At 42.4% G+C, this 72,089-nt stretch overlaps 1 protein-coding gene across 4 annotated transcripts; it reads left to right on the top strand.

The window, feature by feature from the left end:
* The first annotated feature begins 22,276 nt into the window (after positions 1–22,276).
* LOC118402730 (AN1-type zinc finger protein 3-like) lies at positions 22,277–70,165 on the top strand. Of its 4 annotated transcripts, XM_052478574.1 has the most exons (7): positions 30,813–32,009; positions 46,493–47,915; positions 49,372–49,412; positions 51,514–51,711; positions 58,588–58,656; positions 62,703–62,873; positions 67,983–70,165. In XM_052478574.1, the coding sequence occupies exons 2-7, from the start codon at positions 47,842–47,844 to the stop codon at positions 68,135–68,137; spliced, it is 708 nt and encodes a 235-aa protein (XP_052334534.1). In that variant the 5' UTR covers positions 30,813–32,009; positions 46,493–47,841; the 3' UTR covers positions 68,138–70,165. The 4 variants fall into 4 exon arrangements, with proteins under 4 accessions (XP_035656829.1, XP_052334534.1, XP_052334540.1 ...); XM_035800936.2 differs by lacking the exons at positions 30,813–32,009; positions 46,493–47,915 and adding an exon at positions 22,277–22,712; XM_052478580.1 differs by lacking the exons at positions 30,813–32,009; positions 67,983–70,165 and adding an exon at positions 64,841–65,432 and having other exon boundaries at positions 45,273–47,915.
* The last annotated feature ends 1,924 nt before the right edge of the window (positions 70,166–72,089 follow it).

Here is a 72,089-nt window from a genome sequence, read left to right as displayed (position 1 = left end):
TTACCATTCATTCCTATTGGGCACAAAATAATGAAACACAACCAAAACAAAGATAAATTGCATCCAGCAATGCTTGATGAAGTCATTGCATGCTCTGAATATGGGACCATATTCTTAACTTTTTACTACTTTAATACACATAAGTGAATCTGTCTCAATAGTTTTGGTCCCATAAAATGGTTAGGCTATGTAAAAAAACTGCTTTAGTCTCTAAACGGTTCACCCAATATGGATGAACCCTCAAATTAAAGCTGACTGACTGAACTTTAACATCAACGTCATTGTATCATTTAAAATCCAAAGTGTTGGAGTACAGAGCCAAAACAACAAAAAATGTGACACATTCCTCATTACTTTTGGACAGGGTTGCAACCTTGGTTTTTATAAGTGGTGGGGGCATAATAAAACACATTTACAGTAACAGTCAAAAGTTTGGACACACCTACTCATTCCAGGGTTTTTGTTCATTTTTACATTGTAGAATAATAGTGAAGACATCAAAACTATTAAAAAATACATATGGAATCATGTAGTAACCAAAAATGTGTTAAACAAATCCAAATATATTTTATATTTGAGATTATTCAAAGTAGCCACACTTTGCCTTGAAGACAGCTTTGCACACTGTTGGCATTCTCTCGACCAGCTTCATAAGGAATGCTTTTCCAACAGACTTGAAGGAGTTCCCACATATGCTGAGCACTTGTTGGCTGCTTTACCCTTACTATGCAGTCCAACTCATCCCAAACCATCTCAATTGGGTGATTGTGGAGGCCAGGTCATCTGATGCAGCACTCCATAATTTTCCTTCTTGGTAAAATAGGCCTTACACAGTGTGTTTTGGCTCATTGTCCTGTAGAAAAACAAATGATAGTCCCACTAAGCACAAACCAGATGGGATGGCGTATCGCTGCAGAATGCTGTGGTAGCCATGCTGGTTAAGTGTGCCTTGAATTCTAAATATATCGCTGACAGTGTCACCAATAAAGCACCCCCACACCATCACACCTCCTCATCCATGCTTCACGGTGTGAACCACACATGCAGAGATCAACCGTTCACCTACTCTGCGTCTCACAAAGACACGGCGGTTGGAAGCAAAAATCTCAAATTTGGACCAAAGGACAGATTTCTTGGCCAAAGCAATTATATTATTATTGGTGTCCTTTAGTAGTGGTTTCTTTGCAGCAATTCACCCATGAAGGCATTATTCACGCAGTCTCCTATGAACAGTTGATGTTGAGATGTGTCTGTTACTTGAACTCTGTGGAGCATTTATTTGAGCTGCAATTTCTGAGGCTGGTAACTCTAATGAATCCTCAGCAGCAGAGGTAACTCGATCTTCCTTTCCTGTGGCGGTCCTCATGAGAGCCAGTTTCATCATAGCGCTTGATTGTTTTTGCGACTGCATTTGAAGAAACTTTCAAAGTTTTAGAAATTTTCCGGATTGACTGACCATCATGTCTGAAGGTAATGATGGATTGTCATTTCTCTTTGCTTATTTGAGCTGTTCTTGCCATAATATGGACTTGGTATTTTACCAAATAGGGCTATCTTCAGTATACCACCCCTACAATTCCAGGTGACTACCTCATGTAACTGGTTAAGAGAATGCCAAGAGTGTGCAAAGCTGTCATCAAGGCGAAGGGTGGCTACTTTGAAGAATCTCAAATATAAAATATATTTTGATTTGTTTAACTATTTTTTGGTTACGACATGATTCCATGTGTCATTTCATAGTTTTGATGTCTTCACTATTATTCCACAATGTATAACATAGTACAAATATAGAAAAACCCTTGAATGAGTAGGTGTGTCCAAACTTTTGACTGGTACTGTATATACACGATCACCGGACAGTTTCCCTTCAGAACAGCCTGAAGGGAAACTGTTGGATGTTGGTCCATGGTCTGTTGGTCCATGCTGACGGGATGGTATCACGCAGTTGTTGCAAATACGAAGGCGGTACACCACAGTTGATACCAGACAGGATGGGTCCATGGAGTCATGCTGCTTACGCCAAATTCCTGATGCAACAGGAATTGGGATTCCTCGGAGCAGGTAATGTTTTTCCGCTCCTCAGTGTTGGTGATGACGTTCCCACTGGAGCCGCTCCTTCTTGTTTTTAGCTGATAGGAGTGGAACCCGGTGTGGTTGTCTGCTGAAATAAGGATTGACGAGTTGTTCCCTTCCGAGATGCCCTTCTGCACACCACTGCATCGTTATTTGTTTGTGGCTCGCCTGTTAGCTTGCACGATTCTTGCCATTCTCCTTCGACCTCTCTCATCAACGAGCTGTTCAACGTCCTACAGGACTGCCACTGACTGGATGATTCTTGTTTGTTCATTTTAAATATTGTCAGTTAATCATTCCACTTAAACTGTCTGGCTAGTTAGCTGACAAACAAACATACTGTGCAGATATATCTATTTTCTTTTTTTTTTATAAATCATGAGGCCGGAAAGTCTAGAAGGTCCTGACGGTTCCCCACTGGTAAACATTAAAGTGTTCAATGACTCTATAGGGCAGAAGTCTCTAAGGTGCAGAGTAGAGTACTGGGTGGTATTCGGCTTGTAACAGTGTCTACGGCTAGTGGTGACTGTTTAACAGTGATGGCCTGGAGATAGAAGCTGTTTATCAGTCTCTCGGTCACAGCTTTGATGCACTTGTACTGTCTCCGCCTTCTAGATAATAGTGGGTTGAACACGCCCAGCTTGGTGAGATATGATTGACTTTACCCTTCCACGCAGAGGACAGTCAAATGAATCATTATTGCCTTGCTCTCTTCATTATAGTGGGTTGAACTCTATCCAAGCTTTATTTTAATGTGGTTTGACTTGCATCATCTAAATTCACTGACCTTCTGAAACATGACATAGGGACTCTCCTCAACTGTGACCCCTGATGAACTTCCATTACAACATCAAACTCATTCCACATTCTCTCTGTTTTCTCTTTCTCCTTCACACCTCTTCTCATCCTATCCTCATCTCTCTCCCGTTTGCCAGGAGGTTTGTCTCTCTCCATATTCTCTTTGATCTCCCCTGTGTAACGGTCTTCCTCCTCTTCATCTGAAGAGGAGAGGCGAGAAGGACCAGAGGCGGACCAAAACGCAAGGTGGTTATTATTCATGGTTCTTTAATAAAGAAACTACACATGAATAGACTAACAAAACCAAGAAATGTGAAAAACCAAAACAGCCCTATCTGGTGCAAACACAGAGACAGGAACAATCACCCACAAACCCCAACACCAAACAGGCTACCTAAATATGGTTCCCAATCAGAGACAATGACTAACACCTGCCTCTAATTGAGAACCATATCAGGCCAAACACAGAAACAGACAAACTAGACACACAACATAGAATGCCCACTCAGATCACACCCTGACCAAACAAAACATAGAAATATACAAAGCAAACTATGGTCAGGGTGTGACACCCTGCCCTCCCTCCCTCCTGCCTTCCCTCCCTCCTTGCTCAGTTTCGGCGAATCAGGCCCCCCCACAAACTTTGTCCTCAACTACGGTCAAACCCAAGTAGCTGTAGCTAGCGCAAACTATAGGCAGGGACGTGTCCCTATGCATTACACATTTCTGTATCTCATCTATCTGTTCTGCAGCTTTTCCCCACAACCATACTGAGGGGGGTAGAGGCATACAACAAATAAACTCCCCCGCTCATTAATTGCAGGGTGCACTGCTGCAATCTCCTGTGTTTCCCCCTCCGTAGTTTCTGGCTGTTTAGAGCTACTTTGATCAGCAGATAGAGTGATGGGAGAGAGGCCCGCCCTGCAAGCTTGCCTGTTGACCCCCCGCTTCCTTGCACAAGAGAGAAAGTGAGAGATGAGTTTGGGGGCATTTTGCTTCACATGTGTGTGGCTCTGCAATTCCAAGTCAAACAGCTGTAGTTTCCTCCCTCATGCCATGCATCCTTTCAGATATTTACCCTCAAAGCAACCTTCCTATATGCCCCCGCAGGAGGCCTTTTGGAAGTCATTGTAAATAATAATTTGTTCTTAACTGACTTGCCTTGTTAAATAAAGGTAAAATAAATATGTGAGAGTGTGCTACTAAACATTACCAAGAACCTGATCACTTAAGCCTTGGCAGTATATCCCAGCTGCCTCTCAACAAACCATACTCTGGCCTTGTAATAACAGTCAATAGGCACTTCTGAAGAACAACGAGATTGTTCCATACCAGCATGGGAGAAAAACTCTAATTTCGATCAGTGCTCATGTAATACATCACACACCATTGCACAACCAATTGCATTCCAGAATTGAGCATGTGTATGTATAGAACCAGTGAAACGAATGGCCTGGCTGCTGTAAGGTTGGGGTATCCCTCTCAGGAGGGATACAGCCCGCAAGAACCCCCCTATCTCACTGGAGGATTTATAACCACTAAAACGCCACTTGCTTACGCTGTCGATAACTGTCGGTCCTGATTGTCTGGGGAGGGTATTAAAAGATAATAAAGGGTCTCATTTATGGACAAACATGTACCCTTAAGGATTTACTATGCAATCCATGGTGACGGTGTTTTGGCAGATATTAGCCGCCATGAATCAACTGTTGTTATTGACATGGGTTTTCAAAGCATAAACAAGCTTAATCAGCTGGCATTGTACATGAACAATGATTTGCGTGGGCTGGTATAATCATATTCACTTAGCCAATCCAGTACAATGTTGTTTTAGGCCAGACATGCTACTGGCAAGATTGTGTCGATGCTATCCGCCATCTCAGATGTGATGTAGTTATCTGATCTGTTCTCAAATCAAATCTTATTTGTCACATACACATGGTTAACAGATGTTAATGCGAGTGTAATGAAATGCTTGTGCTTCTAGTCCCGACAGTGCAGTAATGTCTAACAAGTAATCTAACAAATTCACAACGACTACCTTATACACACAAATCTAAAGGGGTGAATGAGAATATGTACATATAAGTATATGGATGAGCAAAGGCCTTTCAGCATAGGTGTTAATATAATTTAATTATGCCAATGTGCTTTCATCAATTGAAAGCCCTTCATCTATTTTATGAGAAATTGTAAGATTTCTTGTTGCATAAAATAGACGCAGACCAGTCTTTAAATAATAGGTAATAGAATTTATTATCGGAGCGCGCTCCCACTCAAAACAAAAGTATCAGTTTAAATACAGATCATGACGTCATTTCACTGTCTTAAACGAAACCCCCCTCTCGACAGGACAAAGTAAGGTGAAAAGTTCATTCTATCTTACTAACACACTCCCAGATAACTTTTGACCCCTCAACATTATCGATCATCACTGAACTGACAGGTTTAATTAACAGAAACCCTAGGAATGCACCCTCTGCCTAATCTAAAAACCCCAGAGCTAAGTTTCAGGTTGGGTCAACCATAGGCTAACGACCTTATGTGTTTACACAGTCCACAACCCATTTGTTCCTGCCCAGTAGAAATGGTGTTCATTAACATTCTATTCCTCCTTGTCCTGTCACACAATTTCTTCTTATGAACTCATATTGTTAATCAGATATAATATAACAGAGTATAAGTTTACTTACAGTTCCATTTAAAATGATTTGTTCAGTCATATTAATCATAATTTCCTAACAATAGGCAAGCTGCAATAGATGGTATAAAATACAGTATAAACATGTGATATGAGTAATGTAAGATATGTAAACATTATCAATCTGGAATTATTTAGAGTGCATTATATAAAGTGACTAGTTGTCCATTTATTAAAGTGTCCACTGATTGGGGCTCAATGTAGGCAGCAGCCTCTCTGAGTTAGTGATTGCCGTTTAGCAGTCTGATGGCCTTGAGATAGAAGTGGTTTTTCAGACTCGGTCCCAGCTTTGATGCTGGTGTGACCAGCGGTGTGAACAGGCAGTGGCTCGGGTGGTTGATGTCCTTGATCTTTTTGGCCTTCCTGTGACATTGTGTGCTGTAGGTGTCATGGAGAGCAGGTAGTTTGACCCCGGTGATGCGTTACAGGATGCTCTTGATTGTGCATCTGCAAAGGGTTGTCAGTGTTTTTGGTGACAAGCCACATTTCTTCAAGCTCCTGAGGTTGAAGCGGCGCTGTTACGCCTTCTTGACCACACTGGTTGTGTTGGTGGACCATTTCAATTTGTCTGTGGTGTGTACGCTGAGGAACTTAAAACTTTCCACCTTCTCCACGGCTGTCCCTTCAATGTGGATAGGGGGGTGCTCCCTCTGCTGTTTCCTGAAGTCCACGATCATCTCCTTTGTTTTGTTGATGCTGAGTAAGAGGTTGTTTTCCTGACATCACACTCCGAGTGCCCTCACCACCTCCCTCTAGGCTGTCTTGTCGTTGTTGGTAATCAAGCTACTGTTGTGTCGTCTGCAAACTTGATGATTGAGTTGGAGGCGTGCAAGGCCATGCAGTTGTGGGTGAACAGGGAGTACAGGAGGGGGCTGAGCGTGCACCCTTGTCGGGCCCCAGTGTTGAGGGTCAGTGACGTGGAGATGTTGTTTCCTACCTTCACCACCTGGGGGCGGCCCATCAGAAAGTCCAGGACCCAATTGCACAGGGCGGGGTTGAGACCCAGGGCCTCCAACTTGATGATGAGCTTGGAGGGTACTATGTGTTGAATGCTGAGCTGTAGTCAATGAACAGCATTCTTACATAGGTATTCCTTTTGTTCAGATGGGATAGGGCAGTGGGCAGTGTGATGGCCATTGCATTGTCTGTGGACCTGAATGGGGGCGATATGCAAACTGAAGTGGGTCTAGGGTGGCAGGTAAGGTGAGGGTGATGTGATTCTTGACTAGTCTCTCAAAGCACTTCATAATGACAGAAGTGAGTGCTACGGGTCGGTAGTCATTTAGTTCAGTTCTTTTGCCTTCTTGGGTACAGAAACAATGGTAGCCATCTTGAAGAATGTGGGGAAAACAGACTGGGACAGGGAGAGATTGAATATAAACACACCAGCACATGCTCTGAGGACGTGGCTAGGGATGCCGTCTGGGCTAGCAGCCTTGCGAGGGTTAACATGTTTAAATGTTTTACTCACGTCAGCCACTGAGAAGGAGAGGGGGGCGCAGTCTTTGTTAGCAATCCGCGACGTTGGCACTGTGTTATCCTCAAAGCGGGCAAAGAAGGTGTTTAATTTGTCTGGAAGCGTGACGTCGGTGTCCGTGACGTTGCTGGATTTCTTTTTGTAGACCGTGATTACCTGTAGACCCTGCAGGGGTCTCGTGTCTGAGCCGTTGATTTGCAACTCCACCTTGTCCCTGTGCTGGCATTTCGCTTGTTTGATTGCCTTGCGGAGGGAATAGCTACACTGTTTATATTCAGACATATTCCCCGACCTCTTTTTCCATGGTTAAATGCAGTGAATCGCGGTGAATCCATGGTTTCTGGCTAGGGTAGGTTTTAATAGTCACAGTGGGTACCACATCTTCAATGCTCTCCTTTATAAACTCACTCACCAAGTCAGCATATAGGTCGATGTTGTTCTCTGAGGCTGACCGGAACATATTCCATTCTGCATGAATCAAACAAAGCTTCTGATTCGTCGGATCAGCGTTGAATGGTTCTCGTCACTTGTACATCCTGTTTGAGTTTCTGCCTATAAGATGGAAGGAGCAAAATGGCGTTGTGGTCGGATTTGCCAAAGGGAAATGCATTCTTTCTATGCATTGGGGTCTATGGGGTCCTTCTGTAGCTCAGTTGGTAGAGCATGGCGCTTGTAACGCCAGGGTAGTGGGTTCGATTCCCGGGACCACCCATACGTAGAATGTATGCACACATGACTGTAAGTCGCTTTGGATAAAAGCGTCTGCTAAATGGCATATATTATTATTATATATTATGCTTCCTGTTCTTAAGTTTAGTTTTAGCGTATTTTACTTTCGGTTTTGTACACCAGCTTGGAAAACGGAAAATATATTTCACAGTGGTTTAGATGCTACAATGTTTCTCTACCGTATACTTGCTTGTTTTGTCACAAACTATCAGAATTTTAGCAAACAGGAAATGGCTGAACGATTTCTATGTCTTTAAAGATGCACTCTCAATCATTTGGATAACTTCAGCCAGAAGTTTGGAAAGTGGTGCTCACGAGCCAAAAGTGGTTCCTGTTTTTTTAGGTGTACTACGTCATCCATTTTCTGTGATATGCTGTGAATTTTGCAATTTGTGTGATATGTTACGAATACAATTCGTGCAATATGTTACAAATATGTTGTGCTTATGATCCCGGAGTGCGTCTTTAACCATGCAAACCATTTTTATCATCAGCTGCCACTCTTAACTATTTGTTTTCCAAATCATGATTAAATTGCGCCTAGTGGATAGATGCCAATGCAAGGTTTCATCTGTCAGGTCTACATTTTAAAGGGGTTGTGCATTCTTAATATTGATACACGCCTTCCAAGAAGAGGACTTTGGAGTTAAATAAGACATTGGTCCTCATCTGGTGGTTACAGTCCCCTGTCATGTCTCATGTATGGCATCAGTGCAGTTTATTTTGAATTTTATTCCATATGGAATGTTACAATATACACTACATGACCAAAAGTATGTGGACACCTGCTGGTCGAACATCTCATTCCAAAATCATGGGCATTCATATGGAGTTCCCCGTTCGCTGCAATAACAGCCTCCACTCTTCTGAGAAGGGTTTCCACTAGATGTTGGAAACTTGCTGTGGGGACTTGCTTCCATTCAGCCACAAGAGCATTAGTGAGGTCGGACACTGATGTTGGGCGATTAGGCCTGGCTTGCGTGTTCGATGGGGTTGAGGTCAGGGCTCTGTGCAGGCCAGTCAAGTTCTTCCACACCGATCTCGACAAACCATTTCTGTATGGAATTCGCTTTGTACACAGGGGCATGTTCATCCTGGAACAGGAAAGGGCCTTCCTTTGTTATTGTATGCTGTAGCGTTAAGAGTTCCCTCCACTGGAACTAAGGGGCCTAGCCCCAACCATTACAAATAGCCCCAGACCATTATTCCTCATCCACCAAACTTTACAGTTGGCACTATGCATTGGGGCAGGTAGCGTTCTCCTGGCATCCGCCAAACCCAGATTTGTCCGTCGGACTGCCAGATGGTGAAGAGTGATTCATCACCCCAGAGAACACGTTTCCACTCCTCCAGATTTCAATGGTGGCGAGCTTTACCATCACTTCAGCCGACGCTTGGCATTGTTCATGGTGATCTTACGCTTGTATGAGGCTGCTCATCCATGGAAACCCATTTCATGAGCAGTTCTTGTGAACACGGTAGTGAGACTTGCAACCGAGGATGCGCTTCAGCACTCGGCAGTTCCGTTCTATGTGCTTGTGTGTCTTGTTGCTCCTAGACATATTTATTTCACAATAGCAGCACTTACAGTTGACGGGGGCAGCTCTAGCAGGGCAGAAATTTGACAAGCTGACTTCTTGGAAAGGTGGCATCCTATGACAGTGCCACGTTGAAAGTCACTGACTTCTTCCAAGGAGTGGTCAATTTGATACAGTTGAAATGGCCAAATCCACTAATTTGAACAAGTGTCCACATACTTTTGTGTATATGGTAGGCATAGGGTCTACAGGCAAAGCAATCTGAATGGAAATAACAGACTGCCTCTCAAGCTCTTCAGTGTGATGATGGATACATGAAAAGAAGAATGTAGCCTTGCCCTTGCATGACAGCCTTGCCCTTGCATGAAGCATTTCCCCTATAGTCATAAACTTTGTGTCACATGAGTGAGCATTCATTAACCTGTGTAGAATTATTTCATTGGGCCATCACAGCGACATCATGTTCTCACTGACTCCTTTGCACATCAAAGTGTTGCTTACAGTGTGTGACAGCCTGGGTTAGAAGTGTGTCACTTGCATCACAATACTGTGTTAACCTGCTGAGCTAAAGCCTAAGCATTACTTCGGGGATCTTAACGCTAGTCTTCAGGTCTCAGGAAGGGTTATATTCATCACGCTAGCATGGTTCATGGAACCACCTGCATTACACATACTAGTAGTTCCCTGAACTAACCTCACCACCTAATATCTTCCTATTAAATTCATCAAAACTCCTCTGAGAGTGTGTTGCCTGTTTCCCATAGTCCTCCTCAGGGCAGAAAACAACAAGAAGTCACACAGCAGTTGTGACTCTTTTGGCTCTTTCCAAAGTATGACTCTTAGTATGATGTATGTACAGGCAACTAACAAAATAAAGGAAACACTTGAGTAAATGAGGGTTCTAGCGGCTCTGTTATGGTGTGAGGTGCTTTTCCCCGGCATGGTTTAGATCCACTCGGCCTCTTTGAGGGCAAGGTAAATGGCAATAAATACACAGCCATTCTGAGTGATCACCTTCAACCTATAGTAAATCATTTCAATTCTGATAGGAGTGGTCTCTTCCAGGATGACAACGCCCCCCTTCACAGGGCACGAGTCGTCACTGAATGGTTTGATGAGCATGAAATCGATGTAAACCATATGCCATGGCCATTTCAATCAACAGATCTTAACCGAATTGAACACTTACGGGATTTATCGTGGAAGAATGGTGTCATTCCCTCCAATAGATTTCCAGACACTATGCCAATTCACACTGAAGCAGTTCTGGTGGCTCATGGTGGCCCAACGTTCTATTAAGGCACTTTATGTTGGTGTTTCCTTTATTTTGCCAGTTATCTGTACATGTCTTTCAGCCATTGGTGTTCTCATTCTCTGTAGTTTATCTAGGTGAGCATTCATTGCAAGTGGATCAAAATCCATCTTTTGATCCGGTGTCTAATTAATTCCTTAAGTGCTTGTATTTATTGTGCAGAGCGTATGTGTGAAGGTGGTAGTGATGGGGGAAATCAGGCTTTGAAGTTTATGCTGTGCAGTCTCTAGAGACCCTCAGGCCTTGGGCTGGATGATGGCGCTTTTGAAGAGAATAAACCCTCGGCAACATTCCTCTCTCTTCTCCCAACCACTACCACCACCACCAACTAACCATCCATCCATCCTCCTACCCACTTCTCCCATCCCCTGCTGCAGTATCTGTAAACTCTGTTGGTTCACGTCATTAGTTACAGTATGTGTATTGGTGGTATCTTACAAGTGTGTGCTGTAAAGACAATATATTTTGGGGTATCATTTTTTATTTCACTCACTTTTCTGTTTCAGCTGGTATTTCATGAGACATTGTTATTAATTCAACACAATCTGCAACACAACTACTACAAAACGTTTGAATACATCCCAAAGAAACCCCAAAGTAATTATGCTAGAGTAATTATCAGTTAAGAACAAAATATTCACCAATTGTCAGTGTAAAGTTTGTAATACCAGATTAAAGAAGACTATGAAATAACTGTTAACAACATAGCTAACCATACATCTACTTGAAATCTGACAATGGTAAGTATAGAGGCTGTTAAATTGTAGTATTATCATGATTCCTTATATTTGCCTTGATATTATTAAAGCAATATTAGCTTAGTACACATCCAAAATTAAATCTAGAATTGGCTTCCTATATTGCAACAAAGCATCCTTCACTCATGCTGCCAAACATACCCTCGTAAAACTGACCAACCTACTGATCCTCGACTTCGGTGATGTCATCTATAAAATAGCCTCCAACACTCTACTCAACAAACTGCAGTCTATCACAGTGCCATCTGTTTTGTCACCAAAGCCCCATACACTACCCACCATTGGGACCTGTACACTCTCGTTGGTTGGCCCTCGCTTCATACTCGTCACCAAACCTACTGGCTACAGGTCATCTACAAGTCTCCTGCTAGGTAAAGCCCCGCCTTATCTCAGCTCACTGATCACCATAGCAGTACCCACTCGTAGCACGCGCTCCTTTGGACGTCTTTCCTTCCAGTTCTCTGCTGCCAATGACTGGAACGAACTGCAAAAATCTCTGAAGCTGAAAACACTTATCTCCCTCACTAGCTTTAAGCACCAGCTTTCAGAGTAGCTCACAGATTACTGCACCTGTACATAGCCCATCTATAATTTAGCCCAAACAACTACTGCTTCCCCTACTGTATTTATTTTGCTCCTTTGCACCCTATTATTTCTATTTCTACTTTGCATCTACCATTCCAGTGTTTTACTTGCTATATTGTATTTACTTTGCCACTATGGCCTTTTTTTTGCCTTTACCTCCCTTATCTCACCTCATTTGCTCACATTGTACGTATATAGACTTATTTTTCTACTGTATTATTGACTGTATGTTTTGTTTATTCCATGTGTAACTCTGTGTTGTTGTATGTGTCAAATTGCTATGCTTTATCTTGGCCAGGTCGCAGTTGCAAATGAGAACTTGTTCTCAACTAGCCTACCTGGTTAAATAAAGGTGAAATGAAGACATGTATATTTTTTAAATTCCAATATGTTTACCTGAAAAACATGCATTTTGTGGGATATAGTCCTAGTCGGCATGTCCAGTTAAATATGTTCATATTTTGAGTACAACCACAACCCGGAACCTGATTACTCCTACTCCTCCTGGACAAAAAAGCATGCTCAATTGATTATTTTTCTGGGTCTGAGAAACCGGACCAAGATTATTATATACTGAACAGAAATATAAACACAACATGTAAAGTGTTTTATAAACTGAAATAAAAGATCCCAGAAATGCTCAATATGCACAAAAGGCGTGTTTACATCCCTGTTAATAAGCATTTATTATTTTCCAAGATAATCCATCCACCTCACAGGTGTGGCATATCAATATGCTGATTAAACAGAAGGTGCACCTTGTGCTGGGAATTCACTCAGAAAATTTGAGTTTGCTATTCACAAGAAGCATTGCCTGATCTGAACCATGCCTCGAACAAAAGAGATCTCAGAAGACCTAAGATTAAGAAATGTTGCCTTGCATAAAGCTGGAAAGAGTTACAAAAGTATCCCTAAAAGAAAGTTCACGGTAAGAAAAATGATCTATAAATGGAAATTTCAGCACTGTTGCTACTCTCCCTAGGAGTGGCCATCCTGCAAAGATGACTGCAAGAGCATGTAGTATCTGTGATCTACATCTGTTTATATTAGTTACTATGCGGTTACTAAGCAGTAATGTATTACGGCAGTGTTACGTTACTACACCTAATAGGAAATGCACATGCACACTGGGGTGCCGCGAACTGTAGAGCACGAGGGTTTTTTGACTAAACGAAAACTAACTGTACTCCCGTCTCCTGCCTGGTCATTTCTCCACAACACAAATATTACAGTGGCGACCAGGTGATTAAACTACATAAACGGACATTGCTTGAAGGGAAGAATGTTGCGTGAGTAATGAAACTCAAAATAATTGTGTAATTCGTCAGTTATTTTTTATTTTCTTTCGCCAGTAGAGAAGGCTAAGCACTGCTAGCACTGCTAGTAGGTACAGTATTCAGGAGCTGCCAAGTAGCAAGACTATTGGGAGCCAGAATAGCGACACTGCCCTTTGCTGGTTAAATAAAAAAACTGTCATTGAACCCATTGAAATTAGGCGATCTCAGTGGAGAAATATTGTCAAGAAAAAAAAAGGAAGAAGGAACGTAACACGGTGTGTACATTATTACAAATGAGTGCAGTGAATGAAGTAATTGCAGAAACTTCTGAATTAGATGAAAATTCAGAAAAAAAGAAAAATACAAGGAATAAGGAAACTGAACAATTAAATGTGAAAATGGAAAAGACGAAAAGAAAGCAGACGTTATTTCTCAGTGTTTTGGGTCCAACTGAGTATGGATTGCTGAAAGGTCTCATTGAACCAATAAAAGCGGTGGAGTTGAACTATGCAGAACTGACTGAAACTCTTTCAAGGTATTTCAAGCCTAAGCCAATTCTCATTGCAGAACGTTGCAGATATTACCAACGTCACCAGGGTCAAGGGGAAACCGTGGCTGACTACATCCTTGCTTTAAAAAGGCTGGCAAGTACATGTGAGTTTGCACAATTTCTTGATGATGCTCTCAGAGACAAGTTTGTATGTGGTCTCACAGGTGAAGCATATCACAGAAGGCTTCTGTCAGAGAAGGACCTGACCTTTAAAAAAGCCTGTGATATAGCACTTGGACTCGAGCTTGCCCACAGGGATACTATTGAGCTATCGGGACATGCAGAACGTCAGAAAGGTGTTCACAAGGTCAGTGATGCACGTGGTGAAAAAGGCTCACAAAAGTCACACTTTTCTCAGACCCGTCCTCAAGGTTAAACAAGAACAAAGCAGCCCACATCTCAAAGGTCTAAGCCAAGTTGCTACAGATGTGGGGGAGATAATCATCAGCACAGTGAATGTCGATTCCAAAAGGAAAAGTGCCACAATTGTGGTTAGGTTGGACATTTACAGAGAGTGTGTAAAGTCTCGAAACGCACAGCAAGAGCGTACAAAGTGTCAGATGCAGCATAAGAAGAGGAAGAGAGGAAGGTACAACTGAAAGAGTAGTGGAACTGTTCACAGTGTACACAGCTCAACAACTAAAATATGGAATCTATCTCAACATGGAGTTAGCGGGAAAACCAGTAAAAATGCAGCTGGACACCGGAGCGTCTGTATCTCTGGTTCCAGAGAGACTGTACAATGAAAAACTGAAAGAGTGCCCTCTTCAGCCCGCATCCATCCGCCTTTCTTCATACACTGGTGACACTATTCCTGTGTTAGGGCAGATCCAGGTACCAGTCCGGTATGAGGGGAAGGAGTGGACGCCACCGCTTGTCATTGTTAAAGGAGAAAATCAGCCTTGCTAGGCAGAAACTGGCTACAAAAGATCAAGTTGAACTGGGGAGAAATCTTCAGTCTGAGAAATGACAAACCAGTGAGTCAGGCTACACTCACTAACATGCTGGAGACGCACAAATAACTTTTCAAAGGATGGCTACGGTGAAATACAAGACTTCACAGCAAAAGTCAGAGTGCAAGAAGGAACCAAGCCTATCTTTCACAAACCACGTCCAGTTCCCTATGCTCTTAAGGAAGCAGTAGAGAAGGAACTGGACCGCCTACAGAAGAATAACATAATCACGAAAGTAGCGAGGAGCGACTAGGCCGCTCCGATTGTTGTAGTCCCAAAGAAAGAAAAGACCGTCAGAATATGCGGTGACTACAAGGTAAATCGCTGCATACTACCAGAGTAATCCCAAAAAACAAATGCTGAAGATCTGTTTGCCACTCTAGCTTGTGGGAAGGTTTTCAGTAAGCTGGACCTGGCATTCGCTTATCAGCAACTGAAGCTGGATCCGGAGTCAGAACAGTATCTGACCATCAATACACACAAGGGGCTATTGAGATTCAATCGCTTGGCCTATGGAATCTCGACAGCTCCAGCGATATTCCAACACACAATGGATCAGATCTTGGACGGTATAGACAATGTTGTGTGCCTCATGGACGACATCCTCGTGTCAGCACCAACCATTGGAGAGCACCTTGTAGTGCTGGACAAAGTGATGTCAAGACTGGAGAAATACGGAGTGAGAATGAAACGCTGCAAGTGTGAGTTCCTCCAGGACTCAGTGGAGTATCTCGGATACAAGATTGATGCACAAGGCCTTCACCCAACCAACAGCATGGTGGAAGCAATCGTAAATGCACCAGCACCCACAAATATCTCAGAGCTGAGGTCATTTTTGGGGCTCCTGAAATATTATGGAAAGTTTGTGGCAAACTTGTCCACATTGTTGCATCCGCTTCACCAACTGCTGCAGGCCGATACAAAGTGGAATTGGTCCCCACAATGCGAAGAAGCATTCAAGACTTGCAAACAGCGTCTGCTAAAGAGCAAGTGGCTTGCCCACTACAACACAGAGATGAAGCTGAGACTCGCGTGTGATGCATCTCCATACGGAGAAGGAGCCGTCATCTCACATGCTCTACCGTCAGGTGAAGAACACCCTATTGCATTTGCATCACGGACTCTGTCACCAAGTGAGGAAAATTATGCTTAAATTGAGAAGGAAGCCCTGAGCATAGTATTTGGAGTGAAGAAGTTTCACAAATACCTCTTACGGAAGGATGTTCCAACTGCTGACAGATCACAATTCTCTGTTGGCCATCCTTGGACCAAAATCAGCTATACCAACCCTTGCTGCACTTCGAATGCAACGTTGGGCTCTGATATTGTTAGCCTACGACTACGAGATTGAGTACAGACGATCCAGTAATCACGCAAACGCCAATGCACTATCAAGACTACATACAATAGTGATTCCGACAGTGAAGATGACAGAGCAGTTTTCCAGATCTCTCTCATTGACGAACTGCCCATATCTGCTTCAGACATAGCAGAGGAAACAAGGAAAGACCCAGTGCTTTCCAAAGTCTTGGACTTAACATTAGGCGGTTGGCCAACCTTCGTAAATGACGATAACCTTCGTCCATTCATCGACAAGAAAGACCGGTTGTCCACTGATCAAGGATGTGTTCTGTGGGGATCAAGGGTGGTGGTACCTCACAAATTCCAGAGTAGACTGCTATCTGACCTGCATGAGGGACATCCAGGGATCACTCGAATGAAAGCACTTCCCATTAGTTAATTGTGGTGGCCTGGACTGGATCAGGACATTCAACAGCATGTAGGCCACTGCTCACCTTGTGTAGCTGTTCGCAATAAGCCTGCTGCTGCACCTCTTTCAATGGTCCTGGGCTGCTACACCTTGGGAACGCATCCATGTGGATTACGCCGAGATTGACAAGCAACATTTCCTTGTTGTCGTCGATGTCCATTCCAAGTGGATGGACGTGTTCCCTACTCAACTGACCACAGCTGAGAAGACCATCAATCTTCTCAGACACCTGTTTGCATCCTTTGGACTAGCCAAGGAGCTCGTATCGGACAATGGCCCTCCTTTCACGTCAAACGATTTTGAAATGTTTCTCAAGAACAACAGAGAAAGGCACATCCTGTCACCACCTTACCATCCGGCATCAAACAGAGCAGCGGAGAGAACCATGCAAACCTTTAAGAAGGCCTGGACTAGACTCGAGGTTCAGTCTGTGCCCACCCACCAAAGGCTTCCCTGGTTCCTGTTTACATACCGTAACACACCACACACAGTAATGGAATGTACACCAGCTGAACTGTTTCTGAAACGCCAACCACGTACCCGCCTGACATTGTTGAAACCAGACTTGTCAAGCACTGTGGCAAAGCACCAGCTACAGCAGAAGAGGGCTCATGACAGACACTCAAAGACTTTCAGAGAATTCAAAGAGGGAGAGAGGGTGATGGTACGTGATTTCAGACACCCCAAGCGCCTGTGGAACTCAGGTGTGATCTTGCAACGCAGAGGACCTTTGACTTACCAAGTCCAAATTGGTCATCGCCAGGTCAACGTTCATGTGGATCATCTGCTACGGTCCAACGCCCCAGCAGAGACATGCCGAGAGAACAAGAACAATAACGACCCACAGGACTATTCTCCTGACTGTGGACGTACGGGAGAGACAGAGCCTGGCCTTCCACCTGAACCTGGCCCACCACCGGAAGCCCAGGAGGAGAGGAGATATCCTATTCGACAGCGAAGGGCACCACAAAAGCTTGACCTGTGAGTTGAGCTGGTTAAGGAGGTAATGGACAATAAAACAAACAAACACTTTAATATGTCCTAGATAAAAGGAAAGAAAAAGGACATTACCTGGGTTACTTATTAGGACACAAAATCCATCTTCGGGGCAGAATAATCCCCTGGATTTGTGCTGGGCTCTGAAAAGTCTGCTTCAACCCAGTAGTTGAAAAATGTTTAAGAATGCATTGTTCAGATATTGCATTAGTAGTTACCTAACATTGTTCTCTGGGAGTTAAACACTACGGGGGAGGAGTGTAGTATCTGGGATCTACATCTGTTTATATTAGTTACTATGCTGTTACTAAGCAGTAATGTATTACGGCAGTGTTACGTTACTACACCTAATAGGAAATGCACATGCGCACTGGGGTGCCGTGAACTGTAGAGCACGAGGGTTTTTTGACTAAACGAAAACTAACTGTACTCTCGTCTCCTGCCTGGTCATTTCTCCACAACACAAATATTACAGAGCACAGCACAGAATGCTCAATGAGGTTAAGAATAATCCTAAAGTGTCAGCTAAAGATTTACAGAAGTCTCAGGAAGATGCTAACATCTCTGTTGATGAGTCTACAATACGTAAAACACTAAACAAGAATGGTGTTCATGGGAGGACACCATGGAAGAAGCCACTGCTGTCCAACTCAAAAGACAGAAGGAAATCAACAACAGAATGGCTTGAACAGGGCTTGAACAGAAGAAAATATGCCTTCTGGAGTGGCCCAGTCAGTCCTGACCTCAACCCAATTGAGATGCTGTGGCATGATCTTGAGAGTGGTTCACACCAGACATACCAAGAATATTGTGGAACTGAACAAGCTTTTTCTAAAGAGTAATGTTGAAAGGTAACATGTTTTCAATTGAAGATGTAAGATCCTAATTTGAGCCAGTTTGCTACAGCAGGAAAATAACATTAAACATGAATTCTTATGTGGATTTTAATTAATGGACATTTGTTTTAGGAGTTTATTAATTTTTTTCGGTGGGAGAAATCAAGTTTGAAATTTCAAAGTAGAAATTACTAACTTTAGAAGCCTTTTTAAAACTCAAAGAGCCCCTCCCCTATAGATTCAGGTTTTGCGGCCGGAGTCCGCACCTTTGTTTTTCTATGTTGGTTTTTGAGTTCGGTTGTTTCGGTTTTGTAAATTCACGTATTTGTTTATTGTTTTGATTCAGTGTTCAGTGCTTTCTTTAATTAAAATCATCATGAACACTTACCACTCTGCGGTTTGGTCCGATCCTTACTCCTCCTCAGACGAAGAGGACGATATCTGTTACAGAAGAGATTCGTCCAACCCATAGCGTATCTCACTACAAAACATACAAAACCTTGCAGAGAGCATATCCGACTGACAATCTCTTGAAAAATCTCTTAAAAAATTAACTATTGAAATAAAGAATGAAAAATAACTGATGGAGGGAATGTAGTGTATATTCTAAAGTGAGTGTTAGACCTACACATAATTTCTTTCAAATATGTCAGGTCTTTTCTGACTTTGTTGGACAGACAGAGAGAGGATGACAGTGTCTGTTGATATCCCACAGTGAGAAAGATAGTTTGTCTCAAAGGGCAGTAGGCCGGATTTAAATCTATGCTGACACTGTCGAAGTGTGTGCTGGAGGTTAATGCAATACCGCTAGACCAGACAGGCCACCTACACACCTTTTTTCGTGGAATTTCCAATGGAAGGAGCAGACATGACAGAATGTGCATTGCATTGGGGCTCCCGAGTGGCACAGCGGTCTAAGGCACTACATCTCAGTGTTGGAGGCGTCACTACAGACACCCTAGTTTGAATACAGTCTGTATCACAACCGGCTGTAAATGGGAGTCTCAAAGGGCGGTGCACAATTGGCCCAGCGTTGTTCGGGTTTGGCCAGTGTGGGCCGTCATTGTAAATAAGAATTTTTCTAAACTGACTTGCCAAGTTAAATAGGTTAAACTCATTAGCATACCCCTTGTGGCATGGGTTCAAACCCTGCCTGCGTTCAGCTTCAAATCTGTATTCTTCTACCTATCTGTCTCCCCCTCACATCTGTCCGGGGGTATCGTCGTGTCCCCTGAACCCCCCGTCACAGCCTCCAGTATCTTTGCTGCAATAGTGTATGTGCCGGGAGGCTAGGGTCAGTCTGTCCTATCTGGTGTAATTATCCTATCTTATCTAGTGTCTTGTGTTAACTTAAGTATGTTCCCTCTAATTCTCCCTTCCCTCTCTCCTCCCAGAGGACCTGAGCCCTAAGACCATGCCTTAGGACTACCTGGCCTGATGACTCCTGGCTGTTTCTTCTTATGTTCCTGCCTTTCTAGGGAGTTATTCCCAATGACCGTGCTTGTACATGTGCATTGCTTGCTGTTTGGGGTTTTAGGCTAGGTTTTCGTATAAGCACTTTGTGACATCTGCTAATGTAAAAAGGGCTTTCTTGTTTGATGTGGTTATGTCCAACTGAGTTCCCTTCTATTTTACCCAGTTATCAGTCACATTATTGTGGCAAGAGAATATTATTTTGTCTTCTTTACCTGAATAGCATTCTAGATGTTTTGTCACTCTGCTATGATTTGAGTTTGGACAAATTGCCAATGGTTGTGCATATGCTATCAAATAAGCGAGATAATATCAGTGTACTACTTATACGACCTAAAGAAGATAGTAAAATATTAATAGCAAACAGTTAAAATATAGAAGACATTGGCAATATTGAATGGCTGACTCCATTTTCATCATCGGAGAAAAACTATTTGACTTGAGGTGGTGTCAAGAGAACGTCAAACAATATAAATTCATATTTAACTTTTTGTTATTAATTCCTGTGAAACAGCTAATTTAGACGACCAAGAAAATTTGGTTTTATATTCACATATTCAGACATTCGCCAAAATCCATTTAAAATGGTAAAAATCAATAACTAATTAATTGATTGTCAAAGACACATAAAAATAGATATGGTTTATTCTATAAATGTCTAGCATAGTTTTACAACCTTTGTTTTGATTTAAAAAAATCCAGTTTTGATTTGATGGAAAAAAAATAAAGCTGTGTAAATCAATGACTAATTCACCATTTGTCACAGAATCATCAAACTAGATATGATTGATTCTATAAATGTCTTGTATACTTTTACAACTTTGTTTTGAATAACAAATTCCAGTTTTGACTGGATAGAAATATATAAAATCTATGAAATGTAATTTAAAACTGTGTAAATCAATAACTAATTCACCGCTTGTCACATAAACATAAAACTAGGTATGATTTATTCTAAAACTTTCTAGCATGGTTTTACAACCTTTGATTTGAGGAAAAAAATCCAGTTTTGATTTTATAGAAATACACAAAATATATTAAATGCCATTTAAAGTGGTATAAATCAATAGCTAATTCACCATTTGTCACAGACACATCAAACTATGTATGATTTATTCTATAAATGTCTAGCATACTTTTACAACCAAATCAAATCCAGTTTTGATTTGATGGAAATACATAAAATCTCAAATATTGCATTTAGAGATGAAGAAAACAATAACTAATTCAGTGATTGCAGTTACTTGCAATAGCTTTGCAATAGCTTTAGCTTTAAATAACTTTTCATTTAAAGTGCAATTTGTTCTATATAAAGTTAGATAATGTTTACATAAAGTTGTACAATGTTTACAATCTTAAATTGTATGCCAAATCAATGTTTGCATTTTTAGTGCAACAGTTCCACATTTTAAAGTAGTTACAAGGCACAACAGTAATTTATTTATATGTCTCTCTCAGCCAAGAGGCCCATTCCAATAATTTTCTATTTTGGCTTTGTTGAAATCCTTCTTTGTCATTCCCAGACAAGCTGAATGGTACCATCTCTGGCACACAGAGCATTCGATCTGCAGTATTAAAAACATAAAACAGGGTTATAAATTGTAAATTACAATTCTGGAATACCCAAATTATGTTACATGCTTTTGCAATTAGAAACATTTTGAAATTGAATTGGATTTTTGTTCAATTGCTATATTGACTTTAAATTACATGCATTTGACCACAACCCTGACAGAAGCACACATAACTGAGGTGTTAATCATCGTTGAGTATTCAGGCATTAAAAAAATAATATTGTAATAAAGGCATACATTTGCAAAAAACGTATGCGTTGATAAAAAAGGTATCACACATCAATGTTGTAATATCAAACATTACAATAATAGCAGTCTTTGTGATCCAAATCAGTTTACTCGTCACTTGTGACAGATACAACGTGTGTACCTATTACAGCGAATTGCTGTCATAGTATGTATCTAGTATCTCTCATAGTAGAATAATAAAATAGAGTCATGAAAATAGAACATTAGTGCAATAATACAAGGATAACCCTGATAAAAAAGTTGTGCCCTCTAAACGGACTACATGCCCTCTATCAAATCAAAACTGAAATGTTCCTCAAAACAAAGGTTGTAAAAGTATGCTAGACATTTATAGAATAAATCATACCTAGTTTGATGTTTCTGTGACAATCACTGAATTAGTTATTGATTTATACCGCTTTAAATGGCATGTTATAGATTTTATGTATTTCCATCAAGCTAAAACTGGAATTTCTACTCAAAACAAATGTTGTAAAAGTATGCTAGACATTTATAGAATAAATCATACCTAGTTCGATGATTCTGTGACAAACGGTGAATTAGTTATTGATTTTTACATTTTTAAATGGCGTTTGGCGAATGTCTGTTGAATGTCCGAATGTGTGAATATAAAACCAACACTTTACCTCGGTATTTAGACGCGCGTGTATATCACCAAGGTTTCGATATTCACCGGCATTATTTTCTGCTTTGGGTCTGCCTTCACTCCAGCTGACCGGCCACGAACACCCGGTGTGGCCCGTCGGACTTTCCGCGGCCGTTAATTATAAATTATAAATTAAAAACGGTATGGTTGACAGCGGCCGTTCGTGTCGGGAAAGCACTCCATCCATGTTCGTTGACATTTTCATCCGGATATTTTTTATTTTATTTTTTACTGTGGATGTTATTTCTTTAGTTCGTGTCTTGGAATCTCTCTACGGTACCATAACTAGGCCGCAACCCAATCCCCGGTGTCACATACGTGCATTTAACGTTAACTAGTCATCGACTGACAACCATGGGGGACACAGGCAGTGAACGAAGCAAGCCGCCACCACGCTGTTCCTGTGGATTTTGGGGGTAAGAGTTAACTTAGCTAGTTATGAATAATAAATATAGCTATGTAGTTAACTCTAACTTGGTACAGCTAATGAAATGTACAATAGCCCCCGGTCTTTCATAGCTTGATGCCTGTCGCTAGCTAACGTTAGCTAGGTACAGAGGGACAGAAGCAGAATGTGGGGGATGTGTTTCAACTAGCTAAAGTTAACATCTAACTAGCTGCTAAATTTGATAACTGGCTAATTTCATGGAAATTGTCATTTTGTTTTTCAATATTAATGTATGCCGTACATTAGTAACTACTAACTCAATGTAATGCTATTAAGCTAGCTAACCGACTGTTTAGCTAATGTTAGCATCAGCTTGACAGCTAATGTAAAAGCTAACTGGAGCGATCTAACAAACATATCAATATCTGCTTTGGTGCTGCTGCTGTGACGTTACTTTGACAGCTAAGCCAATGTGAAATTATGTATAATTACATGCCAGATTCAATCCAAACAATAGCTACGTTTCGAGAGAATGTCAGCGTTATGTTGTAAGCTTGTTTAATATGAAGTTAAGTTAGCTAGTAGACCTAATTTATATATGTATGGGTCATATTTCCGAGGTCACACCAAATATTCACAATACACTTCGATAGGGGGACTGATGTATATGCTAACTGTTCGTGTTCTACTACCGAATTCTCTTGAGGGTTATTGTTTTATTAACCTTGAGAGCTCAATCTTTATCCAAAATGTCGACCAGAGTAGACCTATAGTTAGTATGAGACAATGTTTTTATGAACTCTGATGTATAACTGTTGGTGACCATTGTATCTACCTCATTTTCAAAAGCTTTTGAAACAGAAGCCAAACTGGAAAACCTATGGATGCAACTTCCTCCACACCACTAGAAATCCCTGCATTAACATCTTTATGTTAGCCTATACATCCTGACAAAATGCACCATATTAATGGCCTGCTAATGTGCCTGGACCCTGTAGGGCTAAACTACAGAGAAAAGACTCATAACTGATCCAAATGGTTGCCTAATCAGGCATGCTAGAAAATTAAGCATTCAAAACGCCAGGCGATTATTGAAATGACAATGGCTATTCACTGCAGTTTACAGCCTAGGCTATAGTTTTGTACCCACTTGAAAACAATAAGATTATTCATTACGTTGTGTTGTGGCCTAGACAGGATACATTTGTTGTCCCTAAAAAACGGAATCAATAGGGTAGCTTTTCGAGCTTGATCACTGCTAGACACTCTTTCGACACAGGTATAAGGCCCTCTCCCATCTTCCTTTCGGTAAATCTGACCACACCTCCATTTTGCTTCTCCCTCCTACTAACAGACCCAGGGAAGTTCCAGTGGTCAACTCTGTACAGCCTTGGTCCGACCAATCAGAATCCATGCTCCAAGAATGTTTTGATCACTTGAACGGGAATATGTTCCGGGTAGCCTCTGGGGATAAAATCAATGAATATATGCCGACTCAGTCCCTGGATTCATAAAACCATGCATAGATGTGATTCTGAGTCTTTCAAAACTTATCTGACTCAAAAAATGTGTCTTGATGGCAGCCTATAAGGCAAACTGAAGGAGAAAGATGCTGCTTATTAACCTCTTGCTCCTACCTGGCACGCAGGCGTCCCATCTAGAGCTCTGGAAATGCAAATGCGCTACGCTAAATGCTAATAGTATTAGTTAAAACTCAAACGTTCATTAAAATACACATGCAGGGTATTGAATTAAAGCTACACTCGTTGTGAATCCAGGCAACAAGTCAGATTTTAAAATGCTTTTCGGCGAAAGCATGAGAAGCTATTATCTGATAGCATGTAACACCCCAAAAGACCCGCAGGGGATGTAAACAAAATAATTAGCATATTCGGCGCTACACAAACCACACAATAAAATATAAAACATTCATTACCTTTGACCATCTTTGTCTTATGTCCCATAATCACTATTGGGTCTTTTTTTCAGATTAAATCGGTCCATATATAGCCTAGATATCGATCTATGAAGACTGTGTGATAAACGGAAAAAAATAGCGTTTCATAACGTAACGTAATTTTTTAAAATTCAAAAAGTCGACGATAAACTTTCACAAAACACTTCGAAATACTTTTGTAATGCAACTTTAGGTATTAGTACACGTCAATAAGCGATAAAATTCATCAGGAGGCTATGTAAATTCTATAGGTGTCCGTCTCGAAAAAATGACTGGAGAGAGCTCGACCAAAACATCCGGTCGGAGACCGGAGGGAATCGGTTCCCTTGATTCGGTTTGACCAAGAATCAAAGCCGAATCAAATGACAAGACTCTAGACATCGTGTGGAAGCTGTAGGCACTGCAACCTCGGCCTCATTTAATTCGGTTCACTTTGAACAATTCCTGGAAGTAGCGCAAGGATAGTTATTTCCATTTTCAGTGATCAGATTTTCCTGCACTTTTCGATGAAACGCACGTTCTGTTATAGTCACAGCCGTGATTTAACCAGTTTTATAAACGTCTGAGTGTTTTCTATCCACACATACTAATCATATGCATATACTATATTCCTGGCCTGAGTAGCAGGGCGCTGAAATGTTGCGCGATTTTTAACAGAATGTTTGAAAAAGTAGAGGGTCGACTTAACAGGTTAACACGCTAAAGTGACTGGGGACAATGTTATGGTTAAATAGTACAAATGCGAACTATGCAGATCGCTCGATATGGTGAAATGCATATATAGGCAGAAAGTGGATTAGCAATTCTGCAGGTCAGACACAAGGCATATTTGGCAGGGGCTCCTAACGATCACAGATTACAAAAGGAAAGCTAGCCACGTCGCTGACACCAATGCAGCCCTATCGGAGGAGCTGAACACCTTCTCTCACGCTTCAAGCACAACGACGACTTTGAGAGGTCGAGGAGAGCCCTTGAGAAGAACGAGGGCTATGTGCTTATGGTCTCCACAGAGGTAAGTCATTCAAATATGTTAGCCCTTTGAAGGCTGCGGCCCAGAAGGCATCCTGCCCTGGGACTGAACTTCTCTCTATGCAACTTGGTCCTGGACTTCCTGACGAGCTGCCCCCAGGTGGTGAATTTAGACATTACCTCTGATTCACAACATTGGGGCACCTCAAGGGTGCATCCTCATTCCCCTCCTGTACTTCCATGACTGTTGCCTCACACAGTTCCAAGTTTGCTGATGACACAACTGTAGTAGGCCAGATAACCAACAACGATGAGACGGCCTACAGGGAGGAGGTAGGCATTCTGACGGCGTACACATCTCTGAGGAGATGAAATGGTCAAACCACACGGACACCATTGTGAAGAAGGCACGACAGCTACTCTTCAACCGCAGGATGTGAGGGCCCTCCCAGTGTTCTACAGGCGCACCATCGAAAGCATACTGTTGGCTTGCATCGCGTCCTGGTACGGCAACAACACCGCCTCTGACCAAAATGCGCTACAGAGGGTGGTACGCTCAGCCTGCCCCCCAGGACACCTACAACACCAGGTGTTGCAGAAGGCCAAAAATATAAACAGGGACCCCAGTCACTTGAGCCATGGCCTGTTCTCCCCTTTTCCATCAGCTGGACGCAGGCAGTATAGAAGCATCATTGGAAAGTTGTCAGATTAGCCAATAGCTTCTACCCCCAGACCATCAGGCTGTTGAATAGCCACCACTAGTCAGATGAACTGCTACCCCTATGGACATTGTACATGTGACTATAAAAAAAACACCTTTTATTTATATATATATATATTTATATTTTTATATATATTTATATATATTTATAATTTTATATTTTTATATATATTTATATATATTTATATTTTTATATATATTTATATTTTTATATAAATATATATATTTATATATATTTATATTTTTATATAAATATATATATTTATATAAATATATATATTTATATAAAAATATAAATATATATATATATAAAAAGAAAAAAAGCTGTTCTCGTGCGCAATAGGCTATACACAAGCCTCTCAGCAATAGACCATTCCTCTACTCGTGATATCCCAGGAAAAGCTATAGGCTGCAAAAGATATAGGACATTTTATTTAGATTTAAAAAAAATACTAGGCTTAATAGCCTAGTAGGCCAAATTAACTGATGAAAGTTGAGTGGTGTTTTGAACACTTTTGTCTAGTTCTGATAAAATTGGTGCACTGAAGCATTGCAAATGGTTGCACAGGACAGCCGAGTGAGATGAGCATGGTGAAAAAGAAGACCCAAAGGAATTGACAACAATTAGAAAAATGGAAATCACTTGCAAACCTCTTGAACAGTGAGGCACTGTTGACATGCTGTAACAGATGGGCAGGCTAAATTACATTTATTGAATTGCTACTTTTTAATGCAAGTTACTATGTAATTGTTCACCAGGCCTACATGTAAATCGAAGTAGCCTTTTTTGTTGTTGCCGTTTTCACTGAAAAACCCTTAAATCACTGAATGGGGTTGTTACCATCTTACTAATAGACTGCAGTAGGTTACTTTGTTACGTTCTCAATGGTCTCTTGCTGGGTGACTGATGCAAGAGGCGAGGTGTTGCAGAATAGCTTGTTCAGATTTGACATTTTATTTAACCTTTATTTAAACGGGGTCACATTGAGATTCCAATTATTTTACTTGAGCCCTGTATACATTACAATAAAAACATAATAAAACATATACATGTGTATAAAACAATATAATTCAGCACACGATAACAAAAACACATTAAATAAAAGCAATCACATTCAACTACATAGAGGTCCGTAATCATATTTTTAACTGCCTGAGTGGCACCAGCACATGTAACTGCAGTGAACTCTGTATATTGTTCCACAAATTGGGGGCAAAAATTCTAAATGCAGATTTTCCCAAATCTGTGGAGACTGAAGGGATCTCTAGTGTGTTTGTGAAAATAGATTAACATTAGGCTAGCCTACTCATTAGGATACTGTTTGTAAATATTGACATGAGCTTGTGTAAGAGTAGAGCTTTCGTCCGTCCCCTCTCTCCGTCCCGGGCTCGAACCAGGGACCCTCTGCGCACACACAGACAACTGACACCCACGAAGCATCTTTACCCATCGCGCCACAAAATCCATGGCCCTTGCAAAGTAAGGGGAACACCTACTTCAAGGCCTCGGAGCGAGTGACGTCGTCAATCGAAACGCTATTAGCGCGCACCACTGCTGAACTAGCTAGCCATTTCACATCGGTTACACTTGCCAACCACAAGGCCTTTTTTTCAGCTAAATTTAGCCTAGTCTGGAACATCAGTCATTTTTATTGGTTAAGTGGGTTGTATAGGCTAGGCCTACTCCGTAAAAAAAAAAAAGTATTGATACATTCCTTTCTCTTTTTCTCTGCATGACCGCTATTGACAATTGCAGTGTCGAAACAATAATTATTTTACATTTCAAGCAGTTTGACATCTGTGTTGCTGTTGTGCAGAACAAGGAACAGCCCTACATTGGCTATCCTTTTTGCCTTATGAAGGTCAATAAACCCTTGCATTTTGAGTTGAGAACCTGTTTCAGCAAGGCTTACAGACTTTGTTTGTCACGCAGACTGTCATTGATTTCAAAAGCATTATTATTATTATTATTATTATTATTATTATTATTATTATTATTATAAAAGCAGATGGCTCAGAATTTCCCAACACAAGCATGTGAAGCGAAGTGATATTGGGTAAATCCATACATGTTTGCACCTGGAAGAAGTAGTCAAAGTGACTTTGCAAACTGTTTATCCTGTTTTACACACAATTCACACACAGACAATTCAATGGGTAAGTTAAAGGCACAGTGCAGTTAAACATGTTTGGCACAGCACACTTCAAGGTAGGAAGCTAGCTACACTTACACTAGCCAGTGGATTTGCCGCTTTCATCCCCCTCCAAGGCTCTTTCCCATACATCTTTCATCCGGCAGCGGCAGGTGGCAGCCAGCAGCAACCTTTTCAAGAAGTAAGTCTAAATAGTTATTCTTCTAGCTAGATATCATTTATTAAAAGTTAAGCAGGGCATGACTTAATTTTCTTTGGACAAGTAGGGATCATGTTTTTCTAGTTGTCCATAAGTAAAAAATGGTCTGTAACACCATTTTTACAGCATTGTATGACACAAGGAACCACTTTACAAAATAATTTGCATTACTATCTGTTAATGTAGTTAGACAAAAATGTAGGCTACATATTCAAGCCTGTCTCAAAATAAAGCACTGCCCCTTTAACCCAATGAGTCCCACCATATCACCGGCGTGTTTTGGACTTCTAATGTGTGTTAGAGCTACAGACTCCTGTGTTATACCAGTGGATTAGTTTATTTCTTCTGCATCTGTAGATACCAAACATTCATTCGTCAGTGATTAACAGGGGCTGAGGTACAGCAGTGTTTGTGAGACAATGGGCCTGTTTTTTTCCCCTCCAAAAACGTCTGTAGAGTCTGATTTGAGCTATAAACCATCTATTTTTACATATTTTATTTCACCTTTTATTTAACCAGGTAGGCTTGTTGAGAACAAGTTCTCATTTACAACTGCGACCTGGCCAAGATAAAACATAGCAGTGTGAACAGACGACAACAGAGTTACACATGGAGTAAACAATAAACAAGTCAATAACACAGTAGAAAAAAAGTCTATGTACATTTTGTGCAAAAGGCATGAGGTAGGCAAATAATTACAATTTAGCAGATTAACACTGGAGTGATACATGACCAGATGGTCATGTGCAGGTAGAGATACTGGTGTGCAAAAGAGCAGAAAAGTAAATAAATAAAAACAGTATGGGGATAAGGTAGATCAATTGGGTGGGCTATTTACAATTGGGTGCGCTATTTACCAATGGACTATGTACAGCTGCAGCAATCGGTTAGCTGCTTAGATAGCAGATGTTTGAAGTTTGCGAGGGAGATAAAAGTCTCCAACTTCAGCTATTATTATTATTTATTATTATTATTATTATTTTTTTTTGCAATTCGTTCCAGTCACAGGCAGCAGAGAACTGGAAGGAAAGGCGGCCAAATGAGGTGTTGGCTTTAGGGATGATCAGTGAGATACACCTGCTGGAGCGCGTGCTACGGGTGGGTGTTGCCATCGTGACCAGTGAACTGAGATAAGCGGAGCTTTACCTAGCATGGACTTGTAGATGACCTGGAGCCAGTGGGTCTGGCGAAGAAATGTAGCGAGGGCCAGCCGACTAGAGCATATAGGTCGCAGTGGTGGGTGGTATAAGGTGCTTTAGTAACAAAACGGATGGCACTGTGATAAACTGCATCCAGTTTGCTGAGTAGAGTTTTGGAAGCTATTTTGTAGATGACATCACCGAAGTCGAAGATCGGTAGGGTTGTCAGTTTCACTAGGGTAAGTTTGGCGGCATGAGGGGAAGGAGGCTTTGTTGCAGAATAGAAAGCCGACTCTAGGTTTGATTTTTGATTGGAGATATTTGATGTGAGTCTGGAAGGAGAGTTTAGTCTAGCCAGACACCTAGGTACTTATAGATGTCCACATATTCTAGGTCGGAACCATCCAGGGTGGTGATGCTAATCGGGCTTGCGGGTGCAGGCAGCGAACGGTTGAAAAGCATGCATTTGGTTTTACTAGCATTTAAGAGCAGTTGGAGGCCACGGAAGGAGTGTTGTATGGCATTGAAGCTCGTTTGGAGGTCAGATAGCGCAGTGTCCAAGGAAGTGCCAGAAGTATACAGAATGGTGTCGTCTGCGTAGAGGTGGATCAGGGACTCGCCCGCAGCAAGAGCAACATCATTGATATATACAGAGAAAAGAGTGGCACCCCCATAGAGACTGCCAGAGGACCGGACAACATGCCCTCCGATTTGACACACTGAACTCTGTCTGCAAAGTAGTTGGTGAACCAGGCAAGGCAGTCAAAACCAAGGCTATTGAGTCTGCCGAAAAATAATGTGGTGATTGACAGAGTCGAGAAGCCTTGGCCAGGTCGATGAAGACGGCTGCACAGTACTGTCTTTTATCGATCACCTGCAGAACCACTCCTTTTTGGGGGTGTCTTGCTAATTGCCTATTTCCACCTGTTGTCAATTTCATTTGCACAACAGCATGTGAAATTTATTGTCAATCAGTGTTGCTTCCTAAGTGGCCAGTTTGATTTCACAGAAGTGTGATTGGAGATTCATTGTGTTTTTCAACTGTTCCCTTTATTTTTTTGAGCAGTGTGTGTATATGTATATATATATCTCAGGATTTTGCTATGGTGGACCTAATTTTTTGGAGGTTGTGTACATACTGGTTGTCCTGAAAAGAAATACTTTAATGCTAAATTTAAGTTCTGGACATGTAGATCTTTCTGAGATCTCGGTACTGATAGGGTTAAGGCTTTTCTGGGGAATGGTTGGCTACCCTTAAAATATTATAATTACAACCAAATACTTTTGTATATGTTCGGTGCGTCTAGGGCGAAAGATCCAAAATTCATACAACCACTGCATAATTTTCTTTTAAAAAGCTATAAGGCTGATGCAACAGATCAGACCGTTTTAGCTTAAAATGTTGAAGTTTGATATTGTAAGCTCAAACATGTGAAAGTGGCTGTCGGCTATTCGAGAATGTCCCAAAATGCATTTAGCGGGGAAACACCGTTCTCAGAAACTCAGGTTTCATGTGACCGAGATGAATATAATTTTAGAAGTTAGAAAGAGGGGAGATCTAAAGATGCATCAACGAGCATGTGTTACTAATATGACTAGGATTATGCCTTTGGCTGCTGGTCAATAAAGACCGTTGATTTGAATACCAGTAGAACATGAGAAAATGCTGGTTTCAATTGCATATTTAAGTGTTAATAAAATAATTCCCTCAACATTTCTATGGTTGTATTTTTGTCTAGGCTTCTGGGGCGGCAGGGTAGCCTAGTGGTTAGAGCGTTGGACTAGTAACCGGAAGGTTGCAAGTTCAAACCCCTGAGCTGACAAGGTACAAATCTGTCGTTCTGCCCCTGAACAGGGCTCAATGAAGCCCTCGATCACTCGACAATTAGCCATTGAGATTGAGTGGTCAAAGTGTTTGGTTTAAGATTCAGCCCTAGCATGTTTTATTGGGTTTGCTTTCCTTTTATAAACATCTGCACTTTTTTTTTATCTAGCTGGATAGTTGATGGTAGACTAAGGTACAGTATCAGCCTCTAAAGCTAGGATACATCAATTCCATAAAACAAAACACACAGCCGCTGTCACACCCTCTCAACAATCCCTACCTTTCTAGCCTAGCGGTCAATGTTGATTAATTTCCCTCAATGTGGCATGTGGTCCAATGTATAGGCCTGCCAGTCAAGCAAGGTCTTCCTCACCGCAGCAGGCTTTTCATGAGCCAACACAGAGCAACAATGTCTTGGGTACCATGTTCAAGAACCTTAGCCTAGGTAAGGTGCATTTTAGTAAATTGCTCATGGAAGAGAAACATTGCGCTCAATCGCCAACAGGTCAATGGCTAAGGTGAGCAGAGATAATACTTTGCTCTGCATGTAAAAACTATGGTCAATTGGGCTGTTTATCATTTGCGCTGTTGCAGTTGGACAATAAATAAGCTATGGGACCCGATTCAATGTAGGTTAAACCATAGTCCCTCCAGTAATTAAATAAGATCTCTGTGAAACCCTCGTTCCAGAATGGGGTAAAAGTTTCATCAATATTGGTCAGGAAGTAATCCAAACTATTCTACACTGACCAACAATATAAACACAAGATGCAACTACTTTTCAGACAGGCAAAACTAACACACTGCTTACTTAACCCGAAGCCAGCCGCACCAATGTGTCGGAGGAAACACCATTCAGCTGACAACCGAAGTCAATTTTTAGGTGCCCGGCCCATCACAAAGAGTCGCTAGAGCACGATGAGCCAAAGAAAGCGCCCCGATCAAACCCTCCCTTAACCCAGACGGCGCTGGGCCAATTGTGCACCGCCCTATGGGGCACCCGGTCACTGCTGGCAGTGACACATCCCGGGATCGAACCCCAGGCTTTAGTGGCACCTCAGCTGCTCCACTCGGGAGGCCCATGAGTAAGACCTATTAAACAGCTTAACATTCGCAAGACTACAGGGCCAGACCGAATAGCAGGACATATACTCAGAGAATGCACTGACCAGCTGGCAAGTGTCTTCAACCTATCCCTGACCCCATCTGTAATACCAACTTGTTTCAAGCAGACTGCCATAGTCCCTGTGCCCAAGAACGCCAAGGTAACCTGCCTAAGTGATTATTGTCTCACATCATGAAATGCTTTTAATGGCTGGTCATGGCTCACATCAACACCACGGGGCGGCAGGGTAGCCTAGTGGTTAGAGTGTTGGACTAGTAACCTGAAGGTTGCAAGTTCAAATCCCCAAGCTGACAAGGTACAAATCTGTCGCTCTGCCCATGAACAGGCAGTTAACCCACTGTTCCTAGGCCATCATTGAAAATAAGAATCTGTTCTTAACTGACTTGCCTGGTTAAATAAAGGTAAAATAAAAAATGTAAAACCAGATAAGACATGCATCATGAAATGCTTTCAACATTTACTTTTATATTTTCAAAATGCTGACCACCTCCGCTCAGTTTCAAGGTTGATGTGCAGTGCCCAACAGCCACTGACCTTCACTCTATGTATGGTCTTGTTACAATTTGGTCTGAACCAACTGTGCCTCCAGTGTGTAGACAGAATCAAGCCTTTTGAGGTTAATGTTAATTATCTGTCATTGTACTTGTCAAACATGACTGGCGTTTAGCCTATATTTATGTAAATACGTTTTTGGCTACGTTATCAGGTTCTTCCCTCGTGTCATCTTCGGCTTGGGCATAAAGATGTAGCCAATATTCATATCACCTACACTTTAGTCTCTTTAAAAAAAAATGGATGTATATGGAAAAATATTTAAATTATTCCAATGTTGGCCTCTGATTTTGATCGGAGTAATTATTTGATTTTGTGTGTTTTTAGACAATTATAACAAAACAGGGATATTAATCTATTTTCCGACATGTATTTATTTATCCAGGACAAGTGTTAACGTCGAGCCCTGTAAAGGTCATGATGATGTGGTGCTGCTAGCTAACTACAAACCTCGACCGCAACCAGCATAGCTAGCTAGCTAGCGTTGGCTACTGAGCTGATTATTATAGTTCCATAGCTAGGTACTTGTAGCTAGCTAATGTTACTACAAAAGTAACGGCAGAATCATAAAGGGGTAATGCTGGCCTGGGCAGACGTTTCCTCCCACAATGTTCTACGCTTCCCCCTATGTTTACATTACATTACATTTAGCCAGCTCCAGACGACTTACAAATTTCTCCCTATGTAGGACGCAATTGCATCTAAATCCTTTATCCTATAGGTAGGACGCATGTTGCCTGGTGATCTTATCGCTTCCCAATACCTTTTTATGAATCGTTTCACTTCAAAACATACTTCCTTAAGATTGAAATACAAGCTCACCATGACTTGTGAAGCAGGCACGACAGAACCTAATTCCCCCTCAGGAGACTGAAAAGATTTACCATGAGTCCACAGATCCTCAAAAGATTCTACAGCTGCACCATTGAGAGCATCCTGACTGGTTGCATCACTGCCTGGTATGGCAACTGCTCGGCCTCTGACCACAAGGCTCTACAGAGGGTAGCGCGAACGGCCCAGTACGTCACTGGGGCCAAGCTTCCTGTCATCCAGGACCAGGCGGTGTCAGAGGAAGGCCCTAAAAATTGTCAAAGACCCCAGCCACCCTAGTTATAGACTGTTCTCTCTGCTACTGCACGGCAAGTGGTGCCAGAGCGCCAAGTCTAGGACCAAGCGACTTCTAGACAGCTTTTAACCCCAAGCCATAAGACTCCTGAACAGCTAGTCAAATGGCTACCCCCCCCTTCCCTCTCCACCCCACTGCCACTCTCTGTTGTCATCTGTGCACAGTCACTTTAATTAACTCAACCTACATGTACAGACGACCTCAACTAACCGGTGCCCCCACACATTGACTCTGTACTGTCACCCCCCCTGTATATATTGTTATTACTTGTTACTTTTATCACTTATTCTTATCCGTATTTTTGGGAACTGTACTGTTAGGGGGTCGTAAGTAAGCATTTCACTGTTGTATTCGGCGCCTGTGACTAATAAAATGTTATTTGACTGATATGTAATGATAGTAAGTCATAGCCCGACTAAAGTATACTTTGGCTGTTGATTGTGTTAAATCAATAGTTATTGCTAAGTGTTATGTGGTGACATAAAAAAAAGGTAAGGTGTGAGTAAAGTATGGCTATGAAAGTGTTTGAGATGTATTACAGCTCATGGTTTGTTTCTGTCCATTTCTTTCTGCAGACAAGCTCCCAAAGCCATCCAGCATGGTTCTCTTGGCATCCTGGAACTCCCGGTGGATGTAAAGGACTACGCAGGCTGCAGCACTACTCTGTTCCTATGGCACAGCTGGACCTAGCACCAACTTACACAGCTCCTATAGGCCAGATAACTGTAATTAATACCATGTCTTCTATTGGTCATACAGCCAATCACAAATAGACCCTGTCCATTGACAATTCCCACTAAGTGTCAAACGCATTGTTTAGCCATTACATGTACTGAAAAATAGTCATTTTTTTTATACACCCTAGATATTTCTGCTATGGGGACAAAAAGTGATATTACTTTTTTCAGTGTAGTGGATGAACCAAGAACATTTACCGGAGAATATATCTCCAGGAAGGTTGGTGACGACTCCCCCTACACAAAGTCATACATTCGATCACAGATGTCAATGGGTTGGTGCTATCTGTGATCGAATGTATGACTTTTTGTAGAGGGAGTTGTCACCAACCTTCCTGGAGATATATTCTCCGGTAAAGTTTCTTCCCAGCCATCACAACAGATTCTGTCAAGCAAGTTCTTGTTGAGAAGCTATGTGCAATACTAACTCTTCCACCTTTCCTGTCATGGGATGAGATTATAGTTGTGTTTAGTGATGTTGGTGTTTGAGAAAGCGGGCGATGACAATGTAAATAAAAACACAACTTTTTGTACTTTAACCAACCAATGACTATTCTGTTGCTGCTCGACTCCTGCTAATTGATTTGTTGAGCCACAACCTCTTTACTTTCACCATGATTTGTTTTCCTCACACTTGATCCACTTCCAGAGCTTGAGCACATGTGAACTATTAACTTGAAAAGACACTATATATTATTTTTTACACACACAAAAGTGTATGTGGACACCCCTTCAAATGAGTGTATTTTGGCTATTTCAGCCATACCTGTTGCTGACAGGGTTATCAAATCGAGGTCACAGCCATGCAATCGCCATAGAGAAATATTTGCAGTAGAATGGCCTTTACTGAAGAACTCAGTGACTTTCAACTTGGCAGCCCTGCTAGAGCTGCCCAAGTCAATTGTAAGTGCTGTTATTGTGAAGTGGAACCGTCTAGGAGCAACAACGGCGCGGCAGTGAAGTAGTAGGCTACAGAAGGGGACCGCCGAGTGCTGTAGCGTGTAAAAATAGTCTCCTCTGTTGCAACACCCACGACTGAGTTCCAAACTGCCCCTGGAGCCAACGTCAGCACAATAACTGTTTGTTCAGAGCTTCATGAAATGGGTTTCCGTGGCCGAGCAGCTGCACGCAGATCACCATGAGCAATGCCGAGCGTCGGCTGGAGTGGTGTAAAGCTAGCTGCCATTAAACTCTGCGGCAGTGGAAACTCATTCTCTGGATTGATGAATTGCACTTCACCATCTGGCAGTCCGATGGACGACCAGGCGAACACTACCTGCCCGAAGAACTTGACTGGCCTTTTCAGAGCCCTGACCTCAACTCCATCGAACACATTTTGGTTGCCCGACGTCACTAATACTTTTGTGGCTGAATGGAAGAAAGTCCCCGCAGCAATGTTCCTACATCTAGTGGAAAGCCTTCCCTGGATAGTGTAGGCTGTTTATAGCAGCAAAAGGGAACCAAGTCTGTATTAATGCCCATGATTTTGGAAGGAGATGTTCAACAAGCAGGTGTCCATGTACTTTTGGTCATGTAGTTAACTTGCATGCCATGATTTACACTTTCATTATAACCTATTTTTTTGTTACCAAAAATATATGAAGAATGACAACCTTTCATTGCAGTCTGTCTTCTTTTTAAAACTTTCTACAACAAAACATTTCAAAATGTGTCATTTAAATAAGTTCTCCATTATCACTGCCAATTTTGTAATTTAAATTTTTTTTTCTGATATTGAAGATTATACCATATAGTCTGCCCTATAGATAATCATGGCATTCTGCAATGAATAGAGGGGTACAGGCCAGGATGGTCCACTGTGGAAAAAGGCTGTTGTACCTGCGTCTTCTGGTGATCTGCATCTACTGCTGACCTTTTGAAAGCGCTACACCAATGATATTGCAAATAAGGATGAATTATGTATGACTTTTTGTTTTGTTGACAAAACAAACTAGCCTACACACCTGTAGAAGTTTGCTCACTTCAGTGTCCAGCTCAAACTGACCGGTTGAGTACCATGTGCCTTTGTTTGTTTTTTATGTTAAGGGAGTGGGCTCCAGACGATTCTGTAAATGTATTCAAATTGTATTTCAGCGGCCCAAGGAAGCACAGGAAATAAATTGTAAAAAATATATTTGGGTTTTATTTTATATATGAAAGCGATTTATTAGACCGCATGGGTCTTTAAATATATCTACGGTTCAAACGAGAGTAAAACGGTCACCCCACAAACAGCCGAGGGATGGGGTGGAGCAATGGAACCACTATCACATTCATAGACCAAGTTTAACTTAGTTTTGAGGTCACTTAATATATTGTTTTTATACAAGTACATCGTTTTAAAAACAATGGGGTCAGGACAGGCATACTGTAAACTTAAACTCAGTGTCTCATAGCCTGTCCCTTTTTTTAATAGCCAGGCAATGGCACACATTTCAGTAAACGCCTTTTTCCAAATAAATGCCGGGTCTAAAGGAATTGTTTACGAGTTTTAATGTTTGATTTGTTACATTAAATAATTCACTAATGACTTGAAAAAATGCCAATTGTCTGTTTTTATCTCCAGTAAGAAACTGCTAACCATTGGCTGCTAACAGCTGTGAGCTGCTAGCTAACTGGCAACCACATTAAGATCAGGTAACTTTATTGGTCAATTGCACACAAGGTCCAACTGAAATTTGACTTCTGCTTTTAGCCCAACCCCTCCAAAAGATAAGACACACACACAGGTTTTGAGAGGTGCCATCCTGGGTGCCAGAGGAGCTGTCAACAACTTTGAGTACAGACCCTTAGAAATAGGCCGATCGCTCTCTAGTGAGGAAATTCTGGAATTAAACAATTAACTTATATTAGATGTGAGATGTGGTGTTCTCTGAAATTAGAAAAAAAATGTATTCAGTACACGTGGGAACTCTAAAGTGTTTTGAGACTTGGGCTGCATACCGGTCTTACTTTTAACAGTCCACACGCAGATAGCATTCTTATTTCAAAAATAAAATCTGTATTTTGTGGCTGACTTTGAACTTGGTGATGTGCCATTGATTCTGGGAGAGTGTGGCTTGTGGTTATCTTATGGGCTTGTTTCAACTGGCTTGCCCCTGCGGTGCCCAAGATCTACCGTAAAAATGCAATTAATAGCCCCGACATTTATTTGCTTAAATCACTCTACACAACGGGCGCTAAGAGACAAGACAGGCTTCTATTTGAGCCATTTCCTTAATGATTTTGCTCATTTGCATAGATGGGGAAACCACCATTTTCCAGATCTGGAGTATTAGCCGTCTAGCTGAATTCGTGGCATAGGCAACAGTGTCCAACCTGAATTATTGACTATATATACAGTATCAGTCAAAAGTTTGACACCTACTCATTCATGGATTTCTTCTTTATTTGGACCATTTTCTACATTGTCGAATAACATATCAAAACTATGAAAAAACACATGGATTCATGTAGTAACCAAAAAAGTACTAAACAAATATATTTTTAGATTCTTCAAAGTAGCCACCCATTGCCTTGATGACTGCTTTGCACACTCTTGGTATTCTTTCAACTTGCTTAACCTGGAATGTTTTTCCAAAAGACTTGGAGTTCTCACAAATGCTGAGCACTTGTTGGCTGCTTTTCTTTCACTCTGCAGTCCAACTCATCCCAAGCCATCTCAAATGGGTTGAGGTTGGATGATTGTGGAGGCCAGGTCATCTGATGCAGCTCTCCTTCTTGGTCAAATAGCCCTTACACAGCCAGGAGGTGTGTTGGGTCATTGTCCTGTTGAAAAACAAATGATAATCACACTAAGCCCAAACCAGATGGATGGCGTATCACTGCAGAATGCTGTGATATCCCTACTGGTTAAGTGTGCCTTGAATTCTAAATAAATCACTGAGTGTCACCAGCAAAGCACCATCACACCACCTTCAAGCTTCACGGTGGGGACCACACCTGCGGAGCTCACCCGTTCACCTACTCGTCAGTTGGAACCAAAAATCTCAAATTTGGATTCATCAGACCAAAGGACAGATTTACGCCGGTGTAATGTGCATTTTTGTGTTTCTTGGCCCAAGCAAGTTTCTTCTTATTATTGGTGTCCTTTAGTAGTGGTTTCTTTGCAGCAACAGTTGATGTTAATATGTCTGTTACTTGAACTCTGAAGCATTTATTTGGGCTGCAATTTCTGAGGCTGGTAACTCTAATGAACGTATCCTCTGCAGCAGAGGTAACTCTGGGCTTCCTTTCCTTTGGCAGTCCTCATGAGAACCAGTTTCATCATAGCGCTTGATTGTTTTTGCAGTGGCACTTGAAGAAACTTTAAAAGTTCTTGAAATGTTCCGGATTGACTGACCTTCATGTCTTAAAGTAATGGACTGTCGTTTCTCTTCGCTTATTTGATATGTTCTTGCCATAATATGGACTTGATATTTTACCAAATAGGGCTATCTTCTGTATACCACCCCTACCTTGTCACAACACAACTGATTGGCTCAAATGCATTAAGAAATTCCACAAATTAACTTTTAGCAAGGCACACCTGTTAATTGAAATGCATTCCAGGTGACTACCTCATGAAGCATATTCTATTCCTATACTATGGACAGTATAGGAATAGAATATGGCTTTGTACATAGGGCAGTCGAAGGTACACGGTAGAGTACCGGGTGGTAGCCAGCTAGTTAGTAACAGTGACTAAGTTCAGGACAGGGTACTGGGCGGAGGCCTGGAGATGGAAGATGTTTTCCATTCTCTCGGTCGCAGCTTTGACACGTGTACTGTCTCAGCCTTCTAGATGGTAGTGGGGTGAACAGGCCGTGGCTTGGGTGGCAGAGGTCCTTGATGATCTTTTTGGCCTTCCTGTGACAATGGGTGCTGTAGATGTCCTGGAGGGCAGGCACTGTGCCCCTGGTGATGTGTTGGGCTGACTGCACCACCCTCTAGAGAGCCCTGCGGTTGTGGATGGTGAAATTGCCATACCAGGTGGTGATATAGACGACAGGATGCGCTCAAAACAAATTTTATTGGTCACATAGACATGGTTAGCAGATGTTAATGCGAGTGTAGCGAAGTGCTTGTGCTTCTAGTTCCGACCGTGCACTATATCTAACAAATTCACAACTACCTTATATTCAAAAGTGTAAAGGAATGATTAAGAATATGTACATATAAATATATGGATAAGCGATGGCCGAACAGCAGAGGCAAGATGCAGTAGATGGTATAGAGTACAGTATATACATATGAGTAATGTAGGGTATGTAAACATATAAAGTGGCATTGTTTAAAGTGACTAGTGACACATGTTTTTCAGTTTCTCGGTCCCAGCTTTGATGCACCTGTACTGACCTTGCCTTCTGGATGATAGCGGGGTGAACAGGCAGTGGCTCAGGTGGTTGTTGTCCTTGATGATCTTTTTGGCCTTCCTGTGAAATCGGGTGGTGTGTAGGTGTCCTGGAGAGCCTTGCGGGTATGGGCGGAGCAGTTGCCGTACCAGGCGGTGATAGGATTCTGAAAGGATGCTTTTGATTGTGCATCTGTAAAAGTTTGAGTGTTTTTGGTGACAAGCCAAATTTCTTCAGCCTCCTGATGTTGAAGAGGCGCTGTTGTGTTCTTCACCCCGATGTCTGTGTGGATGGACCATTTCAAGTTGTCATTGATGTGCACACAGATTGTCCTTGAAGCTTTTCACCCACTCCATTTAGCTTGTCTGGTAGGCTCGCGTTGCTTGGCAGCTTGCGGCTGGGTTTCCCTTTAAGCCTTTGAGTGTGCTGAACCACACAGCCCACCTACTTTTCATCATTGAGTTTTTTGCTCTCATGCTTTGCTTTTGGATTGTGTAGCCTACCCGACACTACCTAAATCTAAGATACTCCTTTTTGTTTGTTCTACTAGACCTCACCTGGTAGAGTTGACCTTGTGTCATACTTTAGAATTGGGAGGGGGGGAGAAACAAATAGGCTACGTCACTGGGTTGGGTGACAATTTGCTGGGATAACCGTTCTCCGCTCGTCACCGTCAAGCGCTCTCCACTCCAGGCATACTAGCTAGGTGTGATGATCGACAGACTCATATCAGACTCTCACCCTAATTATTTTGGGTGCCTCCGCGACCTTGTCCCCATTTTATAAATGAGGGGGTCCATAACCAACTGAGTGAACCGATATAGGTGCTGTTTTGGAAGGGGCGCACAGGTAACAACAATCACTGAGTTGACGGCAACCCGTGATTTGGCAATCACGGGTAATCGTCATAATCATAGGCCAATCAGGAAGGACGGATGGTGTGTGTCCGTGCATGCGTGTGTAGAAGGGGGTTAAGGAATAATGCTTATTAAGACATTAGGGAAACAGGAAGAGAGGACACCCTGAGGGTTTTAAGTAGGCAGCGAGGGCTAATGGCAAGCCTGGTGAACGAGAGACAGAGCTCTCTGATTGGGGTAGACTGGCAGGCCGGGCTCTGTCGCTATGGGGGTGAGACTTGAGTGACATGGGAGAGAGCAAAGGGTGGTGGTGAAGGAGGGATGCAAAACGGAGGAGGATGAGAGGTGGAGATGTATAAAGAGGACAAAGTGGTGAGTAAAGAGGAAGCTTTATTGAGAGATTGTGACAGACTAGGCATTGTTCGCAGTAGGGCTGACCCCATGTAGTTGACTGCTTGTTTGGTCATTAGGCTGTTGGTCCAGCAGTGGCAAAGGTATAAAGAAAATGTTTTGGCACACGAGACACCTGTCTGATTCACACCTGTCTTGAGTGGCCTAATCCATTGCAGAGGCCGCAGGGATGGCACATCAGTATTACATTTACTGTTAAATACCATCATTTCTAATCTGTAATGTTTGTTTGGTTACAGTAATATCTGTATATCTGCATTCAATTTATTATTGTTATTATTACAGAGCGCATAACCAAGACTACACTTGTGAGAAAGTTTGGGTAAATTTAATTATATTTATTATTTGTCTTTTGTGATACCTGGCCTGCATGGAAATACAGGCTTATAAATGTGCCCATTTGGGGATCTGATTCTATTTCTGATTGTCTTAACTCACGAGCACTGTGGAGCTTCTGTGATTTTTTTTTCTTTGCGTCAAAGAGCAAATAAACTGTCTGTTTTTGCATCCATTGAAAATGACAGTAGTTCCTCAATGTAGCCTATTTGAAAAATATTTCTAGCTCTCTCCCTTTTAATAACCACTCAGCATGAAAGGTGGAAAAAAATGCTCTAATCAGGTGGAAGCGTCATAAAAAAGGCTTACCTGATTATCCTTTGCGCAAATAGACTACAGCTGTGTCTGTCTGTCTGGAACTCACTGGCATGGGAAACTGAGGGCCCAGAACATTTTATTCAATGTTTCAAGTTTGTTAGCACCGCTTCAGGCAGGACCAAGTTAAATAGTTGATACACAGTTTCAAGTTTCTTGCAGACAGGCCATGCGATTTCTAGCATATTTATTTTTATCTGAGTATTTTCTTCCTGTGGGCTGCAATTTTTTAATTTGTTGGCATTATGTTTGCTATTTTTACATATTGGCAATGGCAATAGAAATTACTTTTAGATTTGTATAATTTTTATTAATCATGTGAAATTGATTTTGAGATATGCATTCTTTATTATAAATGAAACTTCCAAAAAAATGTGCATATGAAAATCATACTGTCATGTGGAGCAGTAGAAATGGTAGGATAACTTGGCATTCCAAATGGAAAAGGTTGTCGATCGGGAACTTCAGGAGCTAAGGCCAGCAGCAGCGGGAAGAGGGTTGGCTACAGTTTTTTTTCTTCTGGTTAGGCTATATTGATCTCTGGCTTTCTCGTTATTATTTTGTGTGTCCATTTTTAATCACAGTGCTTAAAGCATTAGACAAGCTCAGTAACCTACGTGTAGTTGATTTGATTCATATCTATATAATATGGAAAACACACAACTTAATTATTTTTTTTGTCAGGGACAGCCCTAGTTCTTAGAGATATTGACCGTGTTCAAGAGAATCAAATCTGTGATTCAATGTGGGTAAATTGTGACTGACTGATCTACAAATAATATTGTAGTTATTTACGATGCAAGGTGATTCTTAGATATGTCAGTTGCTACAATGTCAAACAAGCTCATTGTTGATAGTGGGGTATTGCTGACCAGGAACTGCTGACACCATTTTGATGTAGTTGGTTCTAGGAAAATAGTAAGGAAATGGCTGTTACAATGTTTTTTTTTTTTCATTTATCATTTGCAGAGCCTTAAAAGACATGAGTAGGAGCTATAGGCATTTGCCAGATAGCACCAGCTACACTGGCTCGGTTTCCATCCAGTTTGTAACAGATTTCCATGCCAATATTCAACAATCTGTATATTTTCACACCAGATATGTTTCTATCTGACTTTTTGTGGATAAACGGCTGTGCGGGTTGACGTAATGCACATAACTTTTTACCGTTAAATTCCCATGTACTGAATGAAAATTATAAGTTAAATGGGTTTCCATCGCATTTTCAACTATACATATGGTTTTGTCACAAAAACTGTTATACAGCAATTGGTCTTGGCGCATGTGCTCTAGCCAACGGCTCGTAGATACAGTGTAGGTAGGCTACCTACATGAGATTATTCTGAATTAAAGTGATATTATTTGTTTTTGTCACTGCAGCCAAGCATCGATCATCATGTCACCAGAATAAGACCCTCTGTTTATTGAAAAGGAGCATCAAGCTCATCACCTTACAAATTCACCACCCTGTGAAGTTCATCGTAACTTATTTCATCTGTCACCTAATAAACTGCATGCTTTCCCAAGTCGTAGTGTGTGGACCAAACAACATATCATCGCGTGACTCCAAGTTTACTTCGATGTGATGGTTATTATATCAATATTTGTGGCTTTTCCACCGCATAATCAATTTTACAGACTCAAAAAGATACATCCATGTCGAACAAACAAATTGTCTGTCAGCTTTTTATAACCTGGTCCGACATTTCATGTTTCCATCATCCCGGTCATGTCTTTTTTCCTGCATCAGGTAATTAATCTTCATGAAATGGTTGGATGGAAACGTGGTTACTGAGGAAGCTTAATGACCCACACATATATCAAACATACACATTCTCTCTCACTAATCTAACACACACAAACACATGCACTAATCTAACACAGATAACCACCTGTACACACTCTCATTAATCTAACACACACACACACACTAATTTACTAACCTAACACAAACAAGCATGGGATGCCAGTGATGCATTCAACCCACACCTGTAGGTGTATGAAAATATTATTTGATGAGAACATCATTAGCAAGCCTCTCAAAGGGCTATCGAGTGCACAGACTGAACTCATGTTTTCAATGCCACAACATCAGGTTGAATGTGTGTGATGCCTTTTACAGCCATTGACAGTTTCTTAGTTAAAGAGACACTCGTGTACTTTTTAGTCAGTAGTTCTGAAAGTAACTCTCACAAGCCAAAAGTGGTCCCCTTTTTTTATGTAAGAAGTCAGCCAATGTGTAGGCCTACTACGTAATCCATTTTGTGTGACACATTACACATTTTGCAGTGTATGATATCATACACATTTTTCATTGTGTGATATATTTTGAAATTGGTATGATATTCGATTTTTGAAATGTGTGTAATATGTTACCAATCCATTTTGTGCAATATGTTGTGCTTAAGATCCCGGAGTGCATATTTAACTAAGCATAAAGGCCCATGCATGGATTCCCTGAAAAGAGTGTTAGGCTCACCCATGGCAAAGGAAGATCCTTAAGCTAGGGTTGAATGGATTTTCAGGGGTCAAATAGCCTTAGCCTAGGCTAGTCAACAAATGCTTTGGACCAGACCAGAGTTTGGGCATTTGATTGAGCCTGCCTGGAGTGCAGGTTTAGCTTTTTTTTAGGACTGAGCTATTGCCTTGACTCTATTGCTAGCCCAATCAAGCACAGCTTAAGTATTTGAACGTATTTGATAGATCGTGCCTATTTTAATCCAGGAATGGTTTGTGGTTAAAAACATTTCCTGACCACAGCAACACCTCTGAGCCGGACTTTGAATTTGAGAGAAAAAAGAGAGAAGGAAGAAAAGAAGGCTCTTGCTCCCTTCCCCCTGTCTTTCTTACTTCCACCCTCATTTTAACCCATCACTCAATGCCAATCAAGCCGGCAGCACTCCGGGGGTATAACAAGGCAGGAGACTGGGATTCATTTGACATCTCCTGTTAAATGTCATCCGCAATTAAGGCTTATGAGGGCTGGCGTCAGCAAAGAGCGCCAATCAAGATTCCACCAGCCGGGCGGCCCACGTTAGTTAACCTTCTTCAGGCAAATCAAAGATGGGCGGTGGAAGAATAAAGTGTGTGTGTGTGCATGCCAAAGTAGCCTATTGGTGCAGAGTATAGTCTCCAATGGCAACTCCAACAGGTAGTTTTTCCACTACCGTTACTCAGGCTGGTCACCCCACTCTGTTTCCCCCAGGTGTAAAAACATTTGACCTCTTGGTTTCAATTCAATTTCATTCTTTGGTGGTTTTTGTTTTGCAGCCCTGAATGGTGCTTTGGTGGCCTGTGTATGCCCCACTAAGGGGTGAAATGTACTGTAGGGAAAACACACTAAATAAGTGTTAAATGAGGTGCTTAAATTGATTTGAGTTGTTTTGGAGCCTGGAGTTGCTGAATCTCAAACTGAACACTTGGCCGATGAGCCCTTTATTGAGTGGCCACTTTCTGATCTGTATTTATAGTGATCACTCGAGTCTGCTACCATTTCAGGCCAAAAGAGAATTGAGACGATGCGCACTTCCATCCTAACTGCCACTTTGTCAATATTCCAATATTCTAAACCCATTCTCAAGCATAGTCTACCACAACCTATTTTGTAGCATAATTCACTATGAAGATTCATGGGGAGCACTTGCTGCTAAGGGCTGCGAGTTGACACAGGATGCCCACTCGGTAGAGAGGCTGCCTGAAGGGCTCAATGAAGCCCTCGACAATTAGCCATTGAGATTGACTCGTGAACACGCATATCGCATGATCGAGTGGTCAAAGTGTTCGGTTTAAGATTCAGCCCTAGCATGTTTTATTGGGTTTGCTTTCCTTTTATAAACGTCTGCACTTTTTTTTATCTAGCTGGATAGGTTGATGGTAGACTAAGGTACAGTATCAGCCTCTAAAGCTAGGATACATCAATTCCATAAAACAAAACACACAGCCGCTGTCACACCCTCTCAACAATCCCTACCTTTCTAGCCTAGCGGTCAATGTTGATTAATTTCCCTCAATGTGGCATCTGGTCCAATGTATAGGCCTGCCAGTCAAGCAAGGTCTTCCTCACCGCAGCAGGCTTTTCATGAGCCAACACAGAGCAACAATGCCTTGGGTACCATGTTCAAGAACCTTAGCCTAGGTAAGGTGCATTTTAGTAAATTGCTCATGGAAGAGAAACATTGCGCTCAATCGTCAACAGGTCAATGGCTAAGGTGAGCAGAGAGAATACTTTGCTCTGCATGTAAAAACTATGGTCAATTGGGCTGTTTATCATTTGCGCTGTTGCAGTTGGACAATAAATAAGCTATGGGACCCGATTCAATGTAGGTTAAACCATAGTCCCTCTAGTAATTAAATAAGATCTCTGTGATAAACCCTCGTTCCAGAATGGGGTAAAAGTTTCATCAATATTGGTCAGGAAGTAATCCAAACTATTCTACACTGACCAACAATATAAACACAAGATGCAACTACTTTTCAGACAGGCAAACTACTGCTTCTTAACACACTGCTTACTTAACCCGGAAGCCAGCCGCACCAATGTGTCGGTGGAAACACCATTCAGCTGACAACCGAAGTCAATTTTTAGGTGCCCGGCCCATCACAAAGAGTCGCTAGAGCACGATGAGCCAAAGAAAGCGCCCCGATCAAACCCTCCCTTAACCCAGACGGCGCTGGGCCAATTGTGCACCGCCCTATGGGGCACCCGGTCACTGCTGGCAGTGACACATCCCGGGATCGAACCCCAGGCTTTAGTGGCACCTCAGCTGCTCCACTCGGGAGGCCCATGAGTAAGACCTATTAAACAGCTTAACATTCGCAAGACTACAGGGCCAGACCGAATAGCAGGACATATACTCAGAGAATGCACTGACCAGCTGGCAAGTGTCTTCAACCTATCCCTGACCCCATCTGTAATACCAACTTGTTTCAAGCAGACTGCCATAGTCCCTGTGCCCAAGAACGCCAAGGTAACCTGCCTAAGTGATTATTGTCTCACATCATGAAATGCTTTTAATGGCTGGTCATGGCTCACATCAACACCACGGGACGGCAGGGTAGCCTAGTGGTTAGAGTGTTGGACTAGTAACCGGAAGGTTGCAAGTTCAAATCCCCAAGCTGACAAGGTACAAATCTGTCGTTCTGCCCCTGAACAGGCAGTTAACCCACTGTTCCTAGGCCGTCATTGAAAATAAGAATTTGTTCTTAACTGACTTGCCTAGTTAAATATATATATATTTTTTTATCCTAGACCCACTCCAATTCACATACCGCCCCACAGGTGACGCAATCTCTATTGCAATCCACACAGCCGTCACCCACCTGGATGAAAGGAATACCTATGTAAGAATTCTGTTCATTGACGACAGCTCAGCACTCAACACCCATTGTCCCTTCCAAGCTCATGACTCTGGGACGGAAGCCATTCCTTTGCAACCGGATTCTGGAATTCCGACGGGCCACCCCCAGGTGGAGAAGGTAGGCGGCAAAACATCTGCCATGCTGACCATCAACATGCGGGCCCCTCAGAAGTGTGTGCTTAGTCCCCTCCTGTACTCCCTGTTTGCCCACAACTGTGTGGCATGACTGCATGGCTGACGCCACGACAATGATAAGACTGATCACCAAAGACGATGAGGTAGCTTATAGGGAGGTGGTCAGAGAGCTGGCAGTGTGGTGCCAAGATAACAACCTCTCCCACAATGCCAGCAAGATAAAGGAGCTGATCATGGACTACAGGACACCACATCGATAGGGATGTAATGGAGCAGATCAAGACCAAGTGTCCACATCACTAAGAATTTAACATGGTCCACACAAACCCAAACAATTGTGAAAAGGGTACGACAGCACGTCTGAGGAGAAAGAAGGCTGAAAATATGTGGCATGGGCCCTCAGATCTTCAAAGTTCTACAGCTGCACCATTGAGTACGTTTACATCCACAGTAATAATTTGATTTTAAATTCATTATGGCAGTAGGCAGATTATGCAATAGTGATGTAAACTCCTTACTCTGCTTATCTTAATCGGCGTGAGGTCAAATTTGAAGTAAGCAAATGCTGATTAAAACACCTGGTTTTCTGAGCAATCATTCAAGTTCAGGATATATAAATGCTTTAATCTGCATTCCAGCGGTGTATTTGATCTATACATGTGCTAGCACCAGCCGAGCTAGCCTCCCTCTTTAGCTGGCGAAGTGTCGTAGATTAAAGTTAGGAAGTTGGCAGAGGTAAGGGACAAACAGGTCCACTGTGAAGGATGATGGATTGGATACAATGAAGGAATTTACTTATATTATTTAGGCTATTTGTCACATGTTGTTTTAGGGTGTCCATTTTTATATACCAAATGTGGCACGATTTATTTGGTCTCATCTAGCCAATTGTTTTGGCATTGGTTAGGTGGTCGTGTTACATGTGGACAAATAAATTGATTAGAACTGAAGACATTTACATTTTTAAACTGCAGATAAAGGAAACCGCACTGCCCAATGTTAAAACTGGCCCACAAGCTGTCGCTCTTGTGGATATTTTCATTGTAGGCAATATTGATGCAAAATTACAGCCTGGTTAACCAGCCTGATTGCTGCGTTCACCATTCTGTTTCACTTCACGTATAAGTCCAATACCGGTCCAATCAGCATCCTCTCAGGTGGGTTTAGGGCAAAATCCTATGCGGCTAAACACTTTGCTTTGAATTAGGCCATCATCTGGTTGGTTCAAGGCCACCCAATCCCAGACAAGTTAGTTTTAAAGAATTCTCTTTGTTCTAGACATCGTATCAAACTGTTTCTATAAAGAGAATTGCCAGACTGATGAAGTAAAATAAAATATTGAACGCAGCGATCAGGCTTGCTGAAGTACACCTGTCCTATGAATAATAATGTGATGGGCTGGCCTCCTTTTCTAACCTGTCATTGTCTCTTCTCTTTAGGTCCAGCAAAACCACGAACCTTTGTTCCAAATGTTTTACGGGTAGGTCCACTCAACTCCCTTCACACACCCTTTCCCCTCGCTTTAAGGGAGTTTAAAGTGGACGGCTTTGAGTCATGCAGCAATACCAAAGATTTGTGTGTGTTGGGGAGAGGGTGTGCGTGCGTGGGAGAGACCGTGTGAATTGCAGTGTGTGTGTTAGCATAGGTGAGTATGCAAATGTGTAGTGTGTGTGTGAGCATGGGCGTCTGAGTGCATGTAAGAGGGTATAGTGCCTGAGTGAGTGTGCGTGTATGCGTGCCTGTACCCCACGTATGTGTGCCAGTGCCATCATGACTGAACGTATATCTGTTTGTTCACGTCCCTGCTGCTGTGTTGTCACAAGCTGGTGTCCCGCTCTGCTGCTGTGGCCGGCATGGAGTGGCTTTAGTGACGCTGTGTAAACAGGGGGATTGTGTGAAGATGAGGTGGGGAGAGGGACGAGAAACCCTCTCTCCTCCACCATTACGCTCCACAGACCTACTGCTGGATATTGGATCCATACTGTCCTGCAGTGTGTGGCTAAGCGCGACTTCTCGACTACTCTCTCAAACGCATGCACAACAAGCAGACGCACACACACACACGTGGGGAGATGCACATAGGCATACATTGCATTCGGAAAAAGTATTCAGACCCCTTGGCTTTTTCCACGTTTTGATACGTTACAGCCTTATACTAAAATGGATCAAATAAAACATCCTTATCTACACACAATACTCCATAATGTCAAAGTGAATACAGGTCTTTAGAAATGTTTGCAAACCTGAAATACAAACACTTTGCTATGAGACTCGAAATTGTGTTCAGGTGGATCCTGATGTTAATACAACTTGATTGGAGTCCGCCTATGGTAAATTCAATTGATTGGACATGATTTGGAAAGGCACACACTTGTCTATATAAGGTCCCACAGTTGACAGTGCATGTCAGAGCTAAAACCAAGCCATGAGGTCGAAGGAATTGTCCGTGAGCGCTCCGAGATAGGATTGTGTAGAGGCAAATATCTAGGGAATGGTACCAAATAAATTCTGCAGCGTTGAAGGTCCCTAAGAACACAGTGGCCTCCATGATTCCTAAATGGAAGAAGTTTGAACCACCAAGACTCTTCCTAGAGCTGGCCGCCCGGCCAAACTGAGCAATCGGGGTAGAAGGGCCTTGGTCAGGCCTTGGTCAAGAAACCCGATGGTCACTCTGACAGAGCTCCAGAGTTCCTCTGTGGAGATGGAAGAACCTTCCAATCGGACAACTACCTCTCAGACCATGACAAACAAGGTTCTCTGGTCTGACGAAAACAAGATTGAACTCTTTGGCCTGAATGCCAAGTGTCATGTTTAGAGGAAGCATGGTGGTGGCAGCATCATGCAGTGGGGATGTTTTTCAGCTTCAGGGACTGGGAGACTAGTCAGGATCGAAGATGAACAGAGCAAAGTACAGAGAGATCCTTGATGAAAACCTGCTCCTGAGCACTCAGGACCTCAGACTGGGGCGAAGATTCACATTCCAACGGGACAATTAACTAAGCAACAAATGGCTGTGCAGCGACGCTCCCCGTCCAACCTGACAGAGCTTGAGAGGATCTGCAGAAAAGAATGGGGAGAAACTCCCCAAATACAGGTGTGTCAAGCTTGTGTCGTGTCATACCCAAGAAGACTCTAGGCTGTAGTCACTGCCAAAGATGCTTCAACAAAGTACTGAGTAAAGGGTCTGAATACCTATGTAAATGTGATATTACAATGTTTAAATGTATTAATTTGCAAACATAAAAAAAGTGTTTTTGCCTTGTCATTATGGGTGTATTGCATGTAGATTGATGGGGAGGAAATAATTAAAATAAATTTAGAATAAGGCTGTAACATTTTTTTTTGGGGGGGGGGGATTAAAGGGGGTCTGAATACTTTCCTGAATGCACTGTATGTATATACAACATGCTTAAGTAAGCATATACAGTACGCACACACATACTCTCTCACATACACGCACACACACTTCAATCTCCCCCTTCACAATGAAATGTCTAGAGGGTAGGAGTTATTTTGGAATCCAGCATCTCTCACACATACAAGCACACACCCACGCTAGTCACTCTCTTGTATAACCGCAGACATTGAGAAGAAGCAGCCAGGCGAGGACTGTGCCCCAGAGCCTGCCCCCAGCTCATGCAGCTCAAGCATCAGCCAGTCAGTCATCTTCTATAGCGAATCAAGCAGCAGCAGTAGCCAATCCCTTTCGACAGCGCCAGTCAGCTCAGAGAACCCGTTGCCCAGAGACACAAAAGCCACGCCTCTACCTGAACAAGATGGTAAGGACAGGAGCCTATGTCCTGCAGTTTGGAATGTTGATTTTTTTTTCTATACATGTGTGATCGACCGACTCGATTCGGTCTTATGTGCATTTTATTTATTTTTTATTTATTTTTTTACATTCGATAAAAGTAGAGACTCCAAGCTAGAAAATGGTATATCATACACTGCAGTTGAGGAACAATGGGGAAGTAATTCTGATTTGGAAATTGATAAACTTTTGAGAAAATGACTCTTGAATGTTTTGGTACACCTACTGGAGGTTTCTTTGTATACCCATTCAGCATCATTCACACCCTCTTATATGGAACGCCTTTTGGGTCTTTGCGTGTCAAAAAAGATACACGTCAAATAACGCGTTGGCGCGTTAAATAAGCTTTTAATTTGGCATGTAAAATAACAGTTTAATTGTAGAATGTTGTGTTAGGCCGCAACTTCTGGTATTAGCTAGGTAGCTACTTGTTGTTAGCCTATTGAAATTTAACTTCTGGTCATGAAAAGAAATAGCTGGATCAGGTTATGTGTTGTGAAGCTAGCCACAATAAGGATTTGTCACAATTTTGGAATTTGGTGTTTGCTTTCAAAATAAAAGTACCTATTTAAAAGTGATGCAAAAGGTTACAATTGGTGGAATCAGGCCATATGTAGACTAGATAATGTTAAACAAGGTTGGAATGTCACGCAATGAAATGGGGTATCAGTCTACTCGGTGACACCCACAGAACACAACTGTGAAGAGCTTACGCAAATATTAGCTTTGTACCTCTTATCGCAGGACTGTGAATGAAATTCCCTCCCCAGTCAGTCTATTGTGTGTATTGACATTCATATTGCACTGTACGCTTTACCTAAGGATTGGGGACCAAGCATTGGGGACCAATGAAATGGGGTATCAGTCTCAGTTATCATAATCAAAAACATCCGCAGTGTTGTTTTTCCTTTGGAATAGTGTTCAATCCACATAGGTTGACAGTAAATGTGTCTCAATTCATAGTTCTTTCAGAGTCCCACAATAAGAGCTACAACGCTAATGTTCTCTGGGTGTCAATGAGTAGACTGATACATTTACATTTACATTTAAGTCATTTAGCAGACGCTCTTATCCAGAGCGACTTACAAATTGGTGCATTCACCTTATGACATCCAGTGGAACAGCCACTTTACAATAGTGCATCTAAATCTTTTAAGGGGGGTGAGAAGGATTACTTTATCCTATCCTAGGTATTCCTTAAAGAGGTGGGGTTTCAGGTGTCTCCGGAAGGTGGTGATTGACTCCGCTGTCCTGGCGTCGTGAGGGAGTGTGTTCCACCATTGGGGAGCCAGAGCAGCGAACAGTTTTGACTGGGCTGAGCGGGAACTGTACTTCCTCAGTGGTAGGGAGGCGAGCAGGCCAGAGGTGGATGAACGCAGTGCCCTTGTTTGGGTGTAGGGCCTGATCAGAGCCTGGAGGTACTGAGGTGCCGTTCCCCTCACAGCTCCGTAGGCAAGCACCATGGTCTTGAAGCGGATGCGAGCTTCAACTGGAAGCCAGTGGAGAGAGCGGAGGAGCGGGGTGACGTGAGAGAACTTGGGAAGGTTGAACACCAGACGGGCTGCGGCGTTCTGGATGAGTTGTAGGGGTTTAATGGCACAGGCAGGGAGCCCAGCCAACAGCGAGTTGCAGTAATCCAGACGGGAGATGACAAGTGCCTGGATTAGGACCTGCGCCGCTTCCTGTGTGAGGCAGGGTCGTACTCTGCGGATGTTGTAGAGCATGAACCTACAGGAACGGGCCACCGCCTTGATGTTAGTTGAGAACGACAGGGTGTTGTCCAGGATCACGCCAAGGTTCTTAGCGCTCTGGGAGGAGGACACAATGGAGTTGTCAACCGTGATACCCCATGTCATTGATCCACAATCCATAGATAAGGCTGTACAGTGAAATAAGTATGCCCCTAATGCAATTTTAAAGTAATATAATAATATATGCCATTTAGCAGACGCTTTTATCCAAAGCGACTTACAGTCATGTGTGCATACATTCTACGTATGGGTGGTCCCGGGAATCGAACCCACTACCCTGGCGTTACAAGCGCCATGCTCTACCAACTGAGCTACAGAAGGATCAAAGTCTAATACATCCAGTGAGATTTCAGCAGATCTCTGTCAAATTAGGGTTATTTTAGATGACACCTAGGTAACTATAGCTACTGAAACAGATTGTCGTTTTGCTATGTTTTTGGGGAAGAACATTGTATGCATCATGAGCTAGCTAGCTTTTAAAAAAATGACCAGCACTGTAGGTGCGCGTTTACCAGCATAATAGCATACATATCGATGAATCGTTGTGACATATGAGTGAAAGTGTAATCAATGAGTAATAACTACGTAGAAAATGTATCACCGCGTCAGATTATTACATGACATGCAGTCATATTCAGGTCCTGATTGGTCAACAAGCCCATTTGAGACGTCACACTTATCTTTTTTTACAGGCAAAGACCCAAATGGCATTCCGTACTCTTAAGCTTTACATTTACATTTACATTTAAATAGAGCAGTCACTTTAGAATAGTGCATCTAAATCTTAAAGGGGGGGGGGGGGTGAGAAGGATTACTTAGCCCCATCCATATCTTTAAGGAGTCACATGTGAGGCTATGTGGCAAACACACCCTATATCAAATAGAATTGAAGATTATTTGTCACATGCACAGGATACAGAAGGTGTAAACGATACAGTGAAGTGGTTACTTGCATAGTAGCAATATCAAAAACAGAGTGTCCAGATAAAAATATTTACTCGACACACTTGTCTAAGTTGATGGGTAATGTGAAGGAAATGCTGTAACCAACCCCCAGCCAAATCTAGATAAGTGGATGGGTCACTATTGTAAAGACGTGTACACATGTTCATGAAATGGCCGTAATCACCCAGACACACTTGGCTAATTTGATGGGTCATGTAATAATCCGGCCGAAGTGTTTAGAGTCTTGTTTAGACATGTAGCTAGCTAGCTAAACAATGAACCCAACTCGTACTACTACCAATAAAAACATTGTCATAGCTGTAGTATGAATATGCAGGTAGCTAAAGCTAACAAACCTTAGGAATCAATTTACATGGTTAGTTATAGCCTGATTCGTATCATATTACTTCACAGATCATACACTTAACGTTAGCTAGCGAGCCAGCAACGTTTGCTAGTTATCTAACAGTATGCTTTAAATTACAAAATTAGAAACTTATCTGCAAATGTAGCTAGATTCCTACCCGTATACATGGATGAACGCTTTTGTGGCAGATTGGAACCATTTAACTCCATTTTTGTTTGTAGCTGTTTGACCAGCGTTGTGTCAAGTCACTCCGGTTCACACTGACCGTGTGCAGAAATTAGCCCAGCACTTTTTCCAACTGATCTGTCGATAGCACCTGCTGAATTCAGGGCATCAATTTGGTTTAGAAAAGTAGCAAAACTTGTGTAGTTCTTGATGGATAATGTTATATCTTTCAAAAACTGTGCGATAGAAAGGACTGTCAAGACGTGCTGAACAGCTTATGTTATAGACAGAAGCATGCTACATGGCAGACCAATCCAAACTCATCTCCCAACATGTCCAGCCCACCCATTATCTCAGCCAATCATGGCTAGCGGGAAGGTTCCTGACTTTTTCTGTGGCTAAACCAACTAGGCTGGTAATTGACCAATTGTATTCGTATTTATGGATGGAATACAAGTTTGTTATTAAAGCACATGAGAGTTAACGTTCCAGAGGGCATTTCAGTCCAAAGAAACGCATTTTGATAAAATATAAATGTTTATGTTCAAATGCCGCTACTGTGAAGTAGTGAAGTGCGATTTACACTTAGTTTCCTGAAACGAGTCATATACATAGTATTTTAAAAAACATAACCGGGAATGCACAATAAAGTCAGAGACGTTGTGGTACCTAGACCACCAGTTAATACAGATTTTTCGTGTCTTTTTGTGTGTTTCCATGAGACGGACACAGTCTGCTTTCTTTAATAAACACACACACTTACTCCTTTAGTCCAGGAGCCTGCTATTGCCAAGGACACATCTGCTATTTTCTGCAACAACGGTGGAGCTGCCCAGTCCAGGCTATATCTGTCCTGGCATACATAGGAGAGAGAGGTGGGAGAAAGGAAGGCAGTTGGAGTACTGGGCAGATCTTCCACTATCTGGAAGAGCTGCCCAGGTTATGTATACAAAGAGGTGGTTACAGTCCACTTTACGTTAGCGATCTGTCATGACTGGGACCCATTTAAATGAACGGGAAAATGCATTTCTGTAGCGATTTAGTGTAATATACTTGACTTGTCAGTCACATATCGACTCTTGGATTTTCAACCTCAATTCGACCTCTGTAAGACCAAGACATGTCAGACACAGATTAGATATCATAGGTAGCTAGGGCCTCCCGAGTGGCGCAGTGGTCTAATACACTAGAGATCCTGGTTCAAGTCCAGGCTCTGTCGCAGCTGGCCGCGACCGGGAGACCCATGGGGCGGCACACAATTGGCCCAGCGTCGTCTGGGTTAGCGGGGGGTTTGGTCTGCAGGGATGGTCTTGTTCCATTGCACTCTTGCGACTGCTGTGGTGGGCCGGGCTGACACGGTTGCCAGGTGTACAGTGTTTCCTCCGACACATTGGTGTGGCTGGCTTCCGGGTTAAGCGGTCATTGTGTCAAGAAGCAATGAGGCTTGGTTGGGTCGTGTTTCGAGGACGCGTGGCTCTTGACCTTCGCCTCTCTCGACCTTCGCCTCTCCCGAGTCCATACAGGACTTGCAGCGATGAGACAAGACTGTAACTACCAATTGGATACCACAAAATTGGGGAGAAAAAAGTGCTAATGAAATAAATCATAAGTAGCTAAGTAAGCCAAATGTAAAGATAATTTGGATCCCATTCATTGGATACCATTTATATGTCACGAAAAGGATTAATGCTGCCAAGTTGCTCTTCCAGCAAGTCTAGAAAAGTTTGAGTAAGTCAGATTCAGCATTGGCTGCCTTACCCCTATATAATTATCTACAATTCTACCAATTGAACTGTAAAACTGCGTTGTTTCACTTCTAAATAGGTGACTCTATCCAAACTTAAAATGTCTAGATGTAAAGATGGACATTTTAGGGCCACAAAACAACATTAGTCTATTAAATGCCTCCATGGAAAAATACATGGGGGTGGGGGAATAAATAATAATAAATCTATACAGTGGGGAGAACAAGTATTTGATACACTGCCGATTTTGCAGGTTTTCCCACTTACAAAGCATGTAGAGGTCTGTAATTTCTATCATAGGTACACTTCAACTGTGAGAGACGGAATATAAAACAAAAATCCAGAAAATCACATTGTATAATTTTTAAGTATTTCATTTCCATTTTAATGCATAACATAAGTATTTGATACATCAGAAAAGCAGAACTTATTATTTGGTACAGTAACCTTTGTTTGCAATTACAGAGATCATATGTTTCCTGTAGTTCTTGACCAGGTTTGCACACACTGCAGCAGGGATTTTGGCCCAGTCCTCCATACAGACCTTCTCCAGATCCTTCAGGTTTCAGGGCTGTCGCTGGGCAATACGGACTTTCAGCTCCCTCCAAAGATGTTCTATTGGGTTCAGGTCTGGAGACTGGCTAGGCCACTCCTACTGAGGGAAGGAGGTTGTTGGCCAAGATCTCGCGATACATGGCCCCATCCATCCTCCCCTCAATACGGTGCAGTCGTCCTGTCCCCTTTGCAGAAAAGCATCCCCAAAGAATGATGTTTCCACCTTCATGCTTCACAGTTGGGATGGTGTTCTTGGGGTTGTACTCATCCTTCTTCTTCCTCCAAACACGGCGAGTGGAGTTTTAGACCACAAAGCTCTATTTTTGTCTCATCAGACCACATGACCTTCTCCCATTCCTCCTCTGGATCATCCAGATGGTCATTGGCAAACTTCAGACAGGCCTGGACATGCGCTGGTTTGAGCAGGGGGACCTTGCGTGCGCTGTAGGATTTTAATCCATGATGGCGTAGTGTGTTCCTAATGGTTTTCTTTGAGACTGTGGACCCAGCTCTCTTCAGGTCATTGTCCAGGTCCTGCTGTGTAGTTCTGGGCTGAGCCCTCACCTTCCTCATGATCATTGATGCCCCACGAGGTGAGATCTTACATGGAGCCCCAGACCGAGGGTGATTGACCGTCATCTTGAACTTCTTCCATTTTCGAATAATTGCGCCAACAGTTGTTGCCTTCTCACCAAGCTGCTTGCCTACTGTCCTGTAGCCCATCCCAGCCTTGTGCAGGTCTACAATTTTATCCCTGATGTCCTTACACAGCTCTCTGGTCTTGGCCATTGTGGAGAGGTTGGAGTCTGTTTGATTGAGTGTGTGGACAGGTGTCTTTAATACAGGTAACGAGTTCAAACAGGTTCAGTTAGTACAGGTAATGAGTGGGGAACAGGAGGGCCTCTTAAAGAAAGACTAACAGGTCTGTGAGAGCTGGAATTCTTACTGGTTGGTAGGTGATTAAATACTTATGTCATGCAATAAAATGCAAATTAATTACTTGAAAATCATACAATGTGATTTTCTGGATTTTTGTTTTAGATTCCGCCTCTCACAGTTGAAGTGTACCTATGATACAAATCATACATGCCTTGTAAGTAGGAAACACTGCCGATTTTGCAGGTTATCAAATAATTGTTCTCCCCACTGTGTGTGTGTGTGTGTGTGTGTGTGTGTATATATACACACACAGTCAGAAAATAACTAGGTTGCATCATACCTTGACCCTCCATGTCTGTCTGTCTGCTCTTTGTAGTTGATGGATTGCACCAACCACAAGGCTCTCTTTTCTTTCTTTTTTCCCCTTTCTCTTCCAGAAGTCTCCAGCACAGACACAGCCCACGGCATACTGGTATCCACCCCCACAAAACGGCCCTGCAACTCAGGTAGCTACGCCTCGACGGACATAACACTAGGTTTCCGTGTCAGGTGCCGTGTTCCCACTACGGGCCTGTCGACTCGACTTAACGGAGCCGGAATGGAGTGAGACTGGTGTCGGAGGGAATTGGAATCAACCACTGTTAATTGATCCAAAATGGCAGAGTTAATTGACCCGATAGGTAGACTGTAAATTGAAAGCAATAAGGGGAGATATGGGGAAAGTAGACTACCTCACATTTGTTAGGTAGTTTTCATTAAGTATATTCCCCATGCAATTGAAACTGCACCCGCATTTCAGTGAGCAAGTAAGTGAAGTGACCATAGTATTATGTAATATGGCTGCAATATATGGCCTTTCTATCTTATTAAGGTTGACATTAAGGAGTAGACACACATGCACGCACACACACATTTGTCAGCGAGACTTAAACGACTAAGGAACTCCTCTTCCTCTGCTGGAGATCACATGTTTCTATCCTCCATTGAGGGCCCTCGTTGCTAAAAAGAAGTCCCATTAAAAAGGCAGAAAGACTGGAGATACCAAAGGGACTTCTACATTCCAAATTGCACGCTATTCCTTACATGGTGCACCCAGAGAGATTCCATAGGATAATGGGTGCGAAGGAATCGATCGGGAATGCCAAAGATTCGCCGGTCAACTTGGCCTAGTTCTCAGAAATGTATCGAGCAAAGATCTTTGTCCCACAGCCGAACCAGTGAGGAAAGAAACGTCTCTGGGATGGAGGAGAAAAATCCTGACCTAAAACTGACTTCTGGGCAGATGCTTGACTAATTTTGTCAAAGGCAACCATTTTAACTAAAGTACTGTATATGGGTATCATTGTTGTCTGTTATTTTGTTGTAGAATGTGATGGGGGACTTGCTTTAATTAGCCCAATGCAGCATTTCTCAAACATCTCCTTGGGGACCCTCAGCCGTTCCTTGCATTTGATGTATTACAGAGGTAGTACACCTGATTCAACTTATCATCAAGCACCTGGCTGAATTTCAAACTCATAAAAGACATCCTCTTCCACTTACCCTCGTCTTATGCCCTTGGGGGAATCCCCGTCACTGTCTTGGAAGTTGATCCAAATGATTAGCAAAACAAGGGAAGTTCTTAACGTAAGCTCCTCAGCCCTTGTTTTTGATCGAGTTTGCAAGTGTACAGTGATGTTCACTTTGGGGCCTGAAACACCCCATAATTCAATTTGCGATGATTGTATATCCGCAAAGAAAAGTTTGCCGAAACTTAAAACGTCAATATGGGAAAGTCAACATAAGTAAAAACGAATGTCAAAAGGTTCGAAATTGTGCTACTAATGCACATGATGGCACAAACATGTCTCAAATCAAATTTGATCTATCACACACACCGAATACAACATGAGTAGGTGTTTCTCCTTACAGTGAAATGCTTACTTACAAGCCCTTAACCAACAATGCAGTTTTAAGAAAATCCCTAAAAAAGTAAGAGATAAGAATAACAAATAATTAAAGAGCAGCAATAAATAACAATAGCAGGGCTATATACAGGGGGTACCAGTACAGAGTCAATGTGCGGGGGGCACCGGTGTCGAGGTAATTGAGGTAATTATGTACATGAGGTTAGAGTTATTAAAGTGGCTATGCATAGGTAACAGAGAGTAGCTGCAGCGTAGGATGGGACAATGCAAATAGTCTGGGTAGCCATTTGATTAGCTGTTCAGGAGTCTTATGGCTTGGGGGTAGAAGCTGTTTAGAAGCCTCTTAGACCTAGAGAACAATATACGACTGGAGTCTTTGACAATTTGTAGGGCCTTTCTCTGACGCCGCCTGGTATAGAGGTCCTGGATGGCAGGAAGCTTGGCCCCGGTGATGTACTGGGCCGTATGTACTACCCTCTAGTGCCTTGTGGTCGGAGGCCAAGCGGTTGTCATACCAGGCAGTAATGCAACACGTCAGGATGCTCTCGATGGTGCAGCTGTAAAACCTTTTGAGGATCTGAGTACCTATGCCAAATATGTTCATTCTCCTGAGGGGGAATAGGTTTTGTCGTGCCCTCTTTACGACTGTCTTGGTGTGCTTGGACCATGTTAGTTTGTTGGTGATGTGGACACCAAGGATCTTGAACCTCTCAACCTGCTCCACTACAGCCCGTCGATGAGAATGGGGGTGTGCTCAGTCCTCCTTTTCCTGTAGTCCACGATCATCTCCTTTTGTCTTGATCACTGTACAGCACTTTGAGATATCAGCTGATGTACGAAGGGCTATATAAATAAAATTTGATTGATCACATTGAGGGAGAGGTTGTTGTCCTTGCACCACACGGTCAGGTTTCTGACCTCCTTATAGACTGTCTCATCATTGTCAGTGATCAGGCCTACCATTGTTGTCATCAGCAAACTTAATGATGGTGTTGGAATCATGCCTGGCCATGCGGTCATGCGAACAGGAAGTACAGGAGGGGACTGAGCACGCACCCCTGAAGGGCCCCCGTGTTGAGGATAAGTGTGGCGGGTGTCTTGTTACCTACTCTTACCACCTGGGGGCGGCCCGTCTTGAAGTACAGAATCCAGAATCCAGTGTTTAGTCCCAGGGTCCTTAGCTTAGTGATGAGCTTTGAGGGCACTGTGGTGTTGAATGCTGAGCTGTAGTCAATGAACAGCATTCTCACATAGGTGTTCATTTTGTCCAGTTGGGAAAGGGAAGTGTGGAGTGCAACAGAGATTGCATCATCTGTGGATCTGTTGGTGCGGTATACAATTTTAAGTGAGTCTAGGATTTCTGGGATAATGGTGTTGATGTGAGCCATGACCAGCCTTTTTTAAAGTATTTCATGGCTACAGACGTGAGTGCTACGGGTCGGTAGTCATTTAGGCAGGTTACGTAGTGTTCTTGGGCACAGGGACTATGGTGGTCTGCTTGAAACATGTTGGCATTACAGACAGGGAGATGTTAAATGTCAGTGAAGACCCTTGCCAGGTGGTCAGCGCATGCTCAGAGTACACATCCTGGTAATCCGTTTGACCCTGCAGCTTTTTGAATGTCGACCAGTTTAAAGGTCTTACTCACGTCGGATGTGGAGGGCGTGATCACACAGTTGTCCGGAACAGCTGATGCTCTCATGCATGTTTGTGTTACTTGCCTCAATGCGAGCATAGAAGTTATTTGTCTCGTCTGGTAGGCTAGTGCCACTGGGCAGCTCTCAGCTGTGCTTCCCTTTTTTAGTCTGTAATAGTTGGCAAGCCCTGCCACATCTAACGAACGTCGGGCAGGTGTCGTACGTTTCGATCTTAGTCCTGTATTGACGCTTTGCCTGTTTGATGGTTTGTCGGAGGGCATAGCGGGATTTCTTATAAACATCCGGGTTAGAGTCCCGCTCCTTGAAAGTGGCAGCTCTACCCTTTAGCTAAGTGCAAATGTTGCCTGTAATCCATAGCTTCTTGTTGGGGTATGTACAGTTGAAGTCGGAAGTTTACATACACTTAGGTTGGAGTCATTAAAACTAGTTTTTCAACCACTGATTCCAAGTGTTATTTCATAGATTTGATGTATTCACTATTATTCTACCATACAGAAATGATTCTACCATACACAAAATGAAGAAAAACCCATATATATATATATATATGGGTTTTTCTTCATTTTCTGTATGGTAGAATAGTGAATACATCAAATCTATGAAATAACACTTGGATTCATGTTCATTTCACTGGACTATAATAAAGGTGAAATTCAGTATTTTATTGCTAATAGTCATTCTATGGATCATTTAGCTATCTTAAAAAAATTACATATGTCAGCTTAGAACCCACCGAAGGCTTAGACTAATTATTTTGTAAGTTATCTGCTGCAAAACTTTGTTTTGACCTCAATAAGCAGTAGTGGCAGTATGCAAATCAGCGAGCCAAATGAACATCTCTTTCATCGATGTGTTTAGGTTCCTAACGTTCACCATGAAGATTTGTTCAAAAAGAGCCGTTTGTTCGCGTACGACCCTTCACTAAAAAACACTCTTAATGGATCTGTGTGGCCTTGTTGTGTGTGTTTTCTTTTTGTGTTCGAGCAGCCTCTGAGTCAGAGAGTGACGCATCCCCAGAGAAGAGCGCACGGGTGGGCTCCGGGTCTAAGGAGTCGTCATCTACCAATGGGGGTCCCAAGCAGAAGGGAAGCCGGCGCTGCCACCGATGCCATACCAAACTGGAGCTGGTACAGCAAGAGCTCGGCTCCTGCCGCTGTGGTCAGTACACACGCACTCATAAAAACATAAACAGACATAGGCCTACATGTCTCCTGAGTGGCTCAGTGGTCTAAGGCCTCTTGCATTGAGATGCAGTGCGTCACTACAGTCCCTGGTTAGAATCCAGGCTGTATAACATCCGGACAATTTTGAGAGTCCCATACGGCTTCTCACAATCGGCCCAGTGTCGTCCGGGGTAGGCCGTCATTGTAAATAAGAATTTGTTCTTAACTGACTTGCCTAGTTAAATAAAGGTTACACAAACATATGGGACACTTTTACACATGCAAGCAAACACAGAGGCTTATACATACTTACACTCACACACACACACACGTTCTCATACAAATGCAGGTATGCTAACATTCCTCTGTTGACACGCAGTGCAGTGCATTCGGAAAGTATTCAGACCCCTTGACTTTTTACACATTTTGATAGGCTACAGCCTTATTCTAAAATGGATTAAATAAAGCATGTTTCTCATCAATCTACACACAATACCCCATAATGACAATGCAAAAACATGTTTTTAGAAATGTTTGCAAATGTATTTAAAAAAATTATACAGTATATACTTATTTACCTAAGTATTCAGACCCTTTGCTTGTACAACTCAAATTTGAGCTCGGGCATTCTGTTTCCATTGATCATCCTTGAGATGTTTCTACAACTTGGAGTCCACCTGTGGTAAATTCAATTGATTGGACATGATTTAGAAAGGCACACCACTATATAAGATCCCACAGTTGACAGTGCATGTCGGAGCACAAACCAAGCCATGAGGTTGAAGGAATTGTCCGTAGAGCTCCGAGACAGGATTGTGTCGAGGCACAAAAACATTTCAGCAGCATTGAAGGTTCCCAAGAACACAGTGGTGTCTTTCTTAAATGGAAGAAGTTTGTAACCAACAAGACTCTTCCTAGAGCTGGCTGCTCGGCCAAACTGAGAAATCAGAGTAGAAGGGCCTTGGTCAGGGAGGTGACCAAGAACCCAATGGTCACTCTGACAGTGCTCCAGAGTTCCTCTGTGGAGAGGGGATAACCGTCCAGAAGGACAACCATCTCTGCAGCACTCCTCTGGAAAAGCCACATGACATCCCGCTTGGAGTTTGCCAAAAGGCACCTAAAGACTCTCAGACCATGAGAAACAAGATTCTCTGGTTTGATAAATCAAAGATTGAACTCTTTGAACTGAATGCCAAGCATCATGTCTGGATGAAATCTGGCACCATCCCTATGGTGAAACATGGTGGTGGCAGCATCATGCTCTGGGGATGTTTTTCAGCAGCAGGTACTGGGAGATCGAGGGAAAGATGAACAGAGCAATGTACAGAGATTATTGATGAAAACCTGCTTTGGAGCGCTCAGGACCTCAGACTGGAGTGAAGGTTCACCTTCCAACAGGACAATGACCCTAAGCACACAGCCGAGGCAACACAAGAGTGGCTTCAGGCCAAGTCTCTGAAGGTCCTTGAGTGGCCCAGCCAGAGCCCAGACTTGAACCTGATCGAACATCTCTGGAGAGATGGGAAAATAGCTGTGAAGCGACGCTCCCCATCCAACCTGACAGAGCTTGAGAGGATCTGCAAAGAAGAATGAGAGAAACTCGCCAAATACAGGTGTGCCTAGCTTGCAGCGTCATACCCAAGGAGACTCAAGGCTATAATCGCTGCCAAAGTATTGAGGAAAAGGTCAGAATCCCTATGTAAATGTGATATTTCTTTGTTTTTGTTTTTAATAAATTCTGAACCTGTTTCTGCTTTGTCATTATGGAGTGTGTGTAGATTGAGGAAAAGCAACTATTTAATCAATTTCAGTATGAGGCTGTAACATAACACATTTTGGAAAAAGGCAAGGAGTCTGAATTATTTCCAAATGCACTGTATATACTCAAACTTGACAAAAATACTGTACTGATATTTCTCAGTGGTAATACAAATCTAACAGCACATTTCTGCTTTTGTTTAGGCCTCATTCCGGGACAGAAAGCGATTCCCTTTCTTTACTTTCCTCTGGAGCATTAGAACTGGACTGAGATTTTGTACTTGACACACAAAACTGTAATACTGTTTTAAGAAACCTACTTTGAGCTAATGAACTTGTTTTTCATAAAAATGAAACTTCATACATAGACTCAACTCATCAGAGTTAAGAACTGACGCATAAGATGCTTTACCCTCGTCTTCTAGAACTGCAGACCTGGAGGCATAGATTTAGGCCTCACTCAAAGAAATAGGCCACAATGTTGGGGTAAATTCCATTTTATTGCAGTGAATTCTTGAAGTTAACTGAAATTCCAATATTCTTAACTGTTTAAAAAATGTATATATATTAAGAAAAGGTTAAATGGAATTTCAGGTCACGTCCTGAATTGACTGAATTAAAAGGGAAGTGACCCCAACTCTGATTGGCCTAAGCTTAGAGACAACTAGACGGATACAGATAATCAGCTAAACTAACTTGGTGTTACTTTACTAATATTTAGCACTAGCATAGTTGACTACCCCTATTTTCATGTTGTCAACAGCAAGTACAAATCAATAGTATAAATCACTTTGAATGAGCTACCTCTAAGGCTTAGCTATATATATATATATATATATATATATATACTGTATCTGATAACAATCATATCATGTTAGTAAGCCTATCATTTCAGCCACAAAGCAGTAGTTGTAGGCTACTTAATGTGTCATTACTGAAGCCAATGCCCGTGCTTTATTAGCACTGCTATTTATTATGACAACAAGTCATTCTAATGATGGCTTAATGATACGTCTCGCTGTTAGTGACTGAATGCTTTGCCGCCAAATTGATGGCGCGTTTAAAGCTAGCAGCATTTTCACAGCGAAGTTAACTATCACTCGAGAAAGCACTTTCCCTGCTGTTTGTCAGTAGAAGTACCTCACTTGATCCGTTTATCTATTGGCTGTGCTTTGTTTTTGGCTGTGATCGTTTTTCAGTGCAATAGCTTTGTACCTTTATCTTATATTAACCATGCTCTGTTTGAAGTTGTGTGTTAACTGTTAACACAAGTAGGTACATCTGTTAGCATTTTACATGTCAGAGGGTGTGTGTGTGTGTGTACGGTGCATGTGTCCATAAGTACACAACAGTCACACACACACCACTTCAGGGACACACACCAGTTACTTTAGTCACCAAACCTCTTTCTCCTCATACTCCCACCAAGCCACACTCTCCCCTGTCCCACTCCCCTTTTGCGTCCATCAGCCACTCCCTCTTCCACCATTACCTTCGGCTCCATGCTAGCCCTGCTGTAGCACCACACCACCCCACACACTACCACATCTTTCTTTATTCATTCCTGTGCATGGCTTAATAATTGCCTCTGCCACTCTTCAATTAAAGGGCGCTTCGGTCGCTGTCGCTCTGAGACTTTAATCAGTGTTCGTTGCTGTCAGGAACATTATGCATATTAACGAATACATTAAGACTCCCAATGTAACTAACGAGTCGTTCTCTCTCTCTGTATTATTGAGACTCCTTTCAGCTACCAGGGCTTTGTGGAGGACTGACACAATGGAGACTCAATGGGGAGGATCGCTGGTGGTAGTGTCTTCACTGGCAATGATACTCAGGCAGCTTAGCTCCTAAGGGCTGATTTGAGATCAGGGATCTTTGACTGACAATGATACTCAGGCTGGAGTGTATTGAAGAAGGTGGGTGTTGTACCTCCTAATGACTGACTCGAGGTCAGTCCTAGCTCCTAAGAATTGGTTTGTGATTACATGTTTCAGGCGTAGAGTATTGAAGACAGGTGTTGTTGCTTCTTAGGACTGATTTGAGATTCGGTGTTTGATGTACTCATTGGTGTTCTCGTGAACACAGAACTGAGAATAGAGTATAATAGCATTAGAATACTTTAGTCTCTATACTCTGTTCTCAGTCCTTAGGAGCTAAGCTGCCTGAGTATCATTGCCAGTGAAGCCACTACCACCAGCGATCCTCCCCATTGAGTCTCCATTGTGTCGGCCCTCCACAAAACCCTGGTAGCTGCATTAGCTGCAATTGCATTAGCTGGGGTTGAAGCTTTACAACGTGGAGATGCATTTGCTTGTCTCTGTTCTATTGAATTGGATCTGGATGTATTGACGTATTAGAGAAAATGTTGCCACTATACTATAGCTAGGGGATCATGGTCTGTGCCCAATTTAACTTTTGAAAGAATTTGAAAAAGTGCACCCTTACTCCCCTTCTCCATCTCCTCTCTTAATCTCCTCTCTATCTATTCACATCTTCATTTAATCTTTTTTGTCCCCCTTTCCTGCCCGTCACCATCAAAATATGTAGCCTAACAACAAGGGTGCTCCCAAAGAGGACAAAATGATGCCTAAAAAAACTGGGGGAGGGCCAGAAAAGTAAGGGAGTTTAACTATTGGTGCAACGACACATCTGTAAACCATTTGAAAAAGGAGAACAACGTTTCTCCTGCCTCATTTTCTCCCCACTCCACAACTCCCCTATGTTGAAGAATGCATTACATGTATTTAGGTTTGGAAATGTCCACAAGGCGTATGCTTCCCAGCTGAAACAGTTTGGTAGAGTTTGTACATCTATGACAACATTCTGTGATGTTTTTGTTAGTTTTGGACTTTGGTGAGGGTTTTTACGGCTGTTCAGGCACACATTATTTTTTGGAGGCAAGCCGAAGTTTGGAGCCGAAGTCTACGCCCCTTCATCGGTGATTGGTCAACAGTATGGATTCTTCAATAGTCTTTTAATGAGACGACTCATTTTCATGCACATTTTTCATTGAGAAATACTTCACCAAACATCTTACTTAGATGTAAAATTGTACGACTAAGATCTATTCGGCAAACCGTCAGAATGAATGACAGACTTCTTGTTAGATTAATTCGGACTATTTTGAGAGAGTGTGTACTGGCTACAGCTTCTCAAAATGGACAAACATTACTATTGATAATGCGTTTTCCTAGTTTTTCAAGCAAAGGTCTTTTAAGGGAGTATACGATCACACTCGTTCCGTTCGGCAAAGAGCATAGTCAGCACCACTTCAACATTTTTGGGTGTGTCAACTCATGCTATATATAAAAAGTAAAAAAACATATCACCTTCTCACCAACAGGCTATGTGTTCTGCATGCTCCACCGGCTTCCCGAGCAGCACGACTGCCTCTTCGACCACCTGGGGCGCGGGCGTGAAGAAGCCGCCCTCAAGATGGTCAAGCTGGATCGCAAGGTGGGCCGCTCATGCCAGCGCATCGGTGAGGAGTGCACCTGAACCCCCCCCCCATCCCCAACCCCGACGATGAGAGCGAGGAAGAGGAAAGAGGCTGCGTCCTAAATCATTCATCTTTGTCCAGAAATGTGCACTTGTACAGACCCCGTCATGGATTTCTTAAAAGTATAGGATTGGTGTAAGGCATTGGTTGCGTTGTTAAATCAATGTGAGAAAGTGTGTCAGTGGAGACTTCGGGGAAAGGGTGGCAAATGGGGACGGAGACAAATGCTCACTTTATACTCACTCTTGTCCCCACTGCCACTTTTTGTTGTGACAATGCTCTCACCTCAAATAAGCAGACAAAGCACTTCTAGTTTTCGTGCCCTGACAAGGGACTGCTAAAGCCACCTATCTGTCACTTCCCTGTCTACCAACCTCAAGACCAGAGCCCCCTCATGTCATCACTATCACAGAGTGGGATGAAGTTACACCCTAAACACTGAACTAAGGTCAGTTTTTAGTTCAGGTCAACCCACTGATTAAGGGTATGATGCAAGGGAGGTTAAGCTGATCTTAGATCTGTACATAAGGAGCACCTACCACCCCAAGACATCCCTCGAATCCCTCTCCCTCCACTGTTTTGTGATTTTGACCTATGACTTTTGAGCGTGTCACACCCACCACTGCTTCTCAGCCTTAACCCCTCCCATCTCCAGATCAGGGACATCCCTGTTCAGAAAAAACTAAAGCCATCTGCTGCTTATTGCAACTGTCCCTATCATCATCACCACCACCTCAGGTTGTGGGAGAATCCAATGAGAGGGGTTTACAGGGGGAGAGGCAGGGGGGTTGGACTATTGCAACTCCCTTCCCCTCCCTTTCTGACCTGCCTGCTGCTGTTGACACAGCAGCCATTTTCTGTATCTTGGGAGAGAGAACTTCCTTTCTAGACAACAGACACCGATCGCCCCCTAGTTAGTGGGGTTGGAATAAAAATGGAACAGTCTGTCTGTCAGGGATTTAATCCATGTCCCCGAGTGAGTTTCAGTCGCTATGGAGACGGATAACACACCCCTTGAGATTTCCTTTGGCCATGATGTTCATGCTACTACGGGTGCTGGCCAAGGATAAACTACTAAGATGGACACAAAAGCAAAGAGCTGTCACGAGACCTCTATATGTGCCTCTATCGGAATCTGGTTCTCCCTGCGCACAAACATACACAAACACTCTTACATACAGTTCAGCCCACATGCGCAGAGCACAAGGACAGCTAAGAAAAATCAAGTGGTACACATTGGACTGTGCTGAATTTGTGGATAACCTTTTGACAAAGTTCTTCAGTGGGACGCTCATGGTTGTTCAGGTTTTGCTCGATATAACCCATAATATCTTAGCCATGGACTTAATTTCCCATTAGCCCCCACTGTTTGAAATGTTTCTGCGACGCCTCTGTCTCTCGATGCCATCCCCGACCCCTCGGTGGGATTCTAACTCCCTCTTTCTTTCACAGATTCTCTTCTTCCTGCCCTTGCCCGTCGCACACCACTGTCTTTCTCCTTTCACTCTCTCCATTCCATTTCCAGACAGCATGTCTTGCTCTCACCCACCTTACTCTCCATTAATCCTTCCCTCTTTCATTCTCATTTCTCCACAGTATTGATTTTCTCACTTGCTTGCTCTCTCTCTCTCACACACACACACACACACACACACACACACACACACACACACACACACACACACACACACACACACACACACACACACACACACACACCTCTTCTTGCCAAAGAGCAAACACTGAGTGAGAGGTTGGGGCCTGGCCATAGGTGGGGCTGTGGGGCTACAAGCAGAGCGGGGAGGAAAAATGTAATAGAAATTGAATTGTCGTAAAATAATATTGTGTATCTGAAAGAAAAACCCTTATTTAACCCTATTTGTTTTTTGAAATGTTATTTTACTTACACATTAGCATAGTGCTGCATTTTTTGTTTGACATTTTAAGAAAAAATGGATAAGAGAATTCTGTAGCCTTCGTTTTCTTTTGTTCCCTTTTGTTGCTAAAAAATAAAGTAATAAACTGGATGAGAGGAGGTGTAGTGTGGTCAATGTCTCATGTCTCATGGAGAGATGGATGGAGGGAGGAGCATGAACAAACACTGGGCCGTGTTCAGCAGGGCACAATGTTTCGGTAGAAATATGCAACTCAGAACAAACATGCCTATGTTGTCAGCTCTTGTATGAATGTGCGTACATCCTATTTCAACGGCACGTGTGCATGGTGTCTGTGTGCAGTCTACACACATTCACACATTTAACAGGTAGTTTGCTACTTAGTGTTTGCTGGCACTGTGCATGCTGTTGGCTCTGTGCCATGATGGCTGTAGCAGAGTTTTATGGTGATGTAAATAGCTGTTTATTGGCGACAGTATACCCACTTGCAGCTGCTCTGAATTACAAAAATAATTTGTTAAGTGTGTGTGTGTGCGCATTTACGTGTGCTTGCGTGTGTGGTGCCCATGTGCTTTTGTGTATGGAGATTTTTACAAACACGCAAGGTGGGTATTTGATGCCATCCTCATATCCACTAATTAGTGTTTTCGATAAAAGATAAACCTATGTATGATCAAAAGGTGGCTTCAAACGAACGCTAACATTGGCCAGCAGCCAACATCACATGGGCAGAATTTGTAGTACTCCACTATCCCCAATTTGGATAAGAGATGCTTAGCCCACCAATATGCTCAGTTGTCTGCACACAGCCCAGTTACCTTTCTGCCCTATTCCCTATCTCGTTTTAAGCTTGGCATCCGTTCTATTTTAAAAACGAGCGGTTCAAGAAATCTAAAATCCAGATAATTCATTTGATCTTATCCATTATCGTCAGAGCTGATTTTCTGTTCATTCTTACATCTTAGCACTGTTATTACCACTGTGTGGGTGTGGGTGTGTGAGAGAGAGTAGCCTGTGAGTTTGTGTGTTGGTTATTAGGAAATGGGATCTGTAGCTGCCAGTGGCTCAATAGTGGTAAAGGGGGATTTGAAGATGAAATGCTGTTAAGGGTAAAAGACATCCATTTGCAGCACAGCAAACAAGGAGTCCTGTCATTTAGCTGGTTCTTGGCTGGCCATACAAATGTAATCCATACACACAATTTAACCTCCAATTTTGTTTAATAGAAGGTCATTGAACACAAATGTTTTTGGAATGTGCAATTTAAGGCAGTGAATCTACAAAATTGTAGAGTTTGAAAGTGAGTGTGTGTATGTACACACAGGCTGCTTTAGCTATGTTTCATAGGTTTTAAATTACACTGACTGTTTAATGTAAAATATATGTTATTCATACATTTTACATTGTGTGACATTGTGTGACAGCTTCATAGAAATTAAACACTTATATGAACAAGGTATTTTTAATTGTCAGATAATAATCATAGCAGATAATTTACGGGGGATAATTTCGGTTAGGGGGGCATTTTAAAAACAGGCCCCATATCGCTAGGTCTGCCCAGGCGTACACGAAAGTGTTCTCTTAAGACTCGAGGTGGACACATTAGTTGGAGTCTGATTCATTTACTAATGCAATAGAAAGGCTGATGTCAGGGCAGCGAGTGAAACCCATGTATATTAGACTTATATTAGATTCCAGAAAAATTATCACAAAAGCATGGGTTCAGTTACATCTTAAACACATTATTACCAACTGAGCCCATTTCAGAATGAATAATGTCTGTGATAACCAGTCAATCAGCAAAGTGTATGATTAGTCAGCTATTGTTATATTAATCTTTTATGGCAATTTCAGGGTGGTTTCCTGGACACAGATTCAACCTAATCCTGGACTAAGAAGCATTTTCAATGGAGATTCTCCATTGATTTGACATTTTCTTCCACTACTTGGCTTAATCTGTGCCAGGAAACTTCCCCTTTAAGTACAGTGCGGGTGAATACAGTTTGTCTGATCCATGCGGGAATTGAAAGCACAATCTTGGCATTGCTAGCGCAAC

This window comes from Oncorhynchus keta, chromosome 2, assembly GCF_023373465.1.
Source record: "Oncorhynchus keta strain PuntledgeMale-10-30-2019 chromosome 2, Oket_V2, whole genome shotgun sequence".
Taxonomy (NCBI): Eukaryota; Metazoa; Chordata; class Actinopteri; order Salmoniformes; family Salmonidae; genus Oncorhynchus; species Oncorhynchus keta.
This window is presented reverse-complemented; position numbering and strand designations above follow the sequence as displayed.

Coding starts and splice junctions, on each gene's coding strand:
- LOC118402730 (XM_052478574.1), top strand. CDS start 47,842: ATGACTCTGGGACGGAAGCCATTCCTTTGCAACCGGATTCTGGAATTC. Junction 47,916..49,371: donor GCCACCCCCAGGTGGAGAAG/GTAGGCGGCAAA, acceptor TCTTCTCTTTAG/GTCCAGCAAAACCACGAACC. Junction 58,657..62,702: donor AAAACGGCCCTGCAACTCAG/GTAGCTACGCCT, acceptor GTGTTCGAGCAG/CCTCTGAGTCAGAGAGTGAC.